This window comes from Hordeum vulgare, chromosome 6H (genome assembly GCF_904849725.1).
Source record: "Hordeum vulgare subsp. vulgare chromosome 6H, MorexV3_pseudomolecules_assembly, whole genome shotgun sequence".
NCBI lineage: Eukaryota > Viridiplantae > Streptophyta > Magnoliopsida > Poales > Poaceae > Hordeum > Hordeum vulgare.
The window spans coordinates 266,544,210-266,616,298 of NC_058523.1; positions in this window are offsets into that span (position 1 = coordinate 266,544,210).

Genomic DNA, 72,089 nt, shown 5'->3' on the forward strand with positions numbered 1-72,089 from the left:
ATAATACTGGCGGGTTAGGACTGTGATCCAAAGCAGCACGAACAAATTGTTGCTCAAATAAGAAAAGGAGGTACCTCGCTTGGTTTTCTTTTGTTCCTTGTTGGCAAGCCAGGTGTCAGGTCGCCAGAATGACTTCGTGTTTTCCGTTTTGAGGCGTGCTGCGTTTTCTTCAGTAAGAAATTTGGGTCCAAATGGGCATTTGGATGTGAGAGAGGTACTTTCCCACATATTCGTCGGGCCGGCTTAGGTGGAGAAGGAGATGAATCGGAAGAGACGGAAATTACCTCGACAGAGTCTTCCTGGCTCTCGTTATCTTCATTCTGTTATAAAAGGAGCGAGAGATAAGTAAAAGTTAAAAAGGTGATGAGTGGCGAGTGAAAATGAGGACGGATTGGTACCTCTGAAAGTGCGTCGCCAGCTTGAGATTCGTCGACTTCAGATGGCTCGGCCGCAGCCGATTTGCCTTTGCCTTTGTTTTTCTTGGAAGGCGGCTTAGCACTTTTCATGGCTTGTTTCTTAGGTCTCCTAGACCAGAACTTGTCGCCTTTCTGGAAGGGGATATGGCATGAAGTCATGATGACAGTAAACCAGATGAAATAAAAGTTGAGGGCGAGTTAGCTTTGGTTACTTTAGGTGCCGGGTTAATCTTGCAGAAGGGCTTAAGGCCGATTTGGCCGCATTTCGCTGCAGGTTCGCCGGTCAGCTTCCTGATGATGGTGACTATGTCTTTTTCCGTTAATGTTGTGTGGAAGTAGCATTGGGGATGATCCAGAGTACCGTCAAAATCACACATCAGGTCGTCTCGGCGGCTCAGAGGAAGGATCCGCCATTCGACCCAGCAGCGAATCAAGTCAACCCCGGTGAGACCGTTGTTTGTCAAGGATCTCAGTTCAGACAGAATTGGGACGAATTCCGACTCTTCTTCCTCGGTGAGCTTGTTAGGGAGCTTGAAGTTGACTGGGAGGCGGCTTGGCCTGTAACCCTGAAGTTTGTTTTCGCCGGCAGGGGATGTTTCCTTGCAGTAGAACCAAGATTCACCCCAACCCTTGGGATGGCTAGGCATAGTGAGCGCAGGGAACGGACTGTCCCTGCGACGCTGGACGTTGACCCTGCCGAGTTCCAAACTGGGGCCATTGTGGAATTCCGTCTGGCTATTCAAGTGGAAGAAGTACCAAAACAGAGGGACGGAAGGCTCGATCCGCAAATAAGCTTCGCAAAGGACTTGGAATTGACTCAGGTTGCTTATGGAATTGGGTCCCAAATCCTGGAGTCGGACGTTCATAAAATTCAGGGCGTCTCTAAGGAATTTAGATCCGGGCGGTTTAAAACCCCGTTCTAAGTGTTCCACAAAAACTACTATCTCTCCTTCCTTAGGGTTGGGTAGGTCTTCTCCTAACCCGGTGCGCCATCCAATGACGTCTTGAGGATCCAAGCAGCCCGCTTTCACGTAATTCGCCAACACGGCATCGTCAACTTTGGTGGGGAGCCAATCGCTCTTGAAAACGGCACCCATGCTACAAATAGGCAAGAAAATGGTATTACGTGTCTCGAGCATTTATTATGTAAGTCGGGACTAGCTTCTGCTTAACCCGCCGGATTGGGAGGCCGGGTTGGACTGATGTGGCGACCTATCGGAGCAGGGCTATTCTCAGAAGCGATGCTACTATGGGTGGTAACACTTATTCTTTCCGAAACACTAAGGGAAGGACGAGGTTTCCAAACAGTTTTTTGCAAACAGTGAAAGAGGAATGGATCTATCCAACAGATATAAAGGCTTAGGGACGTGGCTAAAACATGAACGGTGTGTGATCAGGATGGTGCCTCATGTTTAAAAAGACTAGTCTGTTGCAAAAACTCGCAAGGGCACAGATGGATAGCATTGTCCGAAACACTAGGTGCCCTAATGGCGCTCGGACTAATCAGTTCAACAGTTAAGATGGTGGCGAACATAGAGCTTTGAAGCTATGGCAATGGCGGCGGCAAGAACAAGAACTAAATCTACCCTTAAAGAAGGAAGCAGTGGCCTAACCTGAAGATCTTGGTCGAAGGAGATTGGTGACGATGGAGCCTGGCGACGGCGACGACGTGCGGGCGGCGCTGGAGTTCCTCGAACGGCGCCCGAGCTCTTTGAACGGCAGTGGCTTGCAGGCGGCGCCGGAGCTCTTCGAACGGCAGCGGCTTGCGGGTGGCGCCGGAGCTCCTCGAACGGCGACGATTTGCGGGCGGCGCCGGAGCTTCTCAGACGGCAACGGCCTGCGGGCAGCCCTGGAGTTCTTCGGACGGACGTGGAGTTCGCGGCCTGCGGCGAAGCCTTCGGGATGCGGAGCGTTTTCTTCTCGCTGAGATGATGGTGAAGGGATTGATGGGACTGGTAGGTGGCCGGTGTCAGCCCTGTCCCTTCCGCCTATTTATCAGGACGGACGCGGAGATCGAGGCGCTATGAGCGGGAACCGTCGAGGAAGGAAAGATTCGCTATGATGGCGCCCGAAAATTTCGGGATAATGACGCACCAAAAGATCCGTTGAGATTGTGTTGGAGTTCCCGAAAATCGAGGGCTAAGGAGAGTACTGATGGGAAATGCGTTGGCGGCTCAGAGACTTTTTCCGGCACCAATTGGCGAGTTAAGATTTCTGGTGCAAGGAGGAACACAGAAGAGTGAATCGCCTTCGACTAAAATGGAGGCATTGGCGTGAAGATTCAAGTCAATTTGGGGCCTAATGTTGGGGATATTGCCTGCTGTGGTGACCCGCCAAATATGGGCCGGGTTACTGTTAAGGCGATTCATCCTTTAAGGCTAGTTGGGCCTCTGCCCGGGCGGTTCGAAGTGGCAGGAGGGTTATGATGTATGGAAGGACTCTGGGTTCGACAAGACGGCGACTTAGAGACCGCGGTGGTCACGATTTGTAAAAAGGAAGGGACTCTTGTAAATCCTAAGGCTTCGACCTATATATAAAGGCGAGTCTGGAGGGGGAGAGATAGCTTAGAAATCATCGAGTGCTAGGTTAGGGCGAGTTACGCCTCCCTTGTAATCGAATCCACATCAATACACACAAAGCAGGACGTAGGCTATTACCTCTTCTCGAGGGGCCGAACCTGGGTAAATCGCCGTGTCTCTCCCGCTTAACCCCTTTGAGTCGCCACCAAGGTGCGATGGCTCCAGTAATAAGTCCTTTCACGAGGACATCTGCCGTGACAAAACCACGACATTTCCCGAGAGCCCCCAGCAATCCCTCCCCACGATCTCTCCCTCCCCACGCACTAGACCCCCACGCCCGAGCCTCCCATCGAGCCCTCCTCTCCACCTCGTCCCCACCCCGGCCGGCGAGCTCCCCCCCACCGCCGGCCTCTCCCTCCACCGGCCTCTTCCTCCCCCACCCGCCGGCAGCAAACCCCCCCCCCCCCCGGCCATCCCGACAACCACCTCGGCCGCCCCCCCCCCCCCTTCAACTCCGGCGACCACCATGACCGGCCGGCCTCCCTCCCCTTGAGGCCGGGGCAACCCTCGCCGGATCCGGCCGGCCCCTTCTTCACCGGAGGGCTCTCCTCTCCGGCCACGACTCTGGGAGGCCCTTTCCAACGACCGTCACCACCGTCCTCACCGTCACCTTCACCACCGGAACCGCGCCATCACCGCCGTCACCTCCGCCTCACGAGAACTCCGGCTTCACCGGGCCGTCTCATCAACGTTGGTGAGCCCCTCCTCGGGCTCCTACCACCATCGCGTTCCCCTCACCGTCCCGGTTCCGTTCCGGCAAACGGGGCTCCGATCCGTCGACGTTTGACTCCGGTAGGAGGAGATGATGTTGGCTCTCTCCTATGTTGAGTTAGCAGAGAGAACTCTTTGTTCTTTGTTGTCTCTCCTGTTAACACAGAGAGTTGTGGGAGTGTGAGAGTTAAATAAAACAAAAGCAAATGATGTATTCCGTATATATGAATGTATGTATGTATGAGATGCGATGTATGTATTGCGTATATAGGTATTTGGAGGAATACGATAATTGCATGATTATGTATCTGTGAATAAAATTGGGTATATGGCTACCGGTGGGGCCAACGCACCCGCTGTCTATGACAGGGAGGCCCCACGCGATAACTAAAATAAATAAAAATAATGTTTTTATTAAATAAATAAATAGATATATTAGTTAAATTAATTAATCGGATAATTAGAATAATTAGAGTATGACACGTGGGTCCCCACTAAATTAATCTGATTAATTAATATTTAATCTTAATTAAAACTTGTGCCCATGACGTTCGGGACCCGCTGGTCAGTTGACCAGTCAACTGTTGATGTCAGCATGCCATCATGCTGATGTCAACATGCCATCATGCTGATGTCGTAATAGCTTTTTATTAAATTATTCAAATCTGTTTTCAATTCTAATTATTGAATAAAACCTTAAAAATTAATATTAAATAATCCGTAGTCAGATCGAAATATTTTCAACATGAAAGTTGATCAGCAGAACGAGACGAACCCGGATGCACGGCCCGTTCGTCTGTCACGTGTCCCTAGCATAGCAAACATGGAACCTTTCGATCGTTTCCAGTATAACCGGTAGTAGCCCGAGACCCGGAAAATATCGTCAGATATTCTTCCGACCCGTCTATGACGGATGTTGTTGCGTTAGCTCATGTCTAGCCTGCATCTTGCCATGTCATGCTTTGTGTTGCATCGGTGCTATTATTTATTGTTTCTTCCCCCTCTTCTTACCGGTAGACCCCGAGACTGACGCTGCTGCCGGGTACATCGACGACCCTGCCGATCAGTCCTTTGCCGCAGAGCAGCAAGGCAAGCAAACCCCCCTTGATCATTCCTATATCGCCTATGTCTTTCTTCCTACTGCTTGCATTAGTATTTTGCTACTGTTGTAGTTAGCTCCTATATCTGATGCATAGCCTGTTTTTGATGAACTGCTACTTTCAGTCCTGTACTTTAATCTGCTTAGTATAGGTGGAGCAGTCATCCCCTCTGACCCCGTAGTCCAGTTGCTCCGCTTTGCTTTCAATCTCGATCCCTGATCGACGAGCCAGACCCGACACAGCACATACACCCCCTTCGTTGTACGAGCTACAGAGATACTACCGGGTACCGAGGGTGACACCTCACTAAGTACTCCTGATGATATCTTTGTAGTATAGCTAGTCGGTCATGGTTATCGAGGGTGATTCCTCTTTCAGCATTCCCGATGACGCCTCGGTCGTGCAACCCCTCAAGTGTGGGCCCCCGAGGGTGATTCCTCTAAGCCCACCTTGACGGGTACATCGTTCGGAATCCAACGAGGGTGATACCTCGGATTCCCCCCGATGTTACAACCACACAGTTACTCGACCATGTTACTGGGATCATTGATGATTAGTTGTAAGACGGGTGGATTCCCGTGAGACTGTGTTGTTGGCCTAATTAAAATGCTAATGGATTTGGGTATTTGATCTGGGTTGGTCGGAGACCTTTTCGCACTAACCGGCTACGCGGGAAGAATTATGGGTACTCGGCATCGCGGTACCAGCCGAAGCTTTTCAGATGTCAGCAATCGCGCTTGTGATTAAGGTATGCTAGGACTGACTTCGGCCGCCCTCGCATCGTGCAGGAGCGCGTAGGGGAACTGGGCCCATGAACCCTTTGCGCTTAGGATTTAGACCGGCGGGCTGACCTCTCTGATTATTCTTAGGTGGGGCTGCGACGTGTCGATATTTCGAGGCCGGGCAGGACCCAGAAAAGTATATCCGGCCAGAGTGTTATCGAGCGTGACGGGACATGTGGTGCACCCATGCACGGATGAAAATTAACTATTCGGATAGCCGTGTCCACGGTTACAGGACGACTTGGAGTTGTCCCCGATCTTATACAACTACAATTGTTACTTAACTGGAATTAGTTTGCCTCGGGATTGCTTCCTCGCACGGAGTCGAGGGAGGATCTTTAGGTGTGCCCTCACTTTAATATTGCTGCAACAATGTGACTATTATTGTGTTACCCCTGTTCTACTCTTGTCTATTGCTGCAAGACCCTGAAGATGCTAGTCTTCGATAGGACTAGGCCTTCTCTCTCTATTCTCGCATTGCTGCAGTCAGTCCACATATAACCCCCCCCCCCTTGTTTGATACTGATGCATAATTAGAATAGTTCTGATGTAAGACTTGCGAGTACTTTGTATGAGTACTCACCGCTGCTTTTCTCCCCCTCTTGTCCCCTCGATCCGTTTGCTGTGAACAGATGATGGAGCCCAGGAGATGGAGGTCCCCGCCGCCGACGACTGCTACCCCGTCGGTGCCTACTACTACGTGGAGGCCGCAGATGATCAGGAGTAGTTAGGAGGTTCCCAGGCAGGAGGCCTCGCCTCGTTCGATCGTTGTACCTTTTGTGCTAGCCTTCTCTAAGGCACCCCATGTTTTATGTCTGTACTCAGATATTTGTGGCTTCCGCTGACTCGTGTGTTTATCGAGCTTCCGTATTCTAGCCCTCGAGGCCCCTGGCTTGTAATATGAAGCTGATGTTATTTTATTTGTGTCTAGAGTTGTGTTGTGATATCTTCCCATGAGTCCTTGGGTTTGATCATAAGCATTTGCGTGTATGGTTAGCGTACGATTAAATCGAGGGCGTCACAAGTTGGTATCAGAGCCGACTGCCTGTAGGTAGCCCCCTTTCCAACTCCTTGGCCGAAGTTGAGTCTAGTGTTTAAAAAAAACTTTACTAACACTGATGTTGTGGCTTACGGGCCCACATCTCAATTGGGTGGTATTAGTATCTTTTACTCCTTTCCTATACTCTGGGATCTACTCTCTCTTCTCTTTCGGGTCAAAGGTTTTACTAACTCTAACATTAGGTTCTCGAATCACATCGACCCGGAGCGCTGGACTATCTACTCTTTCTCCTGAATATGTATTACACACACTGTCAGTTGACATCCATCAATCTTGTTTTCAGATGCGTCCCGCAAGACAGCACGTGCGCCTGACACAGGCCACTGAGACGACTGGGTTCCCGGCCATTTTGGTCGACCTCCTGACCAGGCTGGGATATCGCTGGTACCTCGAGTACACTGTGTTCGAGGATTTCCGCGAATACAACCAATACCAGTACCAGGCTGAGGTTCGCATCTTCGACCGGAGGGGCGGCGAGACCCTCGAGCGCCACGTGTTCTGTGGTATTGGAGTGTCGGTCGAGATGGCCGTCCATGATGCGGCCTACATCGCCATCACCCGTCTCCGTGGAGCGTACCCTCACCTGGAAGAGAGCCCTTTCAGATACATCCCGCATGCTCCTGCTGGGGATGAGACTGGGTCTGATCTCACTGCCTATGCTTCTGACGTTCGGGAGCGCAGCGACCGTTCCTACGTCGCTGTCTGCGCCCCCTACGTGACGTATCGCTACGACGCGCGGGTTCTGGTGCGGTACACTGAGGCAATGGATCGTGCTTTCCGAGCTCTGACTGTGGAGCTGTATGCTACGCGCGCTCATCTTTACGACGCGTTGACAGAGCTGCAGCCATCACACTGCCCGAGGGTTCCCCCTATGCGCATCCGCGAGCCGAGCAGGACAAAGCTACCATCAGCTCTTGAGTGGACTGATGTTGGGGGTAGAACCCCTACACTTGGACCTCAGCTCCTCGACTGGATGCGGTACCCTCACCAGAGTCACAACGGGACACAGGGTCCTGTCCCTACCTTCTATCACCGCCAGCTACCAGGATTCGATCGTCCTCTCCGACGTTGATGTAGCCTTATCGCTACATATCGTTGTGGTACTCTTCCACCGCGTGCCTGCGCGCCGCCTAGTGAGTCCAGGGTATCTTCTAATGCGTCCGGGCTATCGCCAAATTTCGAATTTGTAATCATTAGTCTGTAATCGAACTTATGTATGGGTTTGTATGTCGAACTCAACTACTATGGAGTATCTATCGCATTTCCCTTTCATTATGCTTAATTACTTCATGAATGCGTGCGATGCCATTGCAATTACTTTAAGCTAAACTACCCCTGTTAAATATTTAACAGGATGGTTAGACCAGCTGGCCGCCCGCGTGCCCCTGCCAACGATGCACCACCCCCGCCTCCTGAGTATATGGCGGGGATGATCCAACAGTTTGAGCTGAACCGCCAGTTTATGCAAGGGCTCATGGATCAGTTCCAAAGGCCGAACATGAACCAACCGCAAGGCGTGACACTGCAAGATTTCTGCCACCTCAACCCTGCGGTCTACCGCAGCTCAACTCAGCCTCTTGATGCTGATGACTAGCTCCGTGACATTTCTTATGAGCTGGAGTCTGCCAATGTGCCCCTGGCGAGCTATGTCAACTTTGCCGCCTACTTTCTGAAGGGTCCCGCTGCTCAATGGTGGGACAGCCACATGCGCTCTCAGCCCGATGGAACTATCATCACTTGGGCAGAGTTCAAGGCTGCTTTTCGTGCTCGATACATTCCCCAGGGAATCATGGACCGGAAGAAGCGTGAGTTTCGCAACTTGGTCCAGGGCAACAAGACTGTGGATGCTTATCAGCGGGAATTTCTGGAATTATCTCGCTATGCCGAAGAAGACATTGCGACTGATGCACGCATGCTGGAGAAGTTCCGTGAAGGCCTCCACCCTGATATCAAGCTGACACTCCTCGTTCAGGACTATACTGATTTCGCCACCCTGGTGAACAAGGCTATTCAGGTTGAGACTGGTCTGCAGGAATACAAAGATAGCAGCAAGCGCAACCGTGACATGGGCTCATCTTCGGGCTCATCTGCACAGAAGTGGAAGATCTGGATTCCCAACAACATGTACCATTCACCTGCTCCTACTCCGAGGCCGTCCTATGCTGCACCTCGCCTGCCTCCTCCACCACCTAGGCAGCCGAGGCTTCCAGCTCCACCGCCTCGAGTTCCTCCTTCCCGTCGTGAGGACGGGCTGTGCTTCAAGTGTGGCCGTCAGGTCACCATGCTAGAGACTACAGGCAGAATCCGAATCAGCTGACACTTCCCGCAACTGGCAGTGGCAACAACCAGAACCGCAACTTCAACGCTAAGCCTACTTATGTTCGTGGTCAGGCCAACAACATTGATATGGGTCAAGCTCAAGACCAGCCTGCTACCGTGATGGGTACACTTCTCGTTAACTCAGTACCTGCTTCTGTATTGTTTGATACAGGAGCATCGCATTCCTTTATGTCGGAAAGTTTTGCATTCATGCATGGCATTAAGTACGAAGAGATGAACGTCCCAATAGTGGTAAACACCCCCTCGGGCCAATGCCGACCCTCCATGGTCTGCTCCAATGTCCCCATTGAAATTGAAGGATTGGGATTCTTTGTCTCTCCCATGTTATTAAGTTCTTCCAACATTGATCTCATACTGGGGATGGACTGGTTGAAAGCTCATACGGCATCGGTCGTTTGTGCCACCAAGATCGTCCATCTCCTACACCCTTCAGATGAATTAATAAGCTACCATGCTCATCTGGTTCGTAATGCTGAGGCACGGCTGTATGCTTTGAATGCATTAAATGTGTCGCCTCTTGAAGGGATTGAAAACATTCCAGTGGTCCAAGAATTCCAAGATGTCTTTCCAGAAGAACTTCCGGGGATTCCCCCTTCTCGAGTTGTTGGGTTTATCATTGACTTGGTACCCGGTACCACTCCTATTGCCAAGCATCCTTATAAAATGCCACCACATGAACTCCTTGAACTTAAGCAAGAAATTGACTACTCGCTCCGTCTGGGTTTCATCCGTCCGAGTTCCTCTGCTTGGGGAGCACCTTCTCTCTTTGTTAAGAAGAAGGATGGGACAAATCGATTGGTTCAAGACTATCGTCCTATCAACCAGGCCACTATTCAGAACAAATATCCTCTCCCTCGGATAAATGATTTGTATGATCAACTTGTTGGTTCCACCGTTTTCTCTAAGCTCGACTTGAGGTTGGAATACCACCAGATCCATGTTCGCAAGGAGGATATTCCAAAGACCGCCTTTGTTACTCGTTATGGATCATACGAATACACCGTCATGTCCTTCGGCTTAACCAATGCACCGGCAACCTTCTCTCGATTGATGAATTATATATTCATGGACTACCTCGACAAATTTGTCGTGGTATATCTGGATGATATTCTGGTATTTTCGAAGAACAAAGAAGAGCATGCTGAACATCTTCGTCTTGTATTGGATCAGCTTCGGGAGCATAAACTCTATGCGAAGTATTCCAAATGTGAGTTCTGGCTAGACGAAGTGACTTACCTTGGTCATGTGATTTCCAAGGATGGTATTGCGGTCAACCCCGAACGAATTCAAGCTATTCTTGACTGGACTCCCCCGAAGAATGTCAAGCAAGTCAGAAGTTTTCTCGGACTCGCCAGCTATTGCCGTCGATTCGTCGAGAACTTCTCCAAGATTGCGAAGCCCTTAACCAACCTGCTTCACAAAGGTGTTAAGTATGAATGGACTGATAAATGTCAGGAAAGTTTCCAGGCGCTCAAGGACAAACTGACGTCCGCTCCAGTACTTGCTCCTCCAGATACGAAAAGGGATTTCGTCATATACTGTGATGCTTCTCGTCAAGGAATAGGTTGTGTCCTAATGCAGGATCGCAAGGTGATCGCTTATGCTTCACGTCAACTGCGTGCTCATGAAGAGAACTACCCAGTTCATGATCTCGAGCTTGCCGCAGTCATCCATGCGTTGAAGGAATGGCGACAATACCTTGTCAGTAATCGCTGTGAAATCTACACCGACCATCAAAGTCTGAAGTACTTGTTCACTCAACCGGAGCTGAACCTACGTCAACAAAGATGGATGGAGCGTATAGCAGATTTTGACTGTAGTATATCATATACCCCTGGCAAGGCTAACGTAATGGCTGATGCCTTAAGTCGCAAGTCATACTGCAACCACCTCTAGGTTCATAAGGTTCACGATCGTCTGCAAGAGGAATTCCGTAAGCTGAACCTCCACATTGTTCCTCTGGGTTACCTTGTTCCCCCTTCTGAAGAGTGTCAAAAGATGAACCTTCGTGTTGTTAATCAGGGTTCCCTCAGTAACCCGTCAAAGGTCATGAATCTAAAGAAGATGTTGCAGGGATCACGAAGGATATACTCTTTAACATGATTCATGGAATCCAGATGAATCTTCACAATTTCTTCCTGCTTTGTCACCATTTGAGTTGAAGATATATGCACCATGGATCATGAGATTCATCAGGACCAGATCTTCAATACCTTATCAGGCTTATTATCCGAATCACCTTAGCTACTTGCCTCCCCTTGAAGTCCTCAAGAAATCTTTTGAACTCATTGAAGGCAAGCGAAAATTAGTGATAGATGAAGGAACTCGGCCACTAGATGGTCAAGTTTGTCAGGCTGCAGCATATTCCACAAACGATGACACTGCATCATAAGATTCTGATGGTAAGGCAATATCTTCAAGCCCAACTATCCCATAGGTGAGGACTGACCAAGAACTTCTCCTCAGTCTTCATCAGGAAGTTGAACGAAACCATAAGTGGGTTAAGTGTCAGTTTGGCTCCATTGTGAAAACCCTCAACACAACTTAGAATGTTGTGAAGAAAAACCACTACTATCTTCATGAAGTATTTGATCGCACTTGGGCCATGCTGTCACACCTCGAAACTCTAGAGGAACGGAAGGAAATGGAGTTCACTCAAGACTTCGACTGGTCATGGCCACCAAAGAAGAAATTCAAGAAGATCCTAGTTCCTGACTTAGTGGATAGTTCATTTTCCTCATTCTTCTCTGCTAATGACAATTAAGATGTTGATCACACAACTATTTTTCCAAGTAGGGAGATTGACCCGAAGAATGATGGCACTCCTCCTCCATCAACAATTTAAAATTCTTCAGGGGTGTTAGTCCTCATTTTTGTCCCTTTTCGTCACTTTATGAAAAAGGGGGAGAAATCTGAGTTAGTCTTCAAGCGGGTCTACTTTATGGGCTATTATAAACTTTGTTAAGTTACAACTCTCATTCTTCTGTAGTTTTTGCTGTAGTGAGTTGTAACTTAAGCCCGATGGTGGTATGGCACTTTTGAATGTTTTTACTCACATGCTTATTCCTCAAGTTGATTAAATGCATGCAAGCTGAAATTCGTCACACACCATTTTTCATCATGCATTTCAAATTCCTCGTACTATATGTTAAATGCATGTACGAATTACAAGATATAGGGGGAGATCTCCATGGTACAAATCATCAATGTGCATTTGCAGTTCAAAGCAAATTCCTCAAAAATGCACATCTTCACGGGGAGTTTCTCTATATTTCGCAATCAAATTCCTCAAACTCTGTACTTACACTTCATATTTTTATCCATGTTGAAAACTTAACCTATTTGTCATCAACCACCAAAAAGGGGGATATTATAAGTGCATCTAGTTCCCCTTAGTGTATTTTGGTGGATTGAAACCTTAAGGGACTGATATGTTTGTAAGTGTACACAATCTCTATAAGTAACAAAGGAGTATGAGTTATTCGAAGAATATCGACCCCTAAAAATGTATGTCTTCAGGTGAAGACTTTGGTCACTCCTTGTAGACTTTCATAGCGAAGAAATTGCTATTCCTCATGAACACTTTGAAAATGAGGAATTTGGTGTATCCCGAAGAAAATGCTCTTAAGACTTTGAAGCTTGAAGATTTACTCTTTGTGTTTCATTTTCTTCTTTCTTGAGTCATAGGAACACCGTACTATTCAATGGGGTCGACGTAATACTAAAGAAAGATTTTCTCATGATCCTCAACTCAAAACCTACACATACCAAATCCTTCGAGTGAAGCCTTTATAAATGTCTGACAACTTAGTCAAAGTCTTCAATGACAGAGACTAAGTTCTTCTGGTCGCTGAAGAAATTGCACTAGCTCAGGAGTTAGGATTTCGCTAGTGCGAACTGCCTATCAGTGAGGAACATGACAGACATGAGGACTTTCACAGTTGAAAGATCTGACCATTACCACACCGCGCACCACCTGTCCCCAATCTTATCTACACAATGGTCATATTATTGGGGGCATTAATGTCATATCATGTTGGTATGCTCCCTGGCTATAAATAGCCGCCCCCACAACCACTAGTTGGTTGGCTACTCCGAGAGAAACTCACACTTGTCATTTAGAGCAATCCAATCCTCGAGGACTTTGAGCGAAAATCATCAAGTGAGGAAAAACCCCAAACACACAAACCAAAACCCCAAAAAACAAAGTGATTGAGCATCACTAAATATATTGTTCCTATGTGGAACCGACGCTTTTTACCTTCAATTACTGTGCATCCTCCAGACGGTTAGGTGTCATGGTCTAGAACATCCAACAGTCAGTTGTGGATCGCTAGGTGGCCGAGTTTGTGAGGGTTTCGGAGTCTGCCCTGAGGACTTACCACGAGTGTTGGGTGTGGATTGTGTGTCCTTAGATCAAGGAGACTACGGTAGGTATTCTGTGTCCCGGGACTGTGTGTCCTTTGGTTTGAATACCAAGCCGCTCCAAACCAGACGTACGACTATCACACCAGTTGGAACTAGGTCATCAAACCATTTTATTCATCAAGCTATAGGTTGTATTTCTTCAACTCTTTCATTTCCTCAATTGCATGTTGATGACTTTGATCTGTACTGTTTGAAGAATTTGACTGAAGACTTTCTCTAAATTCCTCACCTCAAATTTTTCACTTAAGTTATTTATCTCCTGCTTATCCTCATCACGCGACATGTGCAACCTAGAATTTTCTCCTCACTGTGAGGACTAAGCTATTGCCGCTTTTGCATATGTGTTTGAGTACTTATTACGCTACACTCAATTCATGACTGAGGACTTTCCTCACTAGGAATATCCTTAGTGATGAATTTGTAAAAAAACCTTCTATTCACCCCCCTCTAGTTGATATATCACACTTTCAGGATGTGCCATCATCGGGACCGTGCCCGCCAGAAAAGAAAAAGCAAACTGTATAGGACCGACGGGTTGTTCAGCCTCACTACAATCAATCCCAAGGCTGCAAATTGGTGGAGTGAAATCCATGGGGTGCCTCTCCTGGTGCTCAGTCGGGTTTGAAATAAACTATTTTGCTGAATCTAGAAGTGACATCTGAACAAACATGTCACTCTCGGATGCTGCACAAACATGAGGCTTCTTGGTGGGATGGAGTGTGATGTCACGAATTTCAACCACAACCTTCTTGGCTATCTTCTTATTTGGACTATACGGGACACTATTGTTGACACAAAGCTTGGAAGTATGTAGATTTAAACTAGTGGTCTTCTCAGCCATAAATGATTACATCTACAGTGAACATCCAACTCCATCAGTAGTAGCCTCCTTACCACATGCATGTGCTGAAATACGGACTTCCGTCGTCTCCGTTGCTCTGTTTTGTGTAAAAGGAGGGAAAGTGTGGAAGCAGACACAAAACATGTGTCAGCTCTGCTTTACCAAGCTCCACTGCACTAGATGACGGTGCAGGATTCTTGCGGGGGCTATGCCTAGGTGGCTGGCCAGCTCGCAAACCCATTGCTTGAGAAGCCTATGTGCTGGGAACCGATGTAGAAGGTATGCGGTGAGAGTCGTCCGTAGATGTCCTCTGATCAGTAATTCCGCCCGCAAACCCTTCTTTCCTCGTGGGCATGGCAGTCCTATCAGCCCCACATGTGGAGTCCATAAAAGATGATCAGGAATATTCCTTGTTTAGACTGAGCTCTGGAGTATCCACTTCATGACTTGTTGAGCAGCCACAAGGGATCGCAATAGCATCCCTCATTGCTAGAAGGGTCGACAGAACCTCAGTAGTATTGGCAGATATTTGCTCATCGCTGTGAGATCTACTGATACATGTAGTTATAGTATGCACCTCTATAAATGGTGGAGATGGAGACTTATGTGCATTGGAACTAGCGGCAACAATGGGTAGCGGAGCAGCATATTTGTCAATTGACGGCTCGTGAATCTCTGCATTGTCGAACGTCACCACCTTTGAGTGAATGCGCTCTAGTGGGTCTTTAGTACTGGTTTTGGTCGGGCGTGAAATAGTCTTTTTTACCCTACAAAATTGTGAAACGAAAAGAGAACAATGAAAAAAGCACGTGAAAAAATGTGGTATAGAAACAAGTATTTTCCATGCCAATCAACTCAAAATACCATGTGTGATATGTCGAAGTTGCCATGTGTAACAAAACAGGAATTTCCATATGTGTTGTATAATGGTTGCCATGTGTGACAGCCAGTAATTGCCATGTGGGAAAAACAAGAGTTGCGATGTTGAATGCAATAAAGTTGCCACTAGTTGTGGAATGCAACGAACAAATTACCTTGAACGTTATGTATAAGTTTCCATGCTACAGGTGTGATGAAATTTTTCAAAAAAATGTAATGCAACTTGCCCCATCGTTAAATTAGGTACACCACACAATAATCAAAAAGAAGAACACACCAACTGCCTATTTTCCTCAACTCTTCTAGCATAACAGGATCCCTAATATTGGACGACGATATATGAGGAGACGATCTAGTGGACGTGATCCGAGCAGCAGCGGGTGCCGTCTTTTTCAACGGGGCAGAAGCATGAGAGGGCATGGCTGCTTGTTTCTATCTAGTTGCTCGTCCACCGGTTGTCGCTTCACTACACACACAAAAAACAATGCAAAACCTGAGTAAGAGAATGCAACCATACAGTACATATAACGCAAAGTTGGGGGATTATGATAATGAATGATACAATGAACAAACAACAAACCTTCTCCTAGCAGGAATGTGGTCGGTCCTGCGGCTCTTGTTGTCAGGGCCGTGAACAGCATCCTCTGGAGCCTACCCCTCTTCGAGGGAGAAACACCGGCATCTCTCGCAACAGTTGAAGCATTGACTGCCTCAGATGAAGGAATGTCCTATAGAGCCTTATAGTTGGTATCTCCATCATGAACTTCTAAAGATTCATCATGATCATTGTCACGTTGTATTCTCCATATAGTAATCACCATCCTTGTCAAGACCAGCATCCATGCCACCAAAACCATCCCCGAATAGCTCCTCTTAGGTGTCACGGAGCTCTTGAGAACAGTTGTAGTCGTTCCAGCCACGATAGCTAGTTGGATGATGAATGTGTTCTCCAACAAAAGAGGTGAACTGCCTCACAACTGCATCGCCATCGGAACCAGCCAATGCTACCGAGTCCTCGGCCAACTTCCCAAGCAGGTTGGTCATGCCAGAAGCAAACTTCCCAACTAGATGTTCAATAGGAGCCCTGGCCTGATGAGAACAAACAACAACAATTTCATACACAATAGAACATGTGGATAAAAAGGGAAAAAACTGCAAAGAACTCAAGTGCAAAAAAGGTCATGAAAACAAGTGCATGCTTAATTACCTCGGCAGAACAAGATAGAGCTGAATTCACATCTAGCCACTAGATGAAATTTTGTTGCCCATCAAACACACTATAGTCAATAGCTTGTTGGGCAATAAGCTGAAAATCAGCGAAAAGAGAGGTCAAACAACATTGACAATGGACATGGATCGCACAAGTGTGAGGAAAACGACATAACATGCGAAGACCACAAAAATATCCCTTGTGACACACAAAATATTTGCCATGTGAAGTACCCAGAAGGTGCATTTTTTCGTATGAACTTTTTAGAATATATGTTTGCATGTTGCAGATGAACTACAACTACCATGGAGAAACAACCATATTTGCCATGTGGTTTATATGGAATGCAGAAAGATAGATAACATGCACATTGGGATATGATTGCCATGTTAAGTGTTCTACATTTTCCATGTGAAAAACCAACATATTTGCCATGTTTTTACACTATATATCCCCGTTTGAAAAAATACTATAGTCGGACAAAACATATTTGGTTTTTTTAGTGAACTTCAAAATTGCCATACAAGAAGGAAGGTAACACTAACCTGCAATTTGCCATACTTTGTGTTAGATATCATGTCTCGGGCACGCACAACCATGACAACATCATAAGTACAAGCAGAGACAACAAACTTATGTGGAGGATGCGGACCTCCAATCGCAGCAAGTTTGACAGTAGAGATATCAAGACTCTCGGCATACATAAGCTGCTAAACACAAATATTGAAGAGAATTAAGGAAATCATATGAGAATTCAACATTTCTTAACAGAAACCAGTACGGAAAAAGAAAAGATTAGTGTGATTACCATGTGGTTCACAATGCATTCTCACATGTGTCACCCTATCACCCGTGCAGGAAGCTCCTATACAAATGGTTATTACCCCCTTTCCACAACGTAGTTTTAAACAGTCACCTTGCTTGTGTGGGAGATAGGGGGGCTATCCCACATGACACCGACAAATAGTCGGCGATGCCTACGTCCAGTCACACACGCCATGCAAAAACAGAACGTGTGCATTTTGGAGAGCCATCACAAATGGACATATTGTAGAAGTTGTGTGAGATGTACTTAGCATCCCACACAATGAATCCCATAGATATGTTTCTGTTTGTATTGTACATCACATACAATTTTCTACATAACGTCGTCCATGATAGGGGTGCCAATCTGAAAGCACATATGCTCCCTTGGTGGTTTTGATAATTCATGACAACATACATTGTCTCTTGGACCAACTATTTTATCTAGTATATTTCAGGTATAGTCCACCGAGAGCATTGGCTAAAGGATTGTGAGGAGAACCCCCTTGATACAAGGAAAGTAATACGATTGGCTCAAGCTTCAAGAAAGAATACTCTACACTTTACATTTGTGATAAATCACTTTTGGGTCCATAGGAAATTCAATAATATTAAAAGGGGTTGAGGTATTATGATGAATTGGTTGCTCAAGTGCTTAGATATAACCACCAAAAATATTAAGTCATTATCCCACAAATGTCTCTGTCCCAATCTAAATAGCAAAACCGGTGCCACCAACTTTTTCCACTCGGCCCTACCGAGTTTTCTAGTGACAGAACCTTTGCGAAACCCTAATCTCTCGGTACCAAAAACTTCCATTTCGGTGCCATCGAGATGAGTGACAACTTTCTGTTGAGCAAATACCAAGAATCGGAATTTCTGAATTTCGAATCGGTCTCACCAAGATTTCGAAACTGCTCTAGGTCATCATATCGGTACCACAGAGATTCATATATCCGTCTCACTGAGAATTAAAAAGTTGCCACGTTTATTGCAACTCGGTACCACAGAGACCATTTCGGTGTCACCGAGTTGGGCAGTAATGTTGTAACGGTTGGATTTTGGGGGATGCCTATTTATACCCCTCCACCTCCTCTCATTCGCGGAGAAAGTACTCAGAACACACTTACACTTGCCAGATCCATTTTTTTGAGAGAGGGCCACCTACTCATGTGTTGAGATGAAGAGATTCTAATCCAACCATTTGAAAATTGATCTCTAGCCTCCCCAAGTTGTTTTCCACAAGATAAATCTCTCCTACCCATACCAAATTTGTGAGAGAGTGACTGAGTGTTGATGAGGCTATCTTTTGAAGCACAAGAGCAAGAAGTTCATCATTCTACCACATCTATTACCTTTTTTAGGGCGGTGCCTCCTAGATTGCTTATGTTTCGCCTCGGAGCATCCTACTTCGTGTTGTGGAGTTGAACCAAGAGGTTTGTACAGGCAAGGAGATCGCCTACTTCGTGAAGATCTATCGTGAGTGAGGCTAGTCATGTGTGGACGTATGTCATGGTGGAATAGACAATGCCTCTTCTTCGTGGACCCCTTGTGGGTGGAGTCGTTCATGGACTCTCATAGTCGTTATCCTCCGTTGGTTGAAGTGTCCACTAACGTGGACGTACTATAGCACCACCTATTGGAACCATGCTAAAAATCAGCGCATCTTCTTTGTGTTGGATCTTCCTAAACTGCACTCTTACTTACATGTGCAAAGTCTTTACTTTCTGCTGTCATATTTGTTGACTAGGATGTGTAGGATGCACTAGACTTGTTAGAATTGGTAAAATCTGCCAACCATTAAAATTGGGAAAAGACTTGGATTTTAATTTATACAAGTAGTCTATTCACCCCCCTCCCTCCTCTTCACACCCCTTCTATCGATCCAACAATTGGTATGAGAGCAAGGTCTCCATAACCTTGGTTTAAACTCCATTGGAGAAAGATGGATGTGCCTAGTTTGAAGAATATTAGTTGTAGAGTACATTTTTTGAAGGGGAGTATTATAGACAATAGAAAGATGGAATGCTTGATATATTTGATGAATTTCATTTATGCAAATATGTTGAATATCCCTATGCGCCTCCACTGATCCCTTTCATCCTTCTCATGATCACTACACCACAACACTTAATTAGGGGCAGTTAACTTGCGGGACATTTGCTACTGCCGGGACAAGTACGTAAAAGCGCACAAACTGCCATTAGAACTTGGCAAACGAGGGCACTAAAACTGCCGGTACATTTGAAGGCACACTATGTGCCGAGATAACTCAAACTTGGCCCATTTACTGCCGGGGACTCACTTGTATGCGAGACCGAAAAAATATCGGACCTGAGCGCGCCCTAAGGAAGGACAGCGCGAGGGGTCAAATTTTGGGCCTGAGCGCGCGCTAACGGGGCGAAAGCGTGCGAGAAATGAAATTTTCTGGCCCAAACAGACAACAGACGCGTCGGCCCTCCACCCAAGCCATAGTCGCCCCCACTCCTACCCCCGATCGACCAGATATGATCGGCTGCCGACCAGATCGCAACCACTTCCACCGTCGCCCCCCCCCCCCCCCCCCCCCACCCCACTGCCCTGCCATCGCCCCCCCACCCCGACCATAGCCGCCGACTACCCTTCATGCATCCACTTCAGCCGTCGCCCCCACAATCACAGCCCTGCTGTCGCCCCCACCCCGACAACCTCCGCCGACCGCCCTCCACGCATCCACTTACACCATCGCCCCCACCACCACAGCCCTGCCGTCGCCGACCACCCTCCACGCATCCAATTCTGCCGTCACCTCCACGCTCCACCACCACAGCCCTGCTATCACCCCTACATCGACCACCGCCGCTGTCGCCCCCAACCATCCATGCCAGCGCCGGCAAGCACCGCCGCCCCCAACCATCGCACTGCCGCCGGCCGTTCTCCACCCATCCACAACCGTCGTCGCCCCCAACCACCCCACTGCCGCTGATAGTGGTAGAAGAGGATGAGTGCTTTCGGAATTGATGCTCAGATGAGGGTGGAACAAACTGATTTTCTTAGCCATGGAGTTGATTTCATCATCATACGGACATGATTAAGTACACACATGACTCTGCATCTCTACAGATTTAATAGTTTGCTCTGCTTGCTTCTAATGTTAGTCCTCGTATTAGATGCTAGATACTCTAGTTCCCGCAGAAGTTACTATATCTTGCACTACAGACTATGAATTTGTGAAGTAACATGCCTTGCTGATCTGATCTGATTCATATAGAAGTTCTAGTTCATTCACACATATAGGTGTAAGGATTCTTTGATTTTGATGTGTGGTTCAATCTTAATCATAAGGTATATAATTTGGATTTAGTACACGCATTTGATTATCTTATCTATCACTTTGCAAGACTACAAGTGTAAGTGTTTTCTTGTTCATGACATATCATGGACCATTGAAAGTTTCTTGTAGTAACAGTCTTGTGTTAAACTGTATGTAGTTTTGCTTATTCTGGTTCATGGTGCTACTTAATTAAAGCACTTCTTTTATGAGCTTTTATCTTATGCAAATAATGTGATAATTTAGAAGCCTACTTTTATGGATTTGGATGTCACTTGAAAAATTATAAGTGTAAGTGTCTTCTTGTTCTTTGCTTAGCTAGATGTCAAAGTATAAGGAACAAGCTCTTGTAGAAGATATCTTTTTTTGCGAAAATCTCACGTACAAGATGTAAATGTACAATTAAGTAGCAAACTCGTTTCCTTTGCTTAATAATATAGCAGTTTTGCAAAACACAATTCTCTATTTAAAATGTGTTATTTTCACTTGTCCAGTTTCCTTTGCTCAATTTTTTGATACGTGTTAATTTATTAAATAAATCATCAGCTTGCTGAATAATAGTTTTAGGTACACTGTGTGGTGTTTTTGGCTGATGAAATAAACTTTGTTTAATAGGATTAGGGACATTTCTGATTTCTGAACCCCCAACCTGTTCCTATTTGTTTGTAAGCTCAGTCCGGTAATACAAGTTAGCATTTTGTCCTAATTGTTCTTTGAACTAAAAAGGTAACCTTCTTGTTGTTCGTTCTACACCACTAATCTGTTTAACCATCCTTGAGAAAGGCTTTGGCTGTTATTAGGCATTGTACGAGCAGAAATTTGGAATGGAATCTCATTACTGAAGAAAGTTGACAGGAATGGAGCATCACTGCGGCGCAACGGGTGGAATCTAGTGTACAAAATAGTGAACATGTAATTTGTCTTCCTGGGCATGGCTACAGCCATGTGTTGTGCTTAACCATTTGAGTAGCTCAGTTTGAAGATACAAAAAAATATTTTCGTATGTAAATTTTGTGTACCCTTGTAGCTTAATGCTAGTGAACAGATGTGTGGATGTGGAAGTACCAAATTATTAGTCTATGAATGTTTCTAAACTTTAAGGTTTTGAGGCTATATGTAACCTTGTTCAAGGTGTATATATAAATTGCCAAATTAGCTAACATAGAAAATGTATATTAAATTAGAGATATGTTGAACAGTTTGCAAGTCAAATCAAGATGATGGCATATTAACTGCCGAGTAGACATGTTTGTGCCGACATTTTCATGTTAGTTGTGATTGGTTGGAACTTGATTAAGGAGGACGGTCCCATCAGTAAAAATCAGGAAGGGGCAATTAGATTAGGCCGCGTTAGCATCCCTTAAAACTCTGTTAGAACCTGTCCGTATCTTTAGCATTTTTGGTGCCACTACCAATCTGCCAGGGGAAAAATATCTGCCGAGAAATGCAAGCGTCAAGGCAGATAAACTGTCGAGAAAATTTTATCTGTCGGGAGAAGTAATCCCCGGCAGCCATTGTTGTGGCGGTTCTATCTGTCGGGAGAAACACTGTCCCGACAGTTTTCCTGCCCCCTTAACGACTTTATCCTGGCAGATTACGTGCCACTGCATCAGTGTAGTGGATGAAGAACTTAATATGCTTGGTAATATTAAAACTATTAATCTCATCATTAGAGGACTGCCAAGAAATGTGCTTAATCAATTGCACACTTTGGTTTTAATGTGCTATTTACAAAAGTTGACTGCTAAGTGTTTCATCGCGATAATCATAACATGGCCTTTATTGGTTCTCGCAAAGGTGATCTTTACATTGTCGATTTCATTAAAAAATCCAAACCCACTACATGTCTTATCGAAAAATCTTCTAAAGGTTAGTTATGGCATGTAAGGCTAGGACATGTTGGTATGCGTAACCTTGACAGGCTTATCAAAGGTGATCATATTCTTGGTGTTAAAGATGTTATCTTTGACAAATATATACTTTGTAGTGCTTGTCAAGCAGGAAAGCAAGCTGGTGGAAGTCATCCCGTGAAGACCATCATGACTACAAGAATGCCACTCGAGCTGCTACACATGGATCTCTTTGGTCCCAATGCTTATAAGAGCCTCGGTGGAAATTCTTATGGTTTAGTCATTGTTGATGATTTCTCCAGATTTACGTGGGTACTCTTTCTTGATCATAAGTCACAGTTCAAGAACTTCGCTCAGAAAGCCGGAAATCAATTTGACGTGACGATTAAGAAAGTTCAGAGCGACAACGGTACGGAGTTCAAGAACACAAATGTGGATACTTTTCTTGATAAATAAGGTATCTCACATGAGTTCTCGACAACGTACACACCTCAGCAAAATGGAGTTGTTCAGAGGAATAACCAAACTCTCATAGAGATGGTCAGAACTGTGCTTGACGAATACAAGACGCCAAGACACTTTTGGGCAGAAGCCGTGGAAACAACTTGCCACGCCATAAACCGACTCTACTTGCACAAGCTTCTCGCTAAAACGGCATACGAGCTACTCACTCGTAACAAACCCAAAGTTGTATACTTTTGAGTATTCGGCTCTAAGTGGTACATTCTTGATAAGCATCATCTCTCTAAATTTGCTCCTAAATCTCATGAAGGTTTCATACTTGGTTATGGATCAAACTATCACACTTACCGTGTCTACAATAGCTTCACTAAAAATTTGAAGCGATGGTAGATGTGAAGTTTGATGAATCTAATGGTTCATAACTCGAAAAATTGCCAAATGATGTAGGAGATAAGGAACCTTCGGAAGCCATCCAAGTTCTACCTATCGGCAAGATTCGTCCCATGGAGGTGAAAGAAAGTACTTCATCAACTCAAGTGGAAGCTCCTACTTCGTGTCTAGGAGAACAAGCAGTACACGACATGATGAAGAAGAGGAAGAAGTACATCATGATGATCCACCTCAACCTTCATCACCACCACCTCAAGGAGATGACATGGTCAATGACAACAAGCAACAAGATGATGATGAAGAATCTCCACCATCCAACAAGAAGAAGCTGTCACGAGTTCGAGCAAGAGTGGACAAGAATCATCCGCTGAATCAAATCTTCAATAACATACAAACCGGGCGAGGATGGACCGACACGACACGGGACCTCAACACACGACGCCCGCGCGAGCCGCATCCACCATTAATGTCCACCTACCCCGCACCCACCCTCTCGCTCGAGTTACTCAACCCACCGCAGCTAGTGTGAGTAGCTTCCCACAATCTCCACCGATTCCCACGCGACTCGGCCTCTCCCCTCGTTGCACCGATGACGAACCCAAGATGGAGGAGATGGACCCGTCGACTTCGACCTCCAGCGCAGGTGCCAGCGCCGGAGATGATTTCGGAGGCGCTGCCGGTGCCGGTGGAGATACAGCCGCAGATCGATTCACACTCATCGGAGGCGAGGGTGGAGATACTGCGGGCGGTGCGGGAGAGGTTCCCGATCCGCTCCGTGTGGTCGGAGATCTGCGTCGAAGTCATCCGGAACAACACGTTCGCGAAACGCTGCCGGTTCGCCGGCAACGATGGAGGGATGGACTACGACCTAACCTTGTGGGCCATCCAGGAGGCGGACTCGTCCGACCCATTACAAGAGGCGAGGTGGCGCCGATTCAAGTCAACAAGCCCGTCCAGGCTTAACATCCGCCCGCCGTCGTTCGTGGAGCTCGCCAACATCCCGCTGGAGCACCTACCTCCAGGGGTCAGCCCTCCCCGCCTCCCCTGATGGGTATTTCCCGTGGGCGTGGCTCTCGAGCATGCCGCGGGCATACTGTGGGGGCTCAGGTGGAAGAGCCCCCCCTGGTTGGGAGATCGCGGAGAGGTTCCTGTGAGATCGAATAAGGTACGCAAAATCGTTCTGAAAAATTTGTTCCCTGCTTGTGCAGATGAGAAAGCAAATGTTGATGGGGAAGGGATTTCAGGAATTATTCCTCAGGGGGTCATTAGGGGGAATAGGGAAGGGATCGTAGTTACGGGGACTGATGGTGTTCCTCACACCCAGCCTTCAGTGGTTACTGGATTTTAATCCAATGCCCAAATTCCGACGAGATCCCAACCGGCCGGTGATCCTGTTTCTACAGGAGAGACTGACATAGATTCATACCGAGTTTTGCCTCCTCTGGGGGCCCAGAATGTACTAAAACCGTTGATTACAAGATCGGTGGTGGAAAGGAAAGCGGAAAAGAGAAAGATGTCTTGTAGTCCGTATGACAGAAACGAAGAAGAAGTGGATGAGTTTTATGGTCAATTGTGGGTTATCCCCTCCCCCAGCAGACGCCAGTCCAACCGTGCTCATCTTCCTCCCCCCATAACCTAGATCCACCCTTTGTAGTCATCTATTCTGGATCAAGAAGGATCTATTTAGATTAGGATGCTTTTCTGCAGAAGATTGCCACCGTGTAGCTCGTCTTGGTCGTTTTGACCCCATCCCCACCAAGTTTCAGATCACCGAAGGGGCTGGACATGGTAGGGTTTCTTTTGCAACTATGGTGAAGGGGATCATGGATCCGTGAGGACAGCAGACGCCTAAGAAGAATCTCCATAAGAAGGGGATACAGGGGGCTCCTCCACCACCTCCTGCTGCTCCTGCAGCAAAACTGACAGCAGCAACCTCGAAACATCCTCCAGGTAACGCTGCTAAGGGTGCTCCAGCTACCAATGTCCAGAATGTAGCTCCTGCACCCCTTCCAGTCCCAGCTGTGCAACCCCTAGATCCAAGATAAAAAGATACAACTTGCTTCAATTGCAGTTGGCCTGGGCACTATGTGGGTAATTGTGTGGAAGCCAAGAGATGTTTCATCTGCTATGGTACACATAATGTGAACAACTATATTGCCTGCGCACGTCTTCAACCTATAACTGAGTATTTTGGTAGTGCAGCAGTAGGTCTGGGCTTCTACTACATTGATATACCTGTTGCTGTTGAGTCTAATTGGCTGAATTACAAAAATTGTGCCATCCTAAAGGTGCTAAAAGGTGAAGTTTCTGCTTCTGACCTGATTATCCAGTTGAATGGTATATTCTGCAAAGGGAAGGAGTGGCCTTGGCAAATCAGGGAGCTGGAAGAGAAGAAATTCCTGCTGAGGTTTCCAACATGGAAAAAAGTAGAGGATCTTATTGAATTTCTTGCTTTTGACCTGCCTATTGATGGAGTTTCTGTGAAGATTTGTGGATGGGCTGGGATGTTGGAACCTTATGGAGAACTGACTGAAGTTTGGATCCAAGTGGAAGGTATCCCACCAAAATGGTGTGCTTGGAAGGTGTTTGCTCAGATTGCATCATGTTTTGGTATTTTGGTGGATGTGGATTGGAATGGAATATTCAAGAGCTTCTATGAAAAAATCAGAATCAAGGTAGCATGTAGAGATCCTACCAAAATCCCATATGAGAGGTTGGTGGAGATGAAAATGAAACTACACATTATGTATTTTACTGTGGAAGGATTTGAGCAAGATGGAGAGGGATCTGAAGGGGGTGATGATGCCCCAGACTTGGATGTTGAAGATGATGACAAGTTGGAAGATGATTTTGATCAAAACAAAGATTGTATGGAAGGTGACGCTGATAAATCTATTGATGAACTTGATAAGGAAAATTTCTCCAAAGGAAAAAGTGATGGTTCTGGAAACAAGGTGGAAGTGACTTGTGTCTGTGCAGCAAGTTTCCATCCTGTGATGATGAATGATGAGGTGCATGAACAGTTCATTGAGGAAGTTGAGGCTAAAACCCCTCCTGCTCATGTGGAGGGCTCTATTGAATATGCTGAGGTACTTCTAAACCAAGAGGATATGGATATTGGATCTCATTGGAATATTGTTCTGCCCATCTCAGGAAGATTGAGATGGATGAATCTGAGGGAGAAGATGAAATTAACCTTCCTGAGATGGTGTGCCTCCCTGGAAACCTAGCAGCAAGCTTTGGGTCACCCAAGAGATCCATGTTGGAGTCCTTGGAGTTGGTGGAGGTGTAAAAGAGGAGGAAAGATAATTCAGTTCAAGATAAGAAATGGGGGCCTGTGCTCTCCACCATACCTTCTCTAAGACAACATGGCAACATTAAAATCATGGAGAAAGCTACTGCGTATCTACAAAAGAAGAACTTGGAAATCCCTGCTTCTTTCGTAGGTAAATTTTTTGTTACTAATGATGCACAATTGCTTGTTGAACAGATAGCTAAAATTGATGTTTGTGTGGGGGATAGTTATGTGGAATAGAGTGAGATTATTCCGGATTTAATTATTAGAGAGAGTCTTAGATGTATGGAATTTGCAGATTCCAATCCTGAAACTGTTTTGTCTGATAATCTTTACACTCCAACACATAAGATAGATGGGGGTTCTCCCCTGGGTGAGGGTGATGTTCCTACTAGATTAGATGGCATTGCTGATCTTGGTAGTTCCTGCCCAAACCTGAGAAATACTAGAAGGCTTTGTAGCCTATCCCATCCTTTTAGAATATCATGATAGGAACCTTCTGGAATATTCGAGGTCTAGGTCATCTTGGTAAAATCCAATGCCTACAGGAGTTCCTGAGAGTAAATTGTGTGTATTTTGTTGGTTTCTTTGGAACCAAGAGAGAAAATATTGATAATAACACCTTGAGTAGAATTGCGAGTAATAAATTTTTTATTTGGCATCAACTGTCTGCTCGTGGTATAGCTGGTGGTGTCCTTGTGGGCATGAATAGCGACATTTATGAGATTATTGGTTTTATTAACCATGAGTTCTGTGTCATAGCTATAGTTAGAAATAAATCTGAGAAATCTGTGTGGCAGTTTGTTGTGATTTATGGTACTACTTATAATGACCGTAAGGTAGAATTCATTGCGGAATTGCATGAGGTGATGAATAATGATTCTTATCCCATTATTTTGGGTGGTGACTTTAATCTAATTAGATCTGACTCTGACAAGAGTAGTGGCAATGTGAATCATTCTATTAATTCTCTGTTTAATGACTGGATCAATAAATGGGGGTTGATGAAAATCAGTGTTGCTAATAGGAAATACACGTGGTGTAACAACCAGGAAGACTCCATTTATGCCACCATTGATATATTTTTTGTTTCCCCTTCTTGGGATGCCTTATTTCCACTATCAGTGCTGAGGGCTCTCCCTGGAATTGGGAGTGACCATACTCCCCTACTACTAGATACGCTGGCCGAGAGAGTTACATCTCTGAAAATGTTTAGGTTTGAAAAATGGTGGCTTGAGCAAAAAAATAGTAGAAACGGTGTGGAATACCCCGATTTTTGGTAGGAGTGCTATTGATGTGTGGATTGCTAAATCTAAGCGCCTTAGGAAAAAGATTAAGGGCTGGAATATGAATATTGAGGGATCCATTCATAAAAAGAAGAAGGACCTTATTCAGGAATTCAATATTTTGGATGTCTTTGCTGAATCTGAGAGTATTACACATGAGGACAAAAACGTATGCGAGACATTAAAGCTGAGTTGGAAAACATTATGAGGAAGGAGGAGACTGTCTTGTGGCAGAGATCCAGAGATCGTAGGAGGACAGACGGTGATAAGAATAATGCTTAGTTTCATACCTTAGCAAATCATAGACACCACAAAAATAATTTGTCTGAGCTCGTTGGTAAGCATGGACCTGTTTATACTAATGAGGAAATGCTGGAGGTGGTGACATCCTTTTATAAAGGATTATTTGGCCATGAGGAGAGACACAATATTCATCTTGGCCCTGCCTTTTGGGAGGAGGATGAACTGATAACGGAGACTGAGAACGAGAACCTCCAGAAGAACTTCTCAGGGATAGAAATCAAGGTGGCCATTTTTGGTTCATATGCCAATGGTGCCCGTGGACCTGATGGCATTTCTTTCCTCTTTTACCAAACCTTTTGGGAGCTGATCAAAACTAATTTCATGGCTATGGTAAGGGATTTTGAGGAAAGTAAACTAGATATCCATAGACTTAATTTTGCTTTGATCATTTTAATTCTGAAGAAACCTGATGCGAAAACTATGAAGAAATTTAGAACGATTAGTCTAAGTAATTGTGCTGTTAAGATCTTTTACAAAGCTCTTACTAATAAACGGTCCCCAGTTAGTAATAGATTGATATCCCCGAACCAAACTGCCTTTATTAAAGGTAGGTATATTCTTGAAAGTGTGGTGCTGCCACATGAAGTGATTCATGAGGTTAAAAAATCTAACACCCCTGGGCTTGTGCTCAAGCTTGATTATGAAAAAGCATACGACCGAATTAGCTGGGGATTTCTGTTTGAGATGCTTGAATCCTGAGGTTTTGGCCCTAAATGGATATCCTCGATCAAAAGTCTATTGTTCCAGGGTACTTTTAGTGTTCGTATCAATGATACTACGGGACCCTACTTTGTAGGTGGAAAAGGTCTCAAACAGGGAGACCCTATATCCCCACTCCTTTTCAACTTGGTGGCGGATGTCTTCTCTAAAATGATAACTAAAACCTCCAATCATGGATTGATTTTGGGGCTGCTAACTAATGCAATACCAGGTGGGATTCTCAGCCTTCAATATGCGGATGATACTCTCCTCTTTCTAGAGGATTCTTATGAGAATGCAAAGAACTTTAAATGGATTTTAACATATTTTAATAGTCTCTCGGGCATGATAATCAATTTTCATAAAACTGACCTCATTACTATCAATATGGATGATGAGAGAGCAAACATCTTTGCCCAATTTTTTTGCTGTAACTTAGGTTCCTTTCCAATTAAATATTTGGGAGTGCCTTTGCACTATGACAAATTGAGAAGGGAAGATCTTCAACCAATAATTGATAGGATCATCAAAGGCATTTCTGGTTGGTTGGGGAGATATCTGACATATAAAGGCAAGATTATTTTGCTATGCGCTTGTATTGTGAGTATTTCTGCCTACCAAATGGCAGTGCTGAAAATTCCCAAATGGGCTATTAATGCTATTAACTCGGAGATGGCTCACTTTCTATGGGGTAGCATGGGGGATCAACACAAATATGATTTAGCCCATTAGGGACTGGTGTCCAGAAAAAAAGAGTTTGGAGGATTGGGGATTCCCAATATTAGAGAATATAACATGGCCTTATTAGCTTCTTAGGGGAAGAGATTCTTCAATAGTAATAACAATTATTGAAAGAAGCTGTTAGCTTACAAATATAATATCTATAACCCCAGTATTTTTGGGTCGAGACAACAGGGGGCTCCCCCTTTTGGAAGAGTGTATCTTCTGCTTTTCAGGCTGCTAGAAATTTTTATCATTGGAGAATTGGTGATGAAAATAATGTTAGATTTTTGCATGATATTTGGGTTGGGGATTGTTCCCTCAAACTCAGGTTCTCGGGATTGTTTGAAATTTGCAACCAACAAGAATGTGTTGTCTCCCATGTGTGGGATGGGGCCACCCTTGAACTTTCTTTTAGAAGATTGTGGATCAGAGGATGATGACAATCTGGAATGATCTTATTGATCACATTAAAAATCCCCCCTATAAAATAACCCTGACCTACCTATTCTAATGGCGTTTATTCAGTGAAATCCTTTTATAAATGTATCAATTTTGGTGGGGTAGGCTCTCCTTTTGGAGATACTTCATGGAAAATCTTATGCCCTCAAAACATTCATGTGTTTTTGTGCTTGTGTTTGTATAACAAGATCCTTACTAGAGACAATGTGGCTAAGAGGAAAACACTCGATGATTTAACATGTTTGTTTTGTAATGAAGCTGAATCTGTGCAACATTTATTTTTTGACTGCATTAATGCTGGTTGTATATGGTCAATCATATCTGATTTTTTTAATATCCGAAAGATCCAATGCTTTGATGATATCTCTTCCTTGTGGAAAGTAAATAAAAAAAGACATGTGCTTAATTTGATTACTGTCGCCTCCTTATGAAGTATTTGGACATTGAGGAATCAATTTTGCTTCCAGGGGCGCACATGGAGGGGTTTAGGCTGCAGCCTTGCCAAGCTAAGAGGGACTTTACAACTATGGTTGGTGTTGTACAACACTGAAGAGGTTCATCCTTTTGCTGGACAAGCATCGAGGGGAGCTCTTGCGGATAGCATCGACTCAAGCTTCTAATTGATCTTCCTTCGGCTTGTAATAATAATATGTCAGACTGTTTGGGTGTAGTTCATCCCATAAAATGATCTGGTTGTTTCTTCCTGGTAGCAAGTTTAAATGTTTTTCAGTTCCCTGTTGTCTTTAGGACATTTCCTGTGTGCCTTGCCTGATTTGGCGGGTGTTTAGCTCTGTTCCAGTTGCTAGTGATACTGGGGATGTGTTGTGGTCTGTTCAGCTTCATTTAATAAAAATGGGGCAGGGGGACGACCCCTTTCTTTAGAAAAAATCACTCGCTCTAAATCCGTGTACTAACATTTGTGAGCATTATTCTTTTATCTCTAGCATTGTGCCTATGAAGGTTGAAGAAGCCCTTCAAGACCCGGATTGGGTGAATGCCATGCACACAGAGCTACACAACTTCGACAGGAATCAAGTGTGGACACCTATTGAAAAGGCCAAGGATGAGCACAACATCATAGGTACAAAATGGGTGTTTCAGAACAAGCAAGATGAAGATGGTCAAGTTGTACACAACAAGGTGTGTATCATAGCCCAAGGATACACACTAGTCGAAGGTATGGACTACGATGAGACCTATGCCCCCATTGCTGGACTTGAACCCATTCACATTCTTCTTGCTTATGCCAATCACCATGATATTACTCTTTACCAAATGGATATCAAAAGTGCTTTTCTAAACGGTGAAATTTACGAGGAGATTTATGTCAAACATCCTCCCGGCTTTGTGAACCCTAAGAAACCTAACCATGTTTACAAACTTCGTAAAGCTTTATATGGTCTTAAACAAGCTCATAGAGCTTGGTACAAATGCCTAACGAAGTTTCTCATTGAAAAGGGTTTTGGGATTGGTAAAATTGACGCAACCTTATTCACTAAAAGAGTTAATGGTGAACTAGTTGTGTGCCAAATATATGTGGATGGTTTTATCTTTGGTTCTATTAACCCACATTTTAGTGAGAAATTTGGAAGGTTGATGTCAGAGAAGTATGAGATGTCTATCATGTGTGAGCTGAAATTCTTTCTTGGTTTGCAAATCAAACAATCGAGAGAAGGCACGTTTATCTCTCAAACCAAGTACACCAAGGACTTAATGAATAAGTTCAACATGCAAGAGTGTAAATGTATGAGAACCCACATGCCTACTAGTGGACATGTTGACCTCACTAAGGAGGACAAACCGGATGATCAAAAGGTTTAGCGATCAATGATTGGTTCATTACTATATTTATGTGCCTCCCGTTCCGATATCATGTTGAGTGTTTGTATATGTGCCCGATATCAAGCGGCATAAAAAGAGTGTCATCTATTGGATGTGACAAGAATCATGAGGTACTTGATACATACACCAAACATTGGCATAAGGTATCCCAAGGGATCTTCTTTTAGTCGAGTTGGCTATTCCGACTCAGACTATGCCAGAGACAAGGTTGATAGACAATCCACCTCGGGCACATGTCAATTTCTTGAGAGATGTCTTGTGTCATGGTCATCCAAGAAACACAACTCGGTATCTTTATCTACTGGCGAAGCATAATACATTGGTGTCGGATCATGCCATGTGCAATTACTCTGGATTATGGAATTCATGTGAGGCATGTTCCATTATTGTGTGACAATGAAAGTGCTATTAAAATTGCCTATAATATTGTGCAACATTCTCGAACTAAACATATTAAAGTGTGACATCACTTTATTTATGATCATGTTGATAAAGGGCATAAAGATCTCAAGCATGTTCGTACCGACAAACAATTAGCTGATATCTCTACCAAACCACTTGATGAGAAATTATTTTGTCATTTGAGGAGTGATTTGAACATCATTGATGCTTCGAACTTGAGCTAGGCTCACTCGAATGCATGCAAGAGCATGAGCTTGATTGTTTATTCCTTGATGCTATTGATATGACATTATCTTATATCTTGGAAAACTATGCTCCCTCATATTGCATCTAACCTGTTGTAGGTATTTGGACGAACAACACTCCACAAGATTGTCATCAACTCACATCAAAAGCAATATTGTCATGACCAAGTATCAACAACCCCTTCTTTAGAGATGAAGGAAGAAGACAACAAAATCATATCCTTGACAATTATATGATGATGAAATTCACTCATGTCATTTCGATATATAATGTTCTTCCATGCACGACTAACTAATGTAGGTGAAAAGTGAACCAAAAAGACAAGGATAGCTCCCAACTCGAGATGATCATCATCAACTTTGAGCCTCCACGACAAGTTCACCTACATGCCATGTTATCAACATCATTCGAAGGTATGTACTCATATCCTTAATAAAGCTTTGCACTAAGTAATGAGGCAAAACATCTCAAGTGATATGAAGACATTAAAAAGCTTAATCGAAAAATGGTAACCGCATTTTGCACTTAACGATTAGTATGACCTATGATCAAGCATTCTTGCTTGACTCCTCAAGTCAATATACTCTACCATAGGTAGCCTAGTCATCGCCTAACTTCTAGAAGGAGATTCTTGTATGATTCGCATTTCCATTGCATGTTTTCATGGAACCTTTGAACTCTCATCTATATGTATGTATATTATTTTCAATTTTTTTCTCTTACTTCTTTTTAATCTTTGGATATTTCCTTTTTCAAAGTTTGCGGATATTTTCTATCTATTTTAAGCTAAGGAGATGATTTTCATTGCAACTCACTATCATCGATTTGGGAAACTCGGTCTAACTGATTTCTTCCACAGGCGTACTATTGTTCTCGGTTCTATAAAATCATAATGCATCGGTGAATCCAAAGTTTATCATTGCCTATGTTTTTCAGATATTTTCTGGAATTTGCCCTAAGGGAGAGAAAAATGTTCACTGAACCCAAGTTTTATTACCTCCCAAGCTCTTATTGAATATTTTCATTTTTCCCGAAGGAGGATATAATATTGTTTCCCATAATTTTCTAGGGGGAGAAAACTTATCTAGGGGGAGAAATCCTAAGTGATCCCATAATATAGAGGGAGAAAAATCTAGGATCCCAAACATAGGGGGAGATAGTTCAAGGGACTCTTATCTATCCTTAAGGGGGAGAAATTCAAGGAACCCTTATTAAAGAGAGAAGAATCAGTGATCCCTTTATCTCAATGGGCCCATACCCTCTGAACTTTATGGAAATTAATGCCAAAGGGGGAGAAATATAATATCAAAGCTTCCTATAAGCCTCAGTCCAAGGGGAGATATATATATATACCTAAGGGAATGTCTACCTAAGGGGAGATCTACCAACAGGGGAGATATATCAAACCTTACATACTCACGGGAGTAATACCATTAAGGGGGAGAGAGATATAATTCTTTTATTGCTATCTTTAGATTGAACTTGTCTCACCCTACCTACTCCCAATATCTACATTCTATGATTCAGGGGGAGAGGAAATTCCTACATATTCATCCTTAGGGGAGAAAGTTCTAAATTCTCTTGAAGACATATCTACCATCAAATCCTATTTTCAATATGTTCTCCATATCTTGGTACTTTTGAAGCTCTTTGCATCTTTACAATAGAGTAATCTTGTGTTATCTAACATATGTTTTCCCTAGTGAAATCCTATTGCTAAGACACTCAAGAACCTCAAGGTAAGTATATGCATCATATCCTTGCTCAGGATGATCTCTTGTCTCTTGCACATATTGTTTGCAATAGTGAGTCTTGAACATGGAAGCTCTTCATTAACATATGTTTGATGCATATAGCCAAGATTTATATGACTTGTCATGTCCCTCTACCACGTGTGTGCCCATGCAGTCCAAAGCAACTATCCTTTAAAGAGGAATTGTAGACATTTCAGGGAAGCTTGTACTAGTCATGTATCTTTCAAAGTTGTCATATACTAATGCCTATATTTATTTGAAGATTTGATTGTATGTTGTCATCAATTACTGAAAAGGGGGAGATTGAAAGCACATATGCTCCCTTGGTGGTTTTGATAATTTCTAAGAACATATATTGTCTCTTGGACTAACTCTTTTATCTAGTATATTTCAGGTATAGTCCGCAGAGAGCATTGGCTAAAGGATTGTGAGGAGAAGCCCCTTGATGCGAGGAAAGGATTATGATTGGCTCAAGCTTCAAGCAAGAAGACTCTACATTTTACATTTGTGAGAAGTCACTTTTGAGTCCATAGGAAAGCCAATACTATTAAAAGGGGGTGAGGTATTATGATGAATTGGTTCCTCAAGTGCTTCCAAATAGCTACCAAAAATATTAAGTCATTCTCCCACAAATATCTCTGTCCCAAGCTAAACCAGCAAATTTGATGCCACCAACTTTTTCCACTCGGCCCTACCAATTTTTCCACTGACAATACCTTTGCCAAACCCTAATCTGTCGGTACCACCAACTTTCACAACGGTGCCACCGAGATAAGTGACCAAATTTCTATTGAGAAAATTACAAGAATCAGAATTTTCGAGTTTGGAATTGGTCTCATCGAGATTTGGAAACTGCTCTAGGTCATTGTATTGGTACCACCGAGATTCATATATCGGTCTCACCAAGAATTCAAAAGTTGCCACATTTAGTGCAACTCGGTACCACGGAGATTCATTTCGGTGTCACCGAGTTGGGAAATAATGTTGTAACAGTTGGATTTTGGGGGTGCCTATATACACCCTCCACCTCCTCTCATTCGCAGAGAAAGCACTCAGAACACACTTAGACTTGCGAGGTCCATTTTTCTGAGAGAGAGCCATCTAATCATGTGTTGAGATCAAGAGATTCCAATCCAACCAATTGAAAATTAATCTCTAACCTCCCCAAGTTGCTTTCCACAAGATCGATATCTCCTAGTGTCATACCCCAAAAATTACCACATTTTTATAAATTAAAATATTGGCTAGAATAAATTTTGAAAAGTAAGTTGTTTCATTGCTCACTTTAAAGAATTTTCCCAAAAACGTTTCCTTTCAAGTAGCACTTTTGAAGACCATTGGGTGTTTGAATATTTAGTGGGATCCTTTTAATTCGTTTTGTTAATTTAAGGGAAACAATTTTATAATAAAACTTGCCAATTTAAGAGCCTCTCTTACACTACAACCCTTTCATAAAATTATTTAAAAATTCCACAAAAATTTGTAGACGTCATGTGATCTCTGTAATCATTTTTATACAAAAAGCCAACCAAGTGTTTTCAAAAATTTGAGCATATCATCCTCTTTTGCATTCTGGTCCAGTTTGATGTATTGAACTGCAACCCTGTTTTAAATTTCACCAATGCCCATGGGACTTTTACTGCTTTTAGTAGACCCTACCAAAACCTTAAGTCCACGGGTTGAGCCCCATTTGATCATTTTAAATGCATGAATTAACATCCTGCATTTTCTGTCAAGAATTTGTTTTCTCAAAACTTTGCACTAGCAAGTTCTTGATTTTGCCAAATTAATCCTACCATCTTGTTGTTCACCCAAAGAGGCTTTGAGCTGGAAATTTGAGTGGCCAGGAAAGCTCCCTGGATGGCCATGGCATTCTGTCAAACACGTGTAGTGCATGGCCAAAATTAACATGGTTTTGACTTTGAAGTGGGAAGTTAGTCCCTCGTCCCAACCAGCATGTCCCATAGCCTCTAATCTGCCCCTAACCAAGCTCTATTGAATTGTGTTTGCACCCAAGCCTTCTAGGACGCTCTGTCATTTCGTCGAGCAGGTGTTGGCATGCCCGGAGCGCGTCCAGAGCGCACATATGGCATGCCAGTGCAACCGAGCCGCCGCATCCGTGAAAGCCCGGCGCCCCTCGCCCCTTGGCTAGCCCACACAGCCGCGACGTGTCGTGTCTAGCCCCGACCGTTTTTCCCCTGCCATTATGCATCCTGGAGACCCCCTGCCGTATCTGAGCGCAAGGCGCCACCGCCGGCCACTGTGGCTGGTGTCGTACAAGCCACATGGTTCTCCCCCATGCCCTCCTACTGCCGTGCTAACCCCCCTAGTGTCCTCTCCCGCTAACTACCCCACCTGCTAGCCTTGCATCGCTGTCGTCGCCAGGAGTTGTTGCCAGCGAGCTTATCCTCGGGCATCCACGAAACCACCTTTGCCCGGCTATAAAAGGAGTACCCCGAGCCACCTGAGCAATCCAGTGCCATCCCTTGACCCGGAGCAACCTTTCCCCCACTCCAATTTGGGTGGAGCCAGCCGCGATACTCCCCTCCGGCCGCATCGCCGCTCCCATCATTCGGTTAAATTCGAGCGACCCCGAGCCCTACCCGTTCCATCCTAGCCCCGATAGGTTCCCCCAAGGACCTAGACCCATTTTGTGCCTATTTTCCTTGGTGATGAGCCATGGGTAGATCCTTGTTCGCTCGAGTTCTCTACCAGCTGTGGCCGGAGGTGTGCTCACCCTGAGTCCCCCGACGATCCCCTTGCACTCCAGAGGACGAGGCCGCTCCCCCTAAGCACACGAGTATGCTGAGCACCGAGAATGATGCCTCCTAGCACCGGCAATCATTGCCGGAATCGCCTTTGTCCCTGTCCAGGTGCGTGCGTGAGGAGGAGGATGAACCCAATAGGTGGGTCCCACCCGTCGGCGAGAAAACCGAGTGCCCCAGCGACGCAACCCCGCTTATGTGTTTCCCTATGGGGAAAACGCACCCCTCGTGTAAATGCGCTTTCATTTTCAGGAAAACGTATTCTTCTTCCCGAAATATTTCCTGGTAATACGCTTTCTGTTTTGGAAAGCGTAAACTCCACCGAAACGTTTTGTTTTCTATTTTATTTTTAAAACCAGATTTTGACCAAAACTTTGACTCTCCATAACTTTTAAAACACAATTCCAAATGGGTTGCTTCTTTTTCTATTGTTTTACAAATTCCACCTAGTTTATTTTAACATCTATTTCAAAAAAAATCGAACAACTTTTAGATGATGTTTTGGGATTGTGTGTTAACTTGAGTATTTTTCAAAATAGGAAATTGGAGGGAAGAAAACTCCTTCTAGATTGTAGGGTGCACACCACCCTTCTTCATACCCAAGGCAAGCATCTTAAACTCTGTTTTGCCTTAAGTTGTGTGATTGCTTGTTGTGATGTTTGGATGCATGGTTTTGTTTCTTGAATACAACCCCACCCCATAGTAGCATACCTTGCATGAATTACATGGGATACGTGTGTGATTCCTCTTGAGCATATTTGGTCGGTGATGTGTGGGTACTACCTCATGCCACGAGTGCCATGCTGGTCTAGACAACCTTGGAGAAAGGTTTGTCATGGTAAGTATGAGACTATGGAACTTACCTCTTGTTGGGACGAGAGTGACCAGTGAGGGCATACCGATGTCTGATGGTGGTAATACTATGGTATATCATTGAGAGAAATTATGTGGTGCCAACCCTTGCAGGAAAACTTAAACCTACTGAGTCAACCATAGATGGAGTCCTATCAATGTGTTACCTTACTTTTTATGCTGCCACAGGTCTTCCCAAAGGGGAATACGGTTTAGTAGGTTGTAACCCTATTTCCATGAGCACACCAAGTAGAGGGGTCGGGATGAAGGTTCCAAGGCCGCGGAATAATGCGAGTCATCCGGTCAGGGGGCATGGGTGCTTCCGGTCTCGGACCGAGAGGGGAGGGCCCTCCCCTTGGAGCGTGTGGTATAAATTTGATCCCATGCTATTCGAGGATGTTGGCCTCCCCATCTTATAGTTTTTCCTTGGAAGCGTTGTTCGGGTGATTCCGGACCCCACTCGGTAAAAATGGGTTTGTGATGGTTTTGAGTGTTTACTTCTAAAATACCATACACGAGATTAGCCATAGTGATTATTGAAACCCGTTGGCCATGGTTAAAGAGTACACCCTCTGCATAGTCAAAAACTATTCGAGTAACCGCGCCCACGATTAAAGACGATAGGTTGACAGGTCGAGTGTCGATCTTTGGAGGAATAATTTGAGACACGATGTTGATCATGAACCAGGATGACAACCATAATTATTTTGAATTTTTGTTGTGGACTAATTATTTTTGGTATATGAATTTTTTGCATCCTTGGGACGGTTCTATCTCCCGGATACTCAATGTTATTATTTTCATATAAGCCCTTTATGAGGAGTCGGTGAGACGCCCGACTGTGGCAACTGCTATTACTTTCATATGAGCCATTTATGTGGTGTCGCTTAGACGCCCGACTGTGGCAACTGTTTTTAATACACATAACGCCCTTTCTTTGGTGTCGCGTGCATGACCGACTGTGGCAACTCTTGGTACTTTCATATAAGCCCTTTTCTCTGGTGTCGCTTAGGCGCCCGACTGTGGCAACTGTTGGCACTTTCCTGTAAGCCCTTTTCTATGGTGTCGCATAGACGCCCGACTATGGAAACTGTTAGTACTTTCATATAAGCCCTTTATGTGGTGTCGCTTAGATGTCTCGTTGTGGCTCGCGTGTTATTACGTATTCCGTCATTCTTATATGTTATAAGACCCTTCTTGTGGCGTCGTCCCAGATGCCCAACTACAACAAACCCGTGATTACCTCATTGTAAGCCCTCTATGTGGTGTCTCCCAAACGCCCGACTGTGATTTATAGTGCGTGTCTTTACGAGGTGTCGCCTTAGACGCTCGTTCGACACCTTTAAGTTTATTTTTTTTGTTTTACCTTGCATGCTTATACATCATTATTAGAAATGTTTTAACCGCATAACTGCACCTATGAATATAATCTTGTGACATATCAGGTGGAACTAAAATGTGCGGGCATGCATCTCACCTACTTTTGCTTATTTATCTTCCTGATGTTTGCGAGTACATTCAAAGTACTCACTGGCTTGTCCCTGGCTATTGTCTTGGTGAGAACGCATAGTTGGAGAGGAGCATGTTGAAAGCAACCCCAGAACCTAAGAGTCGAGGATAGCGGCGTTGTGAGATAGGAATTATCCACGTCAGCTGTTCCTGTGGAGATGGAGCCCGTGAGCACTAGAGATTCCACGAGTCGCTTCCACCGTGAGCCTTTAGACATTTTTGTCCAGCCCCCCCTCTCATGAACCTTCAACGTTTTGTACCCACATTTTGTATCATCTTGTAATATCTGTATCAAGTGAGTGTTCACCGGCTAACAGTAGTCCTGGGGCTGACGAATACAAGGGCCCATTTTCTAGAAATTGTTTTCCAAAAAACACGTCGCTACAACCTTGGTATCAGAGCGAGGCTGGACATTGGCTAATCCTATCTTAGCCAGCTCACTATCCCTAGCACGGATATTTATATATCCACAACCCATCCTAGGCTACCCAAGAGCCAACCACAGTGGCCCTCCGACACTTTTTTTCAGTCGGTACCCAATCTGTCAGCCAGCCATAAGTTGTGTGTGTATGACCGACACTGGAGTTGTCGCATCCTCTAGCGTGCGTGGAAGACTCCTTTAACCTATAAAGGAGATCCTTGCCCCAACCCAGCAAACCGCAACCTTGAGACCCCCACCCCAATAACCCTAGGCCAACAAGATGCATGGCCGCATTCTTTACAACAAGACCACCGCATCTGAGCGTGGAGACTTCATAGCCATCCTCGCTGACTTCATAGCCATATTGTCCATGAGGAGCGTGCGAGTGATGCTATCTATCACTTTTGGGCCACGGTGCACATCTATGGAGGGAGTTCCTCACTGGAATGCCCTTACCATTTCACTCGTAGAACAGCCGTCACCGAAGCCCAAGCGTGTCAGCTTGTAGCCCAAGAAGCTATAGTCCAGCTATGATACTTGTCACCATGGATGAATAGACGACCATTCTACTACTATCCTAGTCGAGAAGGCTATGGTAGTCCAACCCAAGTTACTAGCGAAGATCTTGAGGCAGACCCTGCTTTGGTACAAGTTGTGCACTATCTGAGAGCGCAAGAGGCGTTGATCGATCAGATCACCTTTGACCGGGTTGTGGACCGCACATCAGTTTCTCACGAAACTTCGGCAAACAGTGAAGTTGCCACTACCTCCAGCAGCTGGTATTATTTGGAAGACCTCTTGGATCCCTGAGGCCCGATCATGACCCGGTAGAGCTTCACCGTAGTTTGGATGCCTTCTAAAATGAAGTTGTGCCTAGGGCGCAACATGTGAGACGTTGTTGCCACCGCAACCCTGCACCCCGCTCCATGGCCCAGTTAACTTTGGAACTATGGCAACCGGAGAAGCCTTATTGGTTACTCGGCACGTCTGCTCAAAGGCCAATGAAGGCGGACCGAGTCTGTTAGAGTAGCTGTCAGGTCCTAGCACCTGTGTCACACTCTAATGTTGTACTCATGTATTTATAATAAGCATGTTTTAAATAAAATTGCACGATGTCTGCATGCCGATATTTTAAGGTTAAATATGCCAACCAGTGTAGATTAGTCAGTATGGCCTTAGAATATTTTTTGGGAGTGACCATCAGGTCACGTAACCACCTACCCAAGTAATGTGTCACTTGGAAATTTATATCCGAGACCCCGCCCCGATGATCACGTCACACCAGTGTTATATTGTCTGTCCCTAAACCTAGCACTGTTTTTGAGACCACACCCATGACCATTCCTAGCACTTCTCACCAAAGTGCATAGTCGCGCAACCGTTTTCCCCATGATGGCCATTGGAATTCATTTGCGATTCCTGGATGCAACCCCGCGATAGAAACTGCGTTTTCTCGGAGCCCCATATTGAGCAACCGCGTCTGACAATCCTTGTCTTGCATGTCATCACCACGAACGGTTGTCCCAGAAACTGGAGGATTAATTCCACACCCTTTCTACTCAGGAATCCCCGGGCATTTTCCCCGATAGACCCTTATATTGCCGAGCCAGAGGAGACGCGTGCTCCTAGCTCCTCCGAGGAGGAGCAGAGTGTGTTCCCTTGGCCAGGAATATATTTCCTGGGAGCTCCATCGTCGTGCCCTATTGACAACCATCAGAGTGTGGGTTAGTCCATCATTATTATTTTTTGAATGCTATATGGGTGACCATGTGCTATATGATTGTTTTGATTGCCCGTGCACATGAGTGACCTTGGACCGTGTTTTTGCAAGTGAATGTGTTTCTTTCCCTAAGAAAATCTCGGGGACGAGATTTATTTTTAAGCGGGGTGGTGTTGTCACACCCCAAGAATTTAACCACATTTTTATAAATTAAAATATTGCTTAGAATAACGTTTTTGAGAAGTAATTTGTTTCATTGCTCACTTTAAAGCCTTTTCCCCCAAAACAAATCCATTCAAGTAGCACTTTTTAAGACCGAGTGTGTTTGAGTAATTTCTTAAGATAATTTTGTTTCAGTTTATTAAGTTAAGGAAGACAATTTTATAACAAAACTTGCCAATTTAAATTCTCTTAAAAGGCTTTTTCATTCTTTTAAGAGCCTCTGTTGCACTACAATCCTTACATAAACTTATTTAAAATTTCCACAAAAATTTGAAGATGTCATGTGATGTCCATGGATCATTTTGATGCACAAACCCAACAAATTGTTTTGGAAAATTTGAGCATATCATCCTCTTTTGCATTCTAGTCTAGTTTGATGTATTGAACTACAACCCTGTTTTAAATTTCACCAATGCCCATGGGGTTTTTACTGCTTGTAGTAGACCCTACCAAACCCTTAAATCCAAGGGTTGAGCACCATTTGATCATTTTCTGTGCATGAATTAACAGCGTGCATTTTCTGTCCAGAATTGGTTTTCTCAAAACTTTGCACTAGCAAGTTCTTGCTTTTTCCATATTAACCCTGTCATCTTGTTGTTTACCCAAAGAGGCTTTGATCTGGAAATTTTTGTGGCTAGGAAATCTCCCTAGATGCCCATGGCATTCTTTTAAACACCTAGAGTGCATGGTCATAATTGGGAAGGTTTTGACTTTGCACTGGGAAGTTAGTCCCCTGACCCAACCAGCATTTCCCCTAGCATGTACTATGCCCCTAACCCAGCTCTGTTGAATTGTGTTTGCATGCAAGCCCTCTAGGAAGCTCTGGCATTTGATCGAGCAGGTACTGGGCATGCCGAGAGCGCACATATGGCATGCCAGCGGAATCGAGCCACTGCGTCCGCCAGAGCCTTGCGCCCCTTGCCCCTTGGCTAGCCTATAGAGCTGCACCGTGCCGCATCTAGCCCCACCGTTTTTCCGTTGCCCTCCTGCATCTTACAGAGCCGCTGCCGCCTGTGAGCGCAAGCCGCCACAGCCGACCACCGTGGCTGGTGTCGTACATGCCACATGGTGCTCCACGTGTCCTCCTGTCGTCGTGCTAACCATCCCCCCTAGTGTCCTCTCCCGCTGACTACACCGCTTGCTAGCCCTACATCGCTGCCAAAGCTAGGAGCTGTCGCCAACAAGCTAATCCTCGGGCAACCACTGACCCGCTTTTGCCCGGCTATAAAAGGAGTCCCCCGAGCCCCCTGAGCGACCCAGAGCCATCCCTGGACCCGCATCAACCTTTCCCTCACTCCAATTTGGACGGGGCCGGTTGCGCTGCTCCCCTTCGGCCGCATCACTGCCGCCGTGATTTGGTTAAATTCCAGCGACACTTAGCCCTAGCCGTTCCACCTTAACCCCGGTAGGTTCCCCTGCAACCCTAGAACCCATTTCCGTGCCTATTTTACTTGGTGACTAGCCATGGGTAGAGCCCTGTTCGCCGGAATTCTTTGCCTGCTGTGGGCGGAGGTGTTGTCACCACCGAGTCCTCCAACGATCCCCTTGCACTCCATAGGATGAGGCCCTTCCCCCTCAGCACGCCAGCATGCTGAGTGTCGAGAATGATGCCTCCTAGCGCGGACAATCATCGCCAGACTCGCCTCTGTCCCTGTCCAGGCGCACGCGTGAGGAGGAGGATGAACCCAACAGGTGGGTCCCACCTGTCGGTGAGACAACCAAGTGCCCCACTAGCGCAGCCCCGCTGATGTGTTTCCCTCTCGGGAAAATTTACCCCGTGCGTAAGTGCGCTTTCATTTTCAGGAAAATGTATTCTTCCCGAAACATTTCCTAGTAATATGCTTTCTGCTATAGAAACCGTAAACTCCACCGAAACGTTATCTTTTCTATTTTATTTTTAAAACCAGATTTTGACAAAAACTTTGATTGCCCATAACATTTAAAATACAACTCCAAATGGGTTGATTCCTTTTGTGTTGTTTCCCAAATACCACCTAGTTTGTTTTCACATTCGTTTCAAAAAAATTCAAACTACTTTTCTATGCAGTTTTGGCATTGTGATTTAAATTGAGTATTTTTCAAATTAGGAAATTGGAGGGAAGAAAATTCCTTCAAGATTTTGGGGTGCACACCACCCTTCTTCATACCCAAGGCAATCATCTTGAACTCCATTTTGCCTTCAGTTTGTGATTTCTTGTTGTGACGTTTGGATGCTTGGTTTTATTTCCTGAATACAACCCCACCCCATAGTAGCATACCTTGCATGAATTACATGGGATATGTGTGTGATTGCTCTTGAGAATATAACGCCGATGATGTGTGGGTACTACCTCATGCCACGTTTGCCACGCTGGACTGGACAACCTGGGAGAAAGGTTTGTCGTGGTAAGTATGAGACCATGGAACTAACCTCTCGTCGGGACGAGAGTGACACTCTTAAACCTCTTGAGTCGACCATAAACGGAGTCTTGTCAGTGCGTCACCTTACTTTTCGTGTTGCCACATGTCTTCCTGAAAGGGAATACGGTTTAGTAGGTCGTAACCCTATTTCCATGTGCACACCACGTAGAAGGGCCGGGATGAAGGTTCCATTGTCGTGGAATAATGCGAGTCATCTAGTTAGGGGGCATGGGTGTTTTCGGCCTTGGACCGAGAGGGGAGGGCCCTCCCCTTGGAGCGCGCAGTATAAATTGGATCCCATGCTATTCGAGGATGTTGGCCTCCCCGTCTTATAGTTTATTCCTGGAAGCGTAGTCCGAGTGATTGCGGACCCCGCTGGGTAAAAATGGGTGTGTGCTGATTTTTAGTGGCTACTTCTATAATAGTGTACACGGGATTAGTCCTAGTGACTATTGAAACCCATTGTCTATGGGTAAAGATTACGCCCTCTGCGGAGTCAATGACTATTCTAGTAGCCGCGTCCATGGTTAAGGACGATAGGATGACACGTCAAGTGTCATTCTTGGGAGGAATAATTTGAAACACGATGTTGATCATGAACCGGGATGACAACCATAATTATTATGAACTTTTGTTGTGGACTAATTATTTCTGGTATATGAATTTTTGAGCATCCTTGGGATGGTTCTACCTCCCGGATGAAATGTCATTGAGTAGCCCGACTATGGCAAATGCTATTACTTTAATATGAGCCCTTTATGTGGTCTCGCTTAGACGCCTGCCTATGGCAATTGTTTTTAAGACACATAAAGCCCTTTCTGTGGTGTCGCATAGATGCCCGACTGTGGCAACTGTTGGTACTTTCATATAAGCCCTGTTATGTGGTGTCCCTTAGGCGCCCGACTGTAGAAAATGTTGGCATTTTCATGTAAGACATTTTCTGTGGTGTCGCTTAGACACCCGACTGTGGAAACCGTTAGTACTTTCATATAAGCCCTTTATGTGGTGTCGCTTAGACGCCCAATTGTGGCTCGCATGTTATTACATATTTCATCATTATTATATGTTATAACCCCCTTTTTGTGGGGTCGCTTAGACGCCGAACTACGAAACACCTGTCATTATCTCATTGTAAGCCCTCTATGTGGTGTCGCCCAGAGGCCTGACTGTGGTTTATAGTGCGTGTCTTTACAGGTGTCGCCTCAGACTCCCGTTCGACACCTTTAAGTTTATTTTTTTCTTTTACCTTGTGTGCTTATACATCATGAGTATAAATGATTTAACCGCATAACTCCATCCATGAATTTAATCTTGTGGCATATCAGGTGGAATTAAAATGTGTGTGCATGCATCTCACCTACTTTTTCTTATGTGTCTTCTTTATGTTTGCGAGTACATTCAAAGTACTCACTAGTAACCCCGGAACCTGAGAGTCGAGGATAGCATCCTTGTGAGATAGGAATTATCTAGTCAGTTGTTCCTGTCGAGATGGAGCCCATGAGCACTAGAGATTCTACAGTCGCTTCCGTCATTAGAATTTAGATATTTTTGTCCAGCCCCCCCATGATCCTTCATGGTTGTGTACCCAAAATTTGTATTTTCTTGGAATATCTGTATCAAGTTAGTGTTCACCAGCAAACAGTAGTCTTGGGGCTGATGAACACAAGGGCTTGTTTTCTGGAAATTGTTTTATGAAAAACTGGTCACTACACCTACACATGCCAAACCAATGAGAGAGTGATTGAGTATTGAGGAGACTGTCTTTTGAAGCACAAGAGAAAAGAGTTCATTGTTCTACCACATCTATTACATTTTGGAGGGCGGTACCTCCTAGATTGGTTAGGTTTTTCTTGCGAGCCTCCGACTTCATGTTGTGGAGTTGAACCAAGAAGTGTGTACGGGCAAGGAGATCGCCTACTTTATGAAGATCTACCATGAGTGAGGCTAGTCCTGTGTCGATGTAAGCCATGGTGGAATAGACAAGGCTGCTTGTTCGTGGACCCCTTGTGAGTGGAGCCCTCCGTGGACTCTCGCAACCGTTACCCTTTGTGGGTTGAAGTCTCCAGTTATATGGACGTACGATAGCACCACCTATCGGTACCACACCAAAAATCGCCGCGTATTCTTTGTGTTTGATCTTCCTAAACTCTACACCTTACTTACATGTGCAAAGTCTTGACTTTCTGCTGCCATATTTGTTGACTAGCATGTGTGGGGTGCACTAGACTCGTTAGAATTGCTAAAATCTACCGACCATTAAAATTGGGAAAAGGATAGGATTTTAATTTATGCAAGTAGTATATCCGTCCCCCTCTAGACACCCCTTCTATCGATCCAACACTATCACACAAGGGGCCTAGAATAAATTGTTTGGCATAGATTGTCCATCACACACACTTTTTATGTGGAAACATTTGTGAAAGGGTGGCCTAACGCACATAGTTGTCAGACAGAAGCCGTGTGTGATCGTTCACTGATCCAATACGCCAACTTTCTAGAAACCGTGTGGTTTTGTTGAGGTCATCGCCCACGGTGCTGTCTGAGAAACCGTTTGCAATTGGAAACCCCAATAATCATCCTAATTTTTCTATTATTTATTATCCTGTTAGTAATCAAATTGACAGTTCATATCAAGCACACAATACATTTCATATTCATGTTACGGCAACTAGGATTTCATATTTGCAAAAATGAGAGTACAACATCATATAGGCATATACTACCTAGCTACCCAATTACACAACGGGACCAAGTTGCACATGGAACATCTAAAACCTTTGGAAATTAGCATCATAGTCGATAAATAGACAAATGTATCTTGTCTAGAAAACTTTTGAAGCGGAAGAAAAATATTAAGCCTTCACTGATGTCGAAGGTCCTTGCAACTTTTCGCTAGTGCATCTAGATGGTTGCATTGAGGGATCGATAAAAGATGTGTCTAGAGGGGGGGGGGTGAATAGACTACTTGTCAAGATAAAATTTCTAGGCTAACCCAATTTCTAGGAGGGCACAAATCTAGCAGCTCTAACAAGTCTAGAGCACCCAACACATGCTAGTCAACATATATGGCAGCGGCAAAGTAAAGACTTTGCACATGTAAAGGAGTAGAGTTTAGAAGATCAAACACAAGGGGTTGACACAACGATTTTTGTTATGGTTCCGATAGGTGGCGCTATCGTATGTCCATGTTAGTGGAGACTTCAATGCACGAAGGGTAACGGCTCCGAGAGTCCACGAAGGGCTCCATCCATGGAGGGTCCACAAAGAAGCGGCCTTGTCTATCCCACCCCGACTTCCGTCCACGGAGGACTAGCCTTACTCACAGTAGATCTTCACGAAGTAGGCGATCTCCTTGCCCTTCAAACATCTTGGTTCAACTCCACAACACGAAGTAGGAGGCTCCCAAGCAACACCTAACCAATCTAGGAGGCACTACCCTCCAAAAGGTAATAGATGTGGTAGATCATTGAACCCCTGGCTCTTGTGCTTCTAAAGATAGTCTCCTCAACACAAATCTCTCTCACACACAATATGCATGGGTAGGAGAGGTTGATTTGGTGGAAAGCAGTTTGGGGAGGCTAGAGATCAAGTTTCAAATGATTGGATTGGAATATCTTGGTCTTAACACATGAGTAGGTGGTTCTCTCTCAGAAAATGGATCTGGAAATGAAGTGTGTGTCGCGAGTGCTTCTCCCACGAATGAGAGGTGGGTGAACGGGTATATATAGGTAGCAGGCCAAACCCATGCGTTACACCCAAAAGTGCAAACTCAGTGACACCAAACAGGACAACTCGGCGGTATCGATTAGCTCAAAGTTGTGAACTTTTGAATCTTGGTGAGACCGATATATAGAACTCGGTGGCACCGAAAAGGTGACTAACGCTCAGATGGTCAAACTCGATGGCACCGATACTCAAACTCGGAATTTCTGATTTTGTGTATCTGGGCAACAGAATGTTGTTCACACTAAACTCGGTAGCACCGATGCAGTTTCGGTTGCACCGATTTTGTGTGAATGGCTAGGGTTCTGTCTGAGGTTTAAACTCGGTGGGTTCGATATGGCAATGTTGGTGACACCGAATTTGTATATGCGGAACTTGACAGAGTGGATATGTGGGTAAAATGACTGAGTGATTTGGTGGCTAACTTCGAGCATTTGAGCAATCAGTTCATTTTACTACCTCACACGCTTTTAATAGTATTGGATTTCCTATGAACTCAAAAGTAATTTATCATAAATATAAAATGAAGAGTCCTCTAGCTTGAAGCTTCAGCCAATATTATTCCTTTCTTGTATCTAGGGGCATCTCCACATAAACCTTAAGCCATGGCTCTTCATGGACTAAACCTGAGATATCTAGGTAAAAGTGTTAGTCCGAAAGGCAATGTATGTTGTCATGAATTATCAAAATCACCAAGGGAGAATATGTGCTTTCACCCGCCCATCCTTCATCCTCTTGAGGAATACTTCAAGATTATACCGTAGGTGTTGTATGAATACCTTCCTCACCTATTGACCATACAGATGGTTTGAGGACGTACTCATCGATGAACTACTTTCGAATGGACCAAAAACAAAGATATGCATAAATTTCATTTCGAAAAAAGGAAATTTCGCGAAGGTAAAAAGACAGGGATAAAGATGCAGTACCGTCCTATAGTTCAATGATGTCTTGTTCATTGTGTAGACAAACAACTTATTGTTTTTCTTCACTAGTTTATTTATCTTAACAATCTTTCTGAGTTTCTTGATTTGACTAATATTCATGAACACCTCATTCCCCACATGCAAAATATGTCAAACAGTGGGTCTAAACATCTTACATCAGGACCTACATGTGCAAGACCAGATTATTAGAAACCTAAATATTAGAATGATTCCTAAAATTGCACAATAATTTGCTTTTAATGAAGGATCTTTAATGTGCAAACCTTGATGGTAAACTTCAGTGCCTCCCATTGTTCCCCCTTGTAACGTATTTAAGATAGATATTGATCAAGTTATAAGTGATATTTGGCGTGCTATCAGTAAAATATCTTATTGGAAAATAACTGCAGTGCATATCAAAAAATTAATTCGAGCCACATGCAAAATCCAACCGTGCTAACAACTAAGAAGTACAGCAAGTGTATATTTCACATGTATTTAGCATATCGAAATTCAATTTACTTCTCACATGCTTAACAATACAAAATTGTACCATCACATTGCAGATGATCACCAAAACAAATGAACCAAACAGTTAATTGAGCATCGCAACAAAAACTAGAACAAAATAGAGGGTCAGATTGCATGGTAGCATTACATTGGACATTTCACTAGAATTTCTTAAGGAAAGGCAGGAGCAGCACATGCAACAGGTAAACCAAACATGCTTAACATGTGTAGCTAGTTGAACACATGTCATTAGTAATTAAGCTAAAAAACAAGTTATTCCTCATCGTCGGAGATATCGGTAATGATGGGCTTGGAAGAGGGCAAGGCCTCCATGTCGTGGGTGCCTTCCTTGTAGGGTGAGTGTCTTGAGCATGTCCACAAACCAACCTGCCGGCACTAGAGCTCAGGAAAGCATAGGCACGCCAAGAAAACAAGTCGTAGTCTTCACCGAAGGCACGAATGTAGCCTTCGAGAAAACACCACGAAATGTCGTTAAAGTAGTCAATAGTGTGGCGGCGCCTGCGTGTGAGGCGTCGACGGTGGCCTCGACAACAAGATGATCCTCCTAGATCTGGGGGTCAGCATGCATGGCAGCCATCACTGCCTTATTAGCACGTGCAGCCGTGATTTTGTTCTTCGCTGCCAAATGCTCCTTGAGATCTTGGCTATACTTTGTGCACCATGGATTTCGGGGGCAATTATTTGGAGGATGGGGCGGTGAATTGGGTGGAAGGTGCCGCGTCGTTGGTCGGGACATGTGGGACGGAGGAGGAGGGGTGGAGGGGGAGGGGTGATGACCCACAAGTATAAGAGGTCAATCGTAGTCCTTTCTATAAGAGTGTCGAACCCAACGAGGAGTAGAAGGAAATGACAAGCGGTTTTCAGCAAGGTAATTTTTGCAAGCATTAAAATGACGGTAACAAGTTGTTTGATAGCAAGATAAATGTAACAAGTGACAAGTAGCAATATTAACAGTAGGTCCAACAAGGTAGCCCAATCCTTTTGTGGCAAAGGACAGGCCAGAACAATTTCTTATAATAGGAAAAGTGCTCTTGACGGCACACGGAAACTTTATCTAGTCAATTTCGTCCTGTTAGGTTAATTCATGTTAGGTATTTTGATAATTTAATATGTGGGTGGACCGGTGCTTGGGTGTTGTTCTTACTTTAACAAAGCTCTCACTTATGATTAGACATCCTGCAAGAATCCACAACTACGAGAAAAGTATTAAGAATAAATTCTAACCATAACATTAAATATGGAGATCCAAATCAGCCCCTTACGAAGTAGTGCATAGACTAGGGTTTAAGTTGTTTTCACTCTCCCAACCCACCCTCTAATTACTACTCCACAATGCATTCCCTTAGGCCCAAAATATGGTGAAATGTTATGTAGTCGACGTTCACATAACACCACTAAGGATGTCACAACATTCATATGATCGAAATATCGAACGAATGTCAACTTCATATGAGTACTTGCAACACGATTTATCCCTGGGCCTCAAGAACAAAGTAACTACTCACAAGTGATAAATATGTTCCTGATTAAATAGCATAATGTAGCTGAACATATGATCTTCCACCTAATAAACCATAAAGCATCAACTTCAAGATGTAACTAACACTACTAGACACACCCCATGTACCAATCTGAGGTTCCAGCATAAGATTGAATACAAGAAATGAACTTGGGTTTTGATGTCGATGTCGATGAACATTGGCCTCCTCAAGAAGAGGGGGTTGTTGGTGATGACGATGGCCACGATTCCCCCCTCCGGAAGGGAAGTTCCTCCAGCGGAATCGGTCCGCCGAAGGGCAAAAGTGCTCCTGCCCAGGTTCCACCTCGACAAGGCGCTGCTTCATCCTGAAAGTCCCCTTCTTAATTTTTTCAGGTCGAATGAGAATATATACCAGAATATGGGCGCGAGAGGTGGGCCAGATGGCCCACTAGACATCAGGCTGCGCTAGGGGGCCCTAGCGCCGTGGTGTCTAGTGGCTGCCTCGTGACCCCCCTCACGCACTTCTTCGTTCCAGTATTTTTATATATATTGTAAAATAAATCCCTGTAAATTTTCAGCTCAATTGGAGGTGTGCAGAATAGGTATCTTTGACATAGCTTTTTCAGGTCCAGAATTTCATGTGCCGGTATTCTCCCACTTAATATAAACCTTGAATATTACGAGAGAAAATTCATTAGAATTACTCTTCCAAGTGGCTAAAAGCATAAAACACTATAAATAACAGTAATAAAACATGATGCAAAATGGACGTATCAACTCCCCCAAGCTTAGACCTTGCTTGTCCTCAAGCGAAAGCCGATAGCAAAAATCATGACCACATGCTTTGAGAGAGAGGTGTCGATTAAAACAAAATACGGACATGTCATCATCATGCTCATTATTGTAACAGCAAATAAAACTTTATAAAGTACTTACTCACAACATTTTCATCATATAGTTTTTATCATAAAGGCTTCTTATAAGCAAGTAGAAATTCATCACATTCATTGAAGTATAAAGCATAAACTTTATTGAAAACTAACAAACTATGTTCTAAGTCAACTTTGCAACACAATTCATCATATTTTCAGGAAGGGTCACTTGTTGGAGCTTTTAAGAAAGTCTACATACTCATTTATCAATTAGTCTTCTATGATTGCTACCACTCACCGCATACATATGAGAAAAAATTGTTTCCTCCCAACGTATTCATCTCAAGGGTGATGTCAACAATAATAACTCATGGCCACCCGCATTCAGATGGATATATATGCTTAGATCTTTCCACACCACATGATTCTTGCCAAAGAGAACATAAAGGAAGTAGAGGAAAATACTTTGACTCTTTCACAAAAGGAAATACATAAAGGTAAAAGATAGGCCCTTTGTAGAGGGAAGCAGAGCTTGTCATGTGCTTTTTGGTTGTATGCTAAATCTCTTCGTGCAAAGGAATGTCACGTTATATGGCCCCTTGTGATGGCAACCTTTATTATGCAATCTGTTGATTTTATTATCACCATCACAAGTTTGTACAACGCTTAATTTCCCTTACTATAAATGCTCAAACATGTTTAGAAGCAATTTTTATTGCTTTGCACCGATGACAACTTACTTGATGGATCTTACTCAATCCATAGGTAGGTATTGGGCAAGCACCACATGTTAGAGTATCTATAACAATATGACTTCTTTGTGAATATGAACAAGCATAAATCATTACGTTGTCTTCCTTATCCTATGTCAACAGTTTTGGCATATTCTAATTAATGGGGGCTCACAATCATAAAAGATTTCAAGGATAGTATATTTGCATGCAAATCTTCTCTTCCTTCATTAATTCTTTCATGTGTTGCATCACCGACCAATGCTATATTTGTCAATCTTCAACAAACTTTACCACTTATACTTTTCCTTATGTGATGTCACTACTTACTATAAGATTAGCATATGATCTTTCTCACTATTTTCTTTATTTTGATTGCAGCAAGGAAGTAAAGAAGCAAAAATCAAACTAAACTTTATTATATAACTCTCACTCGATTACATAGATAGATAGATAGATCATGAAACTAGCACTCGAAGTAAAAAGATTGAACTAAACTTTTATTTGACTAGATTTCATAATAGCTAAAGATCAAACTAGGATGGATAAAGAAAAAGAAGGGTGATGGTGACACGATATTGGGGCGCCTCCTCCAATCTTCGCACAAGCCAATGAGAGTGCCCATACCCGTGTACTCAGGTTTCCTTCTTTGGTGAGGAAGGTGGAGGTGGTGGTGTGTTTTTCTTCTCCAACTTGCTTATGAGGCTAAAATTATCCTCCCTCATACCCTCATTCTCAAGCACCAGCTTTGATATCTTTTCACGTAATGTCGCCTTGCTCTCATGCACGAAACGGGGAAGGTATAAATTGGACCTTACGTTTGCACTTGTTGGGGAGGCTTGACTTCTTGAATTCCACGTGCATATCTCCAAGTTGAGGCAGTCGATCTTCCTCTTCCTCTGAGCTATACCCCTTTGCTTCTTTCATATCCTTGTCTTCCTTCTCTGTAGTCCATCCATAATGATCAACCTCTCCGTAGACATATGAGTTTGCGACGAAATAAGCGATGTAGCTCTCTCCCTCTCAGTCCTGAGACGACACAATTACAGATGTGCCAGGAAAACCAGCTCGAAACAAGAACAAAAGATTTCTCCATGGTAATGGGGTCAAATCATCGGGAGATATATATAGATAAGTTTTATATAAGGGAATATGTGTTCCACAAGAAAATGGAGCCGGGAAGGTACCCGATGGGCCCACGAGGCATGAGGCCGCGTGAGGGGACTCAACGCGCCCTGGTGTCTAGTGGACACCTGGGTTGCCTTCCCGTGTGTTTCTCAATTTCCTAAATTTCCTAAATTTCCAAAACTGCCAAAAAATATTTTTTGCAGATTTTGCTCAGCACGTTTACTTACCGCATCACATATCTCTTCCATTTAAGGGCTGTGGAAGGTCTCCCTAATGTGCTCCTCCGATGTCACGGTTTGGATAATATTTGTTTGAACATTAATTGGTGTACCGGAGATGTAGTGCTTCATTCTCTGTCCATTGACCACCTTTGGGTTAGTGACTTCGGGATTATTTATCTTAATAGCTCCACATCGATAAACTTCTTCGATAATATATGGTCCTTCACACTTGGATAGAAGTTTTCATGCAAAGAATATAAAACGAGAATTGTACGATAGAACATATTCACCAACTTTGAATTCTCGATTTTCGATTGTTTTGCCATGCCATCTTTTAACTTTTTCTTTAACTAATTTGGCACTTTCATAAGCTTGAGTTCTCCATTCATCTAATGATCTAATATTAAATAACTTGTTTTCACAAGCAAGTTTGAAATCAAAGTTGAGTTCTTTAATTGCCCAATACGCTTTATGTTCTAACTCAAGAGGTAAATGACATGCTTTCCCAAAGACATACTAATAGGATTTTTATAAGCTGTTCTATAAGACCACAATGCATCATCTAATTTCTTGGACCAATTCTTTCCGGACCTATTGATAGTATTTTGCAATATTGATTTTATCTCTCTATTGGTTAATTCTATTTGACCACTACACCGAGGATGATAGGGAGATGCAATTCTACGGTTAACATCATATCTAGCAAGCAACTTATGAAAAGCGCCATGAATAAAATGTGCACCACCATCAGTCACTACGTATCTAGGGACTCCAAAACATGGGAAATAACTTCCTTAAACATCTTAATAGAGGTGTTATTATCAACACTATTGGTTGGAATAGCTTCTACCCATTTAATGACATAATCAACAACAACCAAAATATGTGTATAGCCATTGGAGGAAGGAAAATGTTCCATATAATTAAATCCCCAAACATCAAATGGTTCAACAACAATTGAATAATTCATTGGCATTTCTTGATGTCTGCTAATGTTACCAATTCTTTGACATTCATCACAATAGAGGACAAACTTACGATCATCTTTGAAAAGAGTAGGCCAATAAAATCCAGACCGTAATACCTTGTGTGGAGTTATATCTCCTCCATGGTGTCCTCCATAAGCCTCAAAGTGACCATTCCGAAGGATTTGTTCCTATTCGTGCTCATGTATACAATGTCTAATAATACCATCTACTCCCTCTTTATAAAGATGTGGGTCATCCCAAAAGTAATGTCTTAAATCAAAGAAGAATTTTTATTTTGTTGATAGGTGAAAGTAGGTGGTATGTATTTAGCAACAATGTAATCAACATAATCCACAACCAATAGTGTGTTATGGGAAACATTGACCACAACTAGTTGTTTATCAGGAAAGCTATAATCAATACGTAGTGGGTCATCAAGAACATTTTCTTACCTAGACAAGTTATCAGATACAGGGAACTCAGCTCCTTTCCTATCAATGATATGCATATCAAATTAATGTAGCAAGAGAACCCACCTGATAAGTCTAGGCTTAGCATCTTTATTTTTCTTAAGATATTTAATAGAAGCATGATCGGTGCGGACAATTACTTTAGAATCAACAATGTAAGATCTGAATTTGTCACAAGCAAATACAACTGGTAAGAATTCTTTTTCAATGGTAGCATAAATTCTCTCGGCGTTGTCTAGAGTTTTACTAGCATAATGAATGACATTTAATTTCTTATCAACTCTTTGTCCTAGAATAGCACTAATAGCATAATCACTAGCATCACACATATTTTCAAAAGGTAATTTCTAAATAGGTGGTTGGACAATAGGTGCACAATTTAAGGCTTTCTTAAGTGTTTCAAAGGCTTCTACAAAATCGTCATCAAAAATGAAAAGAACGTCCTTTTGTAATAAATTATTAAGAGGCCTAGAGATTTTAGAGAAGTCTTTGATATACCTCCTATAGAAATCATCATGACCAAGGAACTACAGATATCTTTGATATCGTTAGGACATGGCATCCGCTCAATTGCATCAACTAGCCTTATCAACCTCAATACCTTGTTCAGAAATTTTATGACCCAAGACAATACATTCCTTCACCATAAAGGTGGAACTTCTCCCAACTCAAGACAAGGTTATTTTGCTCACATCTGTGTAAAATTTGATCAAGGTTGCTTAAGACATTATCAAAAATAGTTTCGTAAACGGAAAATCATCCATGAAGACCTCCACAATGTTTTCACAAAAATCAGAGATTATAGAGGTCATACATCTTTAAAAGGTAGAAGGTGCATTGCATAATCCAAAAGGCATACGTCCATAAGCATAGGTTCCAAAAGGACAAGTAAATGTGGTTTTCTCTTGATTAGGTTGTGACACAGGTATTTGAGATAAACCATAATAGCCATCTAGGATGAAAAAATGTGTGTGCTTCAATAATCTTCCTAACATTTGGTCTATGAATGGTAAAGGATAATGATGTTTTCTAGTAGCTTTGTTTAAGTTTCTAAAATCAAATACCATTCTATAGTTAGTCACAATTCTTTGTGGAATGAGTTCATTTTTGTCATTAGGAACAACAGTGATACCTCCTTTCTTTGGGACACAATGAACGAGACTTACCCATCTACTATCAGCTTTGGGATAAATTATACCTTCTTCGATAATCTTTAATATTTCATTTCTCCCACTTCTTTCATTTTGGGATTCAATATTCGTTGGTGATCAACAACTGGTGTAGCATCTGGTTTGATATTAACCTTGTGCTCACAAAGAGTGGGACTAATGCCCTTAAGATCTTCAAGAGTATACCCAATAACAGCTTGGTGCTTCCTTAAGAAATTTAGTAATCTTTCCTCTTCATCCTCTGTAAGGTCAACATTGATAATAACATGATTTATCTTCTTTTCATTAAGATAAGCATATTTGAAAGTGTCAGGTAATTGATTTAATTCAAACACAGGTAATTGCTTTAATTCAACAAGCAAGTTGTGTTTAAGGATAGGTTTTTGCTCAAAGAACATATTATCTATTTCATTCCTTTCATGCATATGCATATCATTTTCATGGTCTAGCAAATATTGTTCTAGTGGATCCATGGGAGGAATGGCAATAGAAGCAAGACCAATTACTTCATCTTTACTAGGAAGTTCTTTCTCATGGGGTTGCTTACTAAACTTGGAGAAATGAAACTCATGAGACGTACCACCAAAATTAACACTAAGGATTCCTTATTGCATTCTATTTGAGCATTGATGGTGTTCAAGAAGGGTCTACCAAATATTATGGGACAAAAATTATCTTGTGGTGAGCCAAGTACAATAAAATCAATAGGGTATTTTACTTTCCACACAAGACATCAACATCTCTAATAATCCCAAGTGATGTGGTGGTGTCTCTATTAGGCCTTGTTTGGTTTCTCAAAATTTAAAGGGGTTTGGAGGGGATTGAAAGGGATTAAATCCCCTACAAGTTAAAATTCATCTTAATCCACTCCAATCCACTTCAACCCCCTTGTGGGAGGGATTAACCAAACAAGCCCTTAGCAAGTTTAATAGTAACATCTATGTCTTGTATCTCAGCGGGTGCTATCTCATGCATAATTGCTTGATATAGGGTAAATGGGATAACACCAAAACTAGCATCCATATCACATAAGCCATCATAGCAGTGATCTCCTATTTTAACTGAAGCAACACACATGCCCACAACAGGTCTATTCTTGTCTTTAGTATGAGGTTTCGCAATTCTAGCAGCTTCATCACAGAAGTAAATAACATGAACATCAATGTTGTCTACCAAGAGATCTTAAACTATAGAGGTACTAGGTTCTACCTTGATTTTCTCACGGGGTTTGGTTGTTCTAGCATAAGTTCTGTTAGCCATAGTTGAAGCTTTAGCATGTTCCTTTATCCTAAGAGGGAGAGGTGGTTTCTCAATTTAAGCAGTAGGCACAAGTGGGTCAACATTGTAAATAATAGTTTCAGCTTCAACTTTACTTGGTTCTTCTATTTTCTTTTTAATAGGTGGATGATATTTAAACCACTTATCTCTAGGTAGATCAACATGAGCAACAAATGTTTCAAAAAATGAGGCTACTATCTCAGGGTCAAGTCCATACTTAGTGCTAAAATCATTCAAAGCACCAGTATTCATAGAAGATGTAAAACAATTAAACTTGGGTTTTATACCTAACTCTTTACCTTTGTCGAGCTCCTAATCTTTAGAGTTGCATTTAATTATTTCCAAAGGATCCCACTTGAATTCAATAGTCTTCTTCATAAACGAATCCGAGCAAGAAGTATCGAGCATGGTTTGATCACTACGAGAAAGCCGAGCATAAAAATTCTGAACAATAATTTCTCTCGATAGATCATTATTGGCACATGAATATAACATTGACTTCAGCCTCTCCCAAGCTAGAGCGATACTTTCTCCTTCATGGGTCCAAAAATTATAGATAAAATTCCGATCATGATGAACAATATGCATAGGATAATTTTTTTGGTGAAACCCCAATTGCAATTGATTCCACTTCCAAGATCTTGTATCATCACATAGCCTATACCATGTCAATACTTTTTCCCAGAATATAAAGGGAAAACCTTCTTCTTGACTTTAACTCCGGATAAGCCCGCAAGCTTAAATAATCAACAAACTTCATCCACATATATTAGGTGCAAATCGGGATGTTTTGTTCCATCTCCTCCATAAGGATTAGCTAGCAGTTTCTCTATCATACTCAGATGAATTTCATAATAAATATTGTCAGTAGGTGCAGCAGGTTGAGGGACAACTCTTGGTATTTCCGGTCGAGGTGAAGATACCCCGAACAAGCCCCTCAAAGGATTACTTTCCATAGTGACAAGTAACAGTAAATTTTAGCACATAATATAAATTCCCTTACCAAATTCCATTTACCCAAGGCGCTTCACTCTCCGGCAATGGCGCAAGAAAAGAGTCTTGAAGACCGACAAGTATAGGGGGTCAATCGTAGTCCTTTTGATAAGTAAGAGTGTCGAACCCAACGAGGAGCAGAAGGAAATGACAAGCGGTTTTCAGCAAGGTAATTTCTGCAAGCACTAAAATAGCAATAACAAGTTGTTTGATAGAAAGATAACTGTAACAACTGACAAGTAGCAATAGTAACAATAGGTTCAGCAAGGTAGCCCAATACTTTTGTGGTAAAGAACATGCCAGAACAATTTCTTATAATAGGCAAATCGTTCTTGAGGGCACCACTACAGGAATTAGCTTCTTTGCCGTCTGCCATCACATACGGCAAAGAGTAAATCCCGGACGACAAAGAGAATATCACAGACGACAAAGAATCTCACGACCGGCAAAATTTCTACGTCAGCCTACGACGGCATTGTAGCTTCTTTGCCGTCTGTCTCCCCAAAGCGGACGACAAAGAGCTTTGTCGTCAGCTTCTCATAGGAGTTGTGGGCAAAGTGGTCGAGACGACAGCCGACAGGCATTGCCTCCGTTAGGGGCTAACGGAGGCTTTGCCGTCTGCCTCCCCCTCTTCTTTGTCGTCTGCCTCCCCCCTCTTCTTTGCCGTCTGCCTCCCCCTCTTCTTTGCCGTCAGCCTCCACCTCCTCCACCCCCTCCTCTGTGCCCTCTTCTATGCCGTCTGCCCCCTGGAAGCAGACGACAAAGATACTATATGGCCAGCTGCTACTGCCCAAGTTGCACAGCTGGGCGCCACGTGGCACCTTTGCCGTCGGCCAGCTGATGGCAAAGGCCTTTGCCATCAGCTGGCAGACGACAAAGAGCCTATATTGTCACATTTTTGTTTATTTTTTCTATTTCACACAACATATACGTATAATTCATAGCACATATATGATAAATAGGTCACAACACATATATGATATACATATAAAGCTCATAAATGACATTTGTTCATCAACGTACATCCCATATATCAAAAGAACCAACACACACAAAGTTTCATCCATTTATACATACATATAGTTGTACATATATTGTTCATCCATATATACATATACATATACATATACATATACATATACATATAGTTCCACATTGTTCATCAACTCAAATAAAAATGGAAACTAAAGCACTCCAATGCCAGCTTCCATGCATGTAGTACATCCAATCTGCAAAATGGGAATAAGAAAGTCAGAAGAAGTAGAAGAACAACATATATATGACAAATAAGCTAAATTGAAGAAGAAAGAGAAGAAGCAAGAAGATAACAAGGAGAAGAAAAACAAGAAGGAGGAGGAGGAGGAGGAGGGGAAGGGGAAGGAGAAGGAGGAGGAGAAGAAGAAGAAAAAAGAAGAAGAGAAGAAGAAGGAGAAGAAGGAGGAGAAGAAGGAGGAGAAGAAGGAGGAGAGAGAAGAAGGAGGGCTCGTTCTCCTTCTCCTCCTCCTTATCCATCTTCTTCTCTTCTTCTCCTCCTCCTTCTTCTTCTCCTTCTCCTTCTCCTTCTCTTCTTCTTCTCTTCTTCTTCTTCTTCTTCTTCTTCTTCTTCCTTCTTTTCATTTCTCCTCCTTCTCTTCTTCTTCTTCTTCTTCTTCTTCTTCTTCTTTCTTTTCATTTTCCTATTTCTTCTCCTCTTCTCCTCTTCTCCTCTTATTGGATCTAAATTAGCTAACTATGTCTTTTTGGAGATAAATGGGCTAATTATCCCATTTTAGAGGAGAACAAGCTAAGTATATAATATTAATGAGCTAACCAAGGTTCTTATGCCATTTTGAGGTTATTATGGAATTCTGGAGCTAAATGGGCTAATTATGTCATTGTTGGGGAAATTAAGGCAAGGAGAATATGAAAGAGGAGAATAAAGAGGAGGAGGAGGAGAAGAAGAAGAAATAAAGAAGAAGGAGGAGAAGGAGGAGGAGGAGAAGGACTAGAAGGTCCTTGGCCTTCTCCTCCTTCTCTTCCTCCTCCTCCTCCTCCTTCTCCTTCTTCTCCTCCTCCTTCTTCTCCTTCTCCTTCGCTTCTTCTTTTTGTTCTTCCTTCTCATTTCTCCTCTTCTCCTCTTCTTGGAGCTAAATTAGCTAACTATGTCTTTTTGGAGCTAAATGGGCTAATTATCCCATTTTAGAGGAAAACAAGCTAAGTATATAATAGTAATGAGCTAACCAAGGTTCTTATGTCATTTTGAGGTTATTATGGCATTTTGGAGCTAAATGGGCTAATTAGGTCATTGTTGGGGAAATTAAGGCAAGGAGAATATGAAATAGGAGAAGAAAGAGGAGGAGGAGGAGGAGGAGAAGAAGAAATAAAGAAGGAGGAGAAGGAGGAGGAGGAGGAGGAGGAGAAGGACTAGAAGGTCCTTGGCCTTCTCCTCCTTCTCCTCCTCCTCCTCCTTCTCCTTCTTCTCTTCTTATTCTTCTTCTTCTTCTTCTTCTTCTTTCTTTTCATTTTTCCTATTTATTCTCCTATTCTCCTCTTCTTGGAGCTAAATTAGCTAACTATGTCTTTTTGGAGCTAAATGGGCTAATTATCTCATTTTAGAGGAAAACAAGCTAAGTATATAATATTAATGAGCTAACCAAGGTTCTTATGCCATTTTGAGCTTATTATGGCATTTTGGAGCTAAATGTGCTAATTATGTCATTGTTGGGGAAATTAAGGCAAGGATAATATGAAAGAGGAGAAGAAAGAGGAGGAGGAGGAGAAGAAGAAGAAATAAAGAAGAAGGAGGAGAAGGAGGAGGAGGAGCAGAAGGACCAGAAGGTCCTTGGCCTTCTCCTCCTTCTCCTCCTCCTCCTCCTACTTCTTCTCTTCTTCTTCTTCTTCTTCTTCTTCTTCTTCTTCTTTCTTTTCATTTTTCCTATTTCTTCTCCTCTTCTCCTCTTCTTGGAGCTAAATTAGCTAACTATGTCTTTTTGAAGCTAAATGGGCTAATTATGTCATTGTTGGGGAAATTAAGGCAAGGAGAATATGAAAGAGGAGAAGAGAAACTTACCGTAGTGGTCATCAAGGAGGAGAAACACCTGGAGAAGGGTCGTGCGATGCCGCTCGGGAGTTATTCTACAGAATAGATATTTTGCAATTTCCCACTTAGCATGATGACACTCAATTATTAATACTAGTTTATAATGAAACTCACCGTGCCAATTGACGAGAAGACGGGCATCGGCGGAGGGACTTGACCGCTCTTCTCGCACAGACCCTGAAGAGTGGGTCGTATTAGTTAGTAATGAAACAGACATTACACACATGATTTGGCTAATGTGAAAAAAACTTACCACAAAAAGCTCGTACAGGGCCCGTTGACCCACCTCATTCCGGGACCTCTCCTCCTCAATCAATCGTGCCGTGGTCTGGTCCCTCTCATCAAGAGCAGCCTGACTTGCCAATCTCTCTTTCTCAAGAGCAGCCTAGCTTGCCAATCTCTCTTTCTCAAGAGCAGCTTGGTTTGCCAATCTCTCTTTCTGAAGAGCAGCCTGAAACACCATTCCTCGTTACCACAGTATTGATCTATGGTGACACACATAATGAAATGGATGAAAGTGTTCTTAGTCCGTACAACTAACCTCGATGGCAAGATCGACTGGCCGTGGACGACGCATTATCTCAGGACAACTGCTCGACTGGCGCGCCTTGATCTCCGGGAGAGTGAGTGGACAACGTATTATCCCATCTCCAATGGCTATCGAGCCATGGGGCCTCCCGCCACCAGATATCATCACCAGCTCTGGATCCAAAGGTTCCTGGCTAGGGTTAAAGTCATCCCCTTTTGTAGCCTTCCCCGCGTCCCTCTATGCCTCGAGCTTCTGGTGGGATGATATGTTGGTGAAGTTATTGGGATCATCCAGGTCAGACTCAGAGAATGCCTTCACCTTCTTGTACGAGGCAGTATGGGCCATGCCATAAAGGTCGTACAAGTGTGGCATCTCCGTCTTATTGTGATGCGCCTAAAAGAGAGGAACAAAATATTAGCATGAAGAATGAATTGCATGAATCATGAAGCAAATCACATACCCAGTTTCATCCGAACTGAAGTAAGTTTGCGCTGCCTTGATGGTGTGGCACACCAACCATTTGGTTACGCCGATCCTTCGCATTCTCGTGGACGGCTCGCCAGCTGCCTGTGCACCACTCATCAACCAACGCCTCCCAACAATCCATCTTATCCGCACACCATCTCGGGGGCACCTGTACGTTATTAGAAAGAATTTTGAGCGCTACGCCTATGAATGAAATCAAGAAAACTACGTAGAAGGACTTAAGAATAGGTAATTACCTTCATGTATTGCTCCTTCTTCAGAAACTTTCCGCGGCAATCCTTCTTCTGCTTCTTAATACCATGCGTGGCGTAGTAGTCTCGAATAGCCTGCGGCCAAGCCTCGTGTCGTAAGTTCTATAGTAACCGCCTACACTCGGCCTCGAGAACCCTGGCTGCCTCCTCCTCATATCCATCCTCACACCTATAGAAGGTCTGCAATCAAACGTGAAAACACATATTAGTACAATAATTAGCTATATTGTTAATTTTAGATTCTGTAAAAGGACAATTTACCCAAAAGCTCTTGATCACCATCTCGGCCCTCGTGTGGCACAAGACACCATCTATAATCTCCTCCAGCGGGGCCTGCGCAGCCTGGTAGTGCTCCCAGGAAAATCCTAGTGTAGGAACCTGACCATCACCAGGCAACGTGACAAACCCCGGGAAATTTGTCCCGCAAAGCACACCAAGGACGGAGTTCGGCCTGCGGACTCCAAGAGGGTGTACCCATCCCCTGCAGTATGATAAGGTCAACACATTAGATATTTGAACAAACTTGAAGGAAAAAGCTAAAAAAAGAGTTAATGTACTTACCTATCTCCTTCAGGTTTAATCACCGGCCTCTGCTCGCGGGTAGCCGGCACGACCGGGAGACGTGTACTACCCGTCCACATCGCCCTCACTATCCGTAAGCTCATCCCGGCAATCCCCGCCCCCTGAGCCACCCGGACCCTCGGTCCAATCCGGCAACTCGGTCCGATCCGGCGAGGTCTCCCATCCGGGCCTCTCCACGTCGGGTGAAGCCTCCGGAATCGTAGTCTCGTGGGCCGAATGCACCTCGACCCGAGGCTGCTCCTGGACCGGAGTCTCATGGGACGAATGCCCGTCAACACCAGTGTCACGCCCAAGATGCGACCCTATCCTCAATTTGGCACGAGGGCCTCGTCAGGGATAGAAGCGCATCTCGTCGTGTCGCAAGAATGGATATCGTTACAAGTACATGTACTGAAGAGAAGAGTTAAATAAAGAGTTGGCTTACAATCGCCACAAGCTACATCAGAGTCACATCAGTTCATTACATAAACATCAAGAGTAAGAGCAGGATCCGTCTACGGACGAAAACAAACGACAAAAGAAGAACGACGTCCATCCTTGCTATCCCAGGCTGCTGGCCTGGAACCCAACCTAGATCGATGAAGAGGAAGAAGAAGAAGCAACTCCAAATTAACAATCAACGAGCTCGCGTCAAGTAACCTTTACCTGAACCTGCAACTGGTGTTGTAGTAATCTGTGAGCCACAGGGGACTCGGCAATCTCATTTCCAAAGGTATCAAGACTAGCAAAGCTTAATGGGTAAGGTATGGTTATGTAGTGAGGTTGCAGCAGCGGCTAAGCATATAGTTGGTGGCTAACTTACGAGTACAAGAAATAAGAGGGGAAGAGCTACGCATAACGGACGTCACTACCGATGATCAAATGAATGATCCTGAGCACCTACCTACGTCAGACATAACCCCACCGTGTCCTCGATCGGAGAAGGAACTCACGAAAGAGACAGTCACGGTTACCCACACAGTTGGCAAGTTTTAATTAATTAACTTCAAGTTATCTAGAACCAGTGTTAAACAAAGTTCCACATTGCCACATAACCGCGGGCACGGCTTTCCGAAAGATTTAACCCTGCAGGGGTGCTCCAACTAGTCCATCACAAATTACCACAAGCCGCATAGAAATCCTCAATCACGAAGCTCGCGACCTCGTCGGATTCCCTAGTGGAAAACCTCAACTCTGAGATTACCCAAAGCATCACCGGAATCCCGATGCACAAGATATCTCGTCAAAGGTAAAACTAATCCAGCAAGGCCGCCCGACGTGTCGATGATCCCGATAGGAGTCGCGTACCTCGTTCTCAGGACACGGCGGATAAGCACAGCGTGCGGTGGCCTGATAGAAATCTCCCGAGTTGCCCCGGGTTGGCCCCGCAAACGGCTCTGGTTTTGGACCAGCACCAACAACACTGGCCCCCCTGTATTATGTAGAATACTCCTCGGGTAGCGCTAACTCCCTATGCATTTCAATATTATCAAGTTATTATGTTGGGCAAATGTAGTACCAAAGTTGGGCCTTGCCAGACCAGCCTTAATCTAAAACGAATTATCAAGGGGGTCCCCATAACAACCCCGATCGTGTTAGGAGAGCTCAGTTATGGAACATAACACCGGTAGCCGGAACTAAGGGGGCAAAGGTGGAACAAAACACCAGGCTAGAAAGGCCGGTCGAACAGGTTGAAGGTTATCATGGCATTGTTGAGAGGCTGATATTTAACATGTGGTAGGCAACGAGACATAAACGATAGAAGCGATAAACTAGCATGGCAATGATAGTAATGGTATCTGGGGAAATGGTCATCTTGCCTGAGATCCCGTTTAGAAGAAGAATGACTCCGAGAAGTCGGCGAACCAACGTAGTCGAACGGGCCTCACATTCCGACACGCTTGCGGAGCTCTATCGAGACGGGCAAACCAGAAACAAACATCAACACAAATATACCACACGATGCACACATGATGCACAACCTACTATGATGCATGATCAGTTCAACATGCAAGGGATGGCATGGAAGTTCACCTCACACAAACACTACACATTAAATGAAGCTCGATATGCAACGGGTTGCATATCGACGATATTCCACGTTTATTTATCTAATTCACTCCCGTTAATTATCACGGCAAAATTACATTGTGGTCAGCATGGCAAGGGTGAAGCGATGATCCTACAAGTCCTAGTCGGTTACCACGCGAAACATAGATCGGAGCTACGACACAAGAGACATGCAACACAATATGTTATGCCATGAATGCATTATGCATGCGAGTTCAAACATCACGACAAGGAGGGAAATAAGCATGGTGACGCCATGGCGAGCGAGAGGAAACCATGGCGGCAAATCGGAAACGATGCCATGGCAACGTTCGGGTCCCGATAACTCGAGGAGAAACCGGTGCCAACGTATACGAACGCGTGCGGGAATGGTAAATTAAGATGGGGTGATCCCGTATCTCGGGTTCCCATGTGTCGAGGGCTCGACGAAAAGGAAGACGACGTGCACGGAAATTAAACGGTGCATACATATGGTGCAAACATGCATTCGACTTGTACAGCACATACATCCGTACATCACTAGCACACGGTACACGACATGTCCCATCGGTATACCTTCGACGCGTGCGAATCGGAGGGGTTCGGTCGAAGCGGACGTCGTGGTCGTCGTGGAAGTAGTCGTACACGCGCCGGTGGTTGAAGTAGTGGTACACGGTCTCATCGATGGTAGTCGTACTCTCGGCGTCGGCAGACGGTCTTTGGCGTCGGTAGTCGTTCACGAATCCGAAGATGTTCGGGGTTCGTCGGGGCATCGAGGTACTCGGCGATCTTGTTGATTCCACGGCGGCGGGGATGGTGCACGCGGCGACGGCAACCAGCGACAGCGGCGACACGAATACAGCAGCTACGACAGCGACGGCAACAAGCTATGGCACGACTAGCTAGCAGCAAGCTACAGCAAGCAACGGCAAGGCAGCAACAGCGCATTGGCGACAGCAATAGCAGCTGCTCGTAGCAGGTAAACGCATCAGCAACATGCATCAGCAACATGCATCAGCCGGCAACAGCAAAACGCAGCAACAACCAGCATCAACTAGCTAAGAGCTAGTCTACACCCGGCACAGCAGCTAGAAACCTAGCAGGCAAACAGCAACAGCTCCAACCCCTACCAGCAGTAGAAAAACGCCAAGCAGGCTAGCAGGACAGCACATCTACTACCGGCAGCCGGAGTAGCAGCTTAGCAACGCAACATCGGCCTAGCAGCAAGCAAAAATGGCACAACAGCTACATGAACAGCGACAACAAAGCAAGCAAGGCATGCCAGCGGCGTAGGCAACGCGGCAACAACAGCGGCGACGGCAGAAGCGGCTAGCGGCACGGCTACAGTGGCGGCAGCACAAGCAACAGCAAGAGCGCATAGCTAGCAGCAGCTGCCACAAACAACAGCACCACATCACACAGCAACAGCAGCAACAGCGGCACGACGGCGCGGCACTGGCCCGGTTGAGCAACGAGGAGGAGGGCTGGACGAGGCGGGCGCGGCATGCTGGCGACGGCTGGGCAGCTCGGGGAGGCACTCATGGCGGGGCAGCGCGCCTGCGACGGGACCAGCTCGGGCAGGGCAAGCCGGCGACTACCACGGCGTGCAGAGGGGAGGCGGACCGAGGGGGCGGCGCGCTCAGGCCTGCGCGGGCGCGGGGCTGCTGACAGCGGGGCGCGCTCGGGAGACGCCGGCGACTCGGTCCGGCGCGGAGCAGAGAGGAGGCCGGCGCTGGGATGCTCGAGGCCATGGCTGGCGACAGCGGGGCGACGCGGGGAACGGGCGCGGAGGCCAGGGCGAACGGCGGCGCGGAGAACCCGGGGCGAGGGCGGCGCGTGGGACAGGCGGCACGGCGGCCTGGAGGGGCGCCGGCGCTGTGACGCAGGGAGGCGAGCGAGGAAGAGGAAGCGACGACAGGGGGCGGCGCAGGAGCTTGGGGTTAGGGCGGCAAGTCGGCGGCAGCAGGACGGGGCATGGCGACGGAGGCGGCGCGCAGAGGAGCTGCTGGCGGCGCGGGGAAAAGGAGTCGAGGGAGGAGGCGCTCGGAGGCGAGGGAGAAGACGGCGCTGGGACGGGAGCCACGAGGGGATAGGGACGGCGCTAGGTCAGGGGAGAGGGCTGGCTGGGCCTCGGCCGGCTGGGCTGGCTCCCTCCCCCTGATGTTTTTTTTCTTTTAAAAAAACCTTAAAACAAAAATCTGTCAATAAGAAAGGTCTTTTCCGACGAAATAAAAACAAACTAAAAATAGTGTATTTTACTCCTTTAAAACAAACCCCAACTATAAATAGTTTGGGCTTTTCTTAAACAAATAAAATGAAACCCTTTTAAGATTTAAAATAAAACCCTTCTTAAAAGAATTAAAAAAAAACCAAAACCCTTTTTAAAAGAATTAAAAATCAACACCCTTTTGAAGAATTAAATTAAAGCTCTTTTAACAAGAAAAATAAAATAACCCCTTTTAAAGGATTAAATAAAACCTCTTTATTTAAAGGATAAATAAAAGCCTTTTAAAAGAGAAATAAAATGGGCGGGTTTTAAAATAAAACAAACGGAGAGTTAAAATAAAACCTAAGGGTTGACCCTACATTTAATAAAAAAACTTTTATTGAAAAGAGACTTTTATTGAAGAGAAGAAGACGCACCCTTTTAAATAGGGGTTTTTAAACGAAGACTTTGGCAAAACCACAAAAACGAAATGAGAGAGGAGAGAAGGGGAGAAGGTTTAGGTCGGCGGTACGGGGTTTAGCGGTGGCTCTCACACTCCCTCTCTCATCACTCCAACAAAACAACGTCACTCACGAAGCACTAACGCCTAACCACACGGAGCAACAAGCAACACCGACAAGACATCGATGACATGATGCCATGCATGATGCGATGATGCAACTACATGACGATGCAACGAATAACAACTAAACACACGACGGAAACGGAATAAATGGGGGAATCTTCTGTAACGTCGGTCTCGGGCTGTCACAACTCTCCTACACTAAAAGAAGATCTCGCCCCGAGATCCAAGAATGAAAGGGGGAGAGGATGAGAAAAGTAAAAGGTAAAACTTAGTCGCTTCTTTGACAAACGAGTGAAACCAACGAACCTTGAAGGTTGCAGAGAGATGAGGAATGATATGAGAAAGAAGCCATAATTCACGGAAAATTTCGGCAGCACTTCGGTAGGAAAATGGGACAAAATTTTTCGAAAAGGTAGAAGAAATAGACAATATTCATAACAAACAACTAAATAGAGCAAGGGAAGACCATGATCTTGCTAGAACAACAAGATTGACCCAAAAGAGCAATACCACAAAGCCTCCGGAACAATAGAATAGGAACTAGCTCGAGGGGAAGAAGAGAAAGAAGAAAAGAATGACAACTATCATCACAATAGAATTAAAGAGCCTCCGAATAGAGAATAGACAGAGCAGTTGGAAAACCAACGACGAAAAGAACAAGATAGTAGTGGGCTTATGAAAATCATCTCATCAAATATGAGGTGACAATCAACCACTAAAAGAAACAAGGATAGATTGGGAGAAACAAGGTATGAACAATCTCTTACACCAAGAGGATACATTGAGAACTTGGATTAATGACAAGCACCATAATAACAACAATCCATAGGAAAAGCTTTAGGTGAAATCCAAACCAAGATAGCTCAATGAAGAAACCATGAGTTAAGAATAATCTCATGATCAAAGGAGTGGTGGATTTATTTATCTTATTCTTGAAAGGAAATCTCTTCGAGGCTCCTACACTAACAAGAATGCTATATTGCCACCTCAAAGGATAAAGGAAGACAATGCGCTGGAGATGCAAGAGAAAGAATACTTGAGGTTCTCCAACAAGAATCTTGAAGAACACTTGAGAATGGATTGAAACCTTGATGAACCAACAAGAGGGGCCTCCGTATACAAATGAACGATGCAACGAAATGAAGGATGAAAGAATAAGATTTTGACCTTGCGAAGATTTAGATGAAGACTCACAAAGAGATACTTAAAAGAAGTTGGAACTCCGGAAAAGAAAAGATAAGAACAATTGAGAAAAGAATTATATCATGAGCCACTCCGGAAGAAGAATTGAAATCATTTGATGACACGAGAATAATAATTATGTTATGCTAATCCTCCATCAAGTTAAATTGATGACGAGCAACGGATATAGCGTAACACTTATTCCTCTAGAAATGAATCTTGAAGAGGCATAGATATAAGCACCACTTGAGGCCAAAATTGAAGGAAGCACTGGTAAGAATTCACAACTGAATGGGAATTCCAAGAATGCATGGAAACATCTGAGAATGAAGAGAACATGAACCACCTAATAGAAGAAAAACTTAAACACGGCACCGGATAATCGAGAGACAAACGAAGAGGCAACAATTGAGAAGAATTGAGGATGAAAGCTGAAAGCTGAGAACGAAGAATCTTCTGGATGATGGCCTTCAGAGGATCGAGAATGAAAACAACTCAGAAATGCAATTGGATAGCGAGAAAGGAATTACTCCTGAATGGAAACAATTGAAAGGATAAGACAAGCTGAGATGATATCTTCAAGAGAATGGACCAAGATTCGAGAGAAACACTCCTTCAGATTTGCAAACTGAGAATGATGACGAGAAACAACACCAAGAATACAGAGACACACCGGAATAATGAAGAATGAAAGGTTGAGCCAAATATGAGAATTAACTCAAATAGATCTTGAAGAAGTAATAAGACTGATGAAAATCATACTTACGTCATAGTTGAAAAGAATTAAGGATCTCCGGAAAAGATTAAAGAGCCAGGTAAGATCCTGGGAAGAACCTGTGGGTTATGGGCCCACTCAAAGAAAAACACCGTTGAAAAGATTGCTAGAAAGAGGAATATTGCACCGGTATGAAGAGAACTAGATGAGGTTGAGCACCTCGAAATAATTAAAGAATTGGGAACAAGAATTCTGAGATAACTTCAACGCTCCGGATAGAATAGAGAGAAACGACGACAAGAAGATAGACTAATAAAAATTTCCAACCTAGGAAAGAATTACAAGGATGAAAAGGATATGAAGAACACGGACAACTGAATTAAATTCACCGGAAAAGATGACAAGATCGAAAAATTATGACACGAAGCTCCTGAGAACCTTCACGATGAATCACCGGTTACGAAATAAAGAAGAGATAGCGGAAGCATCACTGAAATGAAATGCAGTTGGATGAAATCCAATCACTGAAGAAAAGGGCGGGAGGGCGGGGAAAAACAAAGACATCTTGGGACGGATGAGATGAACTCCGGAATAAGATGAGAGAATGATCTGCAAAAAATGGAGAGGACATAATTCACTAGAGAATCACACCGGTTGGAAAGAATTGACACGATGACTCCGGTTGACAAGAATTGATAAGACAACTGATTGAACAAAAGAATTAGCGCTCACATAAAAATATGAGAACACAAATTAGGAAAGACCTGAAACCACCACTTGACATCGAAGCAACTGAATTACCATATTAAAACAAAACAACGGGTGAGGCTTATGAAACAAGCCAGAACAAACTCATGAGAAAGATTTCCGTTCGATATTTTCGTGGACAGGATCGCACGGGCACGATTTATAGAAGCCATCAAGTGCAAGGCAGTGCACCTGACATACGAAGCGTCCCCGAGTCGTAGCAAGCTACAAGGACTCTTTAAGACACAACGTGTACCGCTGTAAGTCGACCGTGAACAAACGAATCCACTCGATGTCGAACCCCAACCTAACATCATGCATTTGTTGGAAGATTGTCCTAAAAGAAACTACTTGAATTCCCACCTATGAATTCCCGAAATATCTGGTCATGCAATCTGGTACACGGATACAAGGAGTAATATCACACAACTCCTATACTAAACCGTCACTTGTATCACATCCGTCAACACACGACCATAATCTCGGACCTTCATCTACAACAGACCCTCATGATCACAACGATACAAAGTATGGCAGTACCCCCGAACAATCTGCACCAGTACTGGGGACATCGGGGTTATCTCGCCACTACTAGTATTGAAGAAATTACGAACATCCTTCGTTCTGAAATACTAAGAAATCTGAATGATAACGATGTGCTCGAGAATCCCCTGGAGCTCAACTCCCCGGAAGAAATTCAAGTCAGACAGGAGGCACCAAGACAGAACTCCGTCACATCGGCATCATATAGATCCCAAGAATATCCGCGTGATCCTAAAAAATTTTTGAGTGGGAAGAGGAGTAGAGTAAATTATTACGTCAAGATTCCTCACCAGAGCATAGAAGAGGAGAAAAAAGAATCCTACTCTCCGATATATAACTAGACTCAAATAGTTTTTCACTAGACTCGACTCGGCCAAGTTCGATCAATCAAGGGGGCTCCTAGGTCGGTACAGGCTCTGATACCAACTTGTCACGCCCAAGATGCGACCCTATCCTCAATTTGGCACGAGGGCCTCGTCAGGGATAGAAGCGCATCTCGTCGTGTCGCAATAATGGATATCGTTACAAGTACATGTACTGAAGAGAAGAGTTAAATAAAGAGTTGGCTTACACTCGCCACAAGCTACATCAGAGTCACATCAGTT